At 41.2% G+C, this 72,089-nt stretch overlaps 1 protein-coding gene across 3 annotated transcripts; it reads left to right on the forward strand.

Moving 5' to 3' along the window:
- Positions 1-1,062: 1,062 nt before the first annotated feature.
- On the forward strand, positions 1,063-43,407 carry macir (macrophage immunometabolism regulator). Of its 3 annotated transcripts, XM_038733537.1 has the most exons (3): positions 1,063-1,190; positions 22,898-22,984; positions 40,968-43,407. In XM_038733537.1, the coding sequence occupies exon 3, from the start codon at positions 40,975-40,977 to the stop codon at positions 41,626-41,628; it is 654 nt and encodes a 217-aa protein (XP_038589465.1). In that variant the 5' UTR covers positions 1,063-1,190; positions 22,898-22,984; positions 40,968-40,974; the 3' UTR covers positions 41,629-43,407. The 3 variants fall into 3 exon arrangements, with proteins under 3 accessions (XP_038589465.1, XP_038589466.1, XP_038589464.1); XM_038733538.1 differs by lacking the exon at positions 22,898-22,984; XM_038733536.1 differs by lacking the exons at positions 1,063-1,190; positions 22,898-22,984 and adding an exon at positions 40,748-40,766.
- Positions 43,408-72,089: the final 28,682 nt, after the last annotated feature.

A 72,089-nucleotide genomic window follows, 5' to 3' on the forward strand; every position in this document is an offset into this window, starting at 1 on the left:
TCAAATCTTTGTATAGTAACCTATATTTCGAATTGCAATAATAAACGCTATAATATTATGAATTAACATAAATGTACAATCTATGGCTACAAGGTAAGAACATTTCTTTCTTTTTTTTTACTTTTTATTTATGCTTTTCGCAGAACATTCACAAGGAACAATATCTGAGACAGGTGATGAATGAACCAAAATAATACAGAGAAAAATAATAATAAATAAAAATATTCTGTTCATATATATAATACATATAAATATATATACATACACACACACATACACGCATATACATATATACACACCCACATACACGCACATATACATACATATATATTGCTGTACCTAATATGAATGTTCATATCTCGACAAGCGTGATACATTAATATACAGCCGCATAGTAATATATACAAAAAAACAAAACAAAAAAAACCCTATAGTTTTAAATATTCTTTAACAATGTGCCACCTCTGATTAAAAAGGTGTTAGGAGTGTGGTTTTTGTGTTCATGTCTTTCCTGTTTAAGTCTGTTTTAGGTTCTGTGTTTCTCTGTGTAGTCTTGTTCAGTTAGTTCCTAGTCCTATACATTAGTTAATATCTTTTGTGTTTACTCCTGGACTTGTGTTCCCAGTTTTGTCTTGTGTATTCCCTTGTTCTTTTACTGGTTCTGTTTAGCTCGTACTTGTGCATTCTTGGTTATTCACCCATGTCTGCTTGTCTAAGTGTTCTCTCTGTTACCCCCTGTTGTCTCTGCCTGCCTGCATCTCTGTTTTCCTGCTGTCTCTCTGCCTCCCTCGTTAGCCTCATGTCTGTCACCTGTGTTGCTCCCGCCCTGCTCGTTAGTCCCTGTGTGTGTGTGTGTGTGTGTGTGTGTGTGTGTGTGTGTGTGTGTGTGTATGTGTATACCTGGTGTTTCTGTCTCGTCGTTGTCCGGTCATTGTTCATGTTACCCCCCCCCGTCTGTCGTCTGTGTACTCTCTGCCTTCCTGTAACCAGTCTTGCTTGTCTTGTCACCCTGTACCTCTGGATTTTGGATTTCTGTTTGGATAACCTGTTTTTGGACTGTTGATCAGCCACTCTGCTCAGTGTGCTCGCCTTTAGTTTGTATTAAACTCCATTCAACTGTTCCTCCTCTGCCTTGCGTCCTGCGTTTGGGTCCTCCAACCTGCCTCCACCCCACCCACCGTAACAAAAAGGTCAGTTTTCAATTGTAATGATGCAGTCATTTTTTCCATCATATAAGTCTGTTTCAGTCTCTGTTTCCATTCAGTTACATTTGGTGATTCCACAGACCTCCAATTTGCAGTGATGGTTTTTTTGGCAATTAGTAGTAATATATGTAAAATATATCTTTGGTCAGCATTGAAAGCATCAACTGATATAACACGCAGTAAGAAAAAACGTACATTCGAGGGAACTTTTCTTTTCACAATTTTCTCTATCTCTTCTTTAATATTTTTCCAGTACATAAATTACATTACTGGACAGTCCCAAAATATATGCGTATGGTCACCTGTTTTACCGCATTGTCTCCAGCATAGAGCTGCAGAGGGATCTCTTACAAATTTTGAAATGACCAGAGGAGTATGAAAATAACGCATTTTAATTTTCCAGTCAAATTCCTTCCATTGTTGACTGTTAATTCCCTTGTAAATGCTCCGTATTTGCTTTTACACTACATCTGCATTCACCAGTCATACACATTCATACACTGAGCCTAAGTGCTCAAACGGAAACTAACATTCACACACATTCATACACTGCCGGAACAGCCGCCAGGGGCAAATCGGGGTTCAGTATCTTGCCCAAGGACACTTCGACGCGCAACCAGGGGGAGCCAGGGATTGAACTGCCGACCTTCCGATTAACGGCCAACCCGCTCTACCTCCTGAGCCCGCGCCCGTGGCACCTATAACAGCTTATACCATAACTCCTCCTCTATTACTGTATTGGCTTCCATTTCCCACTTTTCCTTAATATTGTAAGTGTTTCCAACCATATCTGCTAACAGTCTTTTATAAAGATGAGAAACATGTTTACCAACAGGGAGACGTTTTTCCAAAATTGTGATAAAATATTGTTCTATACTGTTTGGGATTTTGCCAATTCTTTCTTTTTCCTTATGGTTTGTAATGTCTGATTTGCAAATATCTATAGAAATCACTTGAGGGAAGATCGAATTGTTCCTGAAGTTGTGTGAAAGACTAAGTGTGCTTCTTCAAAGAGATGGTTGAAAATAAAGAGGCCATTAACTGCCCATCTCTTAAAACCATGGTCACTCATTGAAGGTGGAAAATCTACATTACCCACTATGGGCATAGCTCGAGACATTGTTCCAACATCCTTAAGCATTTTCTTTACTTCTGCCTATACCTTTATTGTATGTTTTATCCATTCATTTTCATGCTTGACATGTTTTAGGTCTATAAAAGGTAGGACAGACAACCGTGTACCCTTAACTTCCCCTTGCTCTATTTGAGTCCACTCCTCATCTCCTCTGATCCAAGACACGATTGCTGCTAGTTGAGTTGCCCAGTAATAAAATTTTATATTTGGCAGAGCCAAACCTCCTTTATTTTTAGCCAAATTAAGTGTTTTAAGTCAAATTCTGGGCCTTTTGTGTTGCCATACAAATTGGGAAATTAATTTGTTTAACATATTAAAAGTGGAAATTGGGACTCTTATGGGCAACGACTGGAATAAAAATAGGAGATGTGGGAGCAGGTTCATCCTCACGGTCTCAACTCTTCCCAGAGATAAAGGCAGAACTTCCCAACGAACCAGGTCATTCCTTATCTGATTAATTAGCTTTTTAAAGTTCGCCTGAAAGTCTTGTAGTTTCAGGTGTGATAATAATCCCAAAGTACCTAAATCCTTGTTTAGACCAATGAAATGACACCATCTCGTTTAGTTGTTTAGGCCATATTCCTGATATCATCATTGCCTCTGATTTATTAGGGCCCGAGCACGACCGTGTTTTTTTTTTTTTTTTTTTTTTTTTTTTTCTGCAAAGTAGGCTCAAATAACATGGCCTAAACATACTCGAAAACTCACCAAAATTTGCAAACATGTCAGAACCGGTGAAAAAGTTTCGCACATGGGCGTGGCAAAATGACTCGCTAGCGCCACCTAGAAAATTGGAAAAGATTAGCCCCTCGTTCACCTTCAACCTACATGTACGAAATTTTCTGGGGACATGTATCATATCAAGACGCACAAAAAAGCCTCAAGAACCCATAGCCTAAAGTCAACAGGAAGTCGGCCATTTTGAATTTTACGGCCATTTTTGGATGATTTACACACTCGTACTTACATACGTACTTTAACGAACTCCTCCTAGGGATTTAGTCGGATCGACGTCAAATTTCTGCTGTGCCTTCTAAAGGCATTGACGATGAAAAGTTGTGCTATTTGCTAGTTTTCGTCAATGGGCGTGTCCGTGGCGTCGATGATTCGCCATAAAACAGGAAGTTGTTGTAACTTCAGTGTACATGCTCACATCTGAACCAAACTTTACGTGCTTGATAACTCTCCCACCCCGCTATGGAGGACTGATCCTGACACAGTCAGAAATAAATACAGAAATAAATAAATGCTCGATAAATAAATAAGCATCCAATTACTTACACAAAAAAATAAAGTAAATAAATAAACTTTGGTAGTAATTAAATTATACAAGGAGACATAAATGTATATATTTTAATTAGTGCCTTTACTTATTCACCTTTGTTATAATTACCTTATTTGTTTATTCAACTTTATTTATTACTAATTTTTTAAATGTATTTATTTATGTGTGTGTTTTAATATTTTTGTCTGTTTTATTCTTCCTTTGTATTTATTTACCTTATTTATTTTCACCCATGGTATTTATTTCTGCCTGTCCTTTTTAAATTTCTGTATGCATTTGCTGTGTCTCAAGGGGTCATCTTCTCTGCTATAGGGAGAAGCACACGGTCAGCTGGCTGCAGCTAAATCTGGAGTGCACTCGTATTCAATTCTGTATGGTAAATTCAGTTTTAACGGAGCAGAGCGAGCTGACAGGCAGAGTTAGAGACTTTTTCTGTCCGTTTCTCTCTTTACAAAGACGCATGTTGCAGTCAGAGTCTTCTCTGAGATGCGATGCGAGCACGACATACAACACAATTTATCAAATTACACATCGGATATACAGTATGAAAATAAGATTGATTGGATTATACTCACAGGAAGTATAAAACCTGTTACATGCGTAACACAGTAATGTCAGGGAAATTACTTTACTTAGAATTAAGTACTGCAGTTGTACATTTGAAATACCTTCCTACCTTTCTGATAGGAAGCCTTCTTGAGGTGGTATAAAACATTTCTTCTTATATTCTGATTTGAGTTGTGGACAACTATGACCACATGAATTTAAAAAATTAAACATTTCACTGCCCAAGTCAGCTATAACACAAGTCTTGTTCATCAGACTACATGCTGTACAGTATTTGACTACAGATTTTGTCCCAGGATTTATTATGCATTTCTTCTTCTTCGTTGCATGATTTAGAATAATAAGGTGAGAAATGGGTCTGTTCTGAGTTCATCCTGCACTGCAGCAGCTAATAAAGTCCATTTAATCCCAAAAACGCTTTTCTTTTAGGCAGGCTGGAGCAGAAAACAACTCACCTTTCTCAAGTTGTACAGTAATGTCACATGTGTATGAAGGTGGATCAAACAAGCTAATCTTAAATGTCAAAGTAGAGAGGAGCCTAGTAGGCCTATTTATTTTCATTCATTACACAATATGAATAAGCTATGCAGACAGTTGTAAAGAAAGAACATCTTTTTCTTCTGTTCTCTACTTGTTATAGTTACACAGTATTAGGGGTGTGGGCTGTATTAAAAGTATCCACTGTTCTCCCATGCTCTAACACACAGTAACGATGAAATGTGCGCTGTTCTCACATTCTTCCTCTGTATGTACACATAAACAACAAGGCAGGGAAATATAAAAGGAATTTATTTTATGGTTTTGTACATTATTGTTCAGTGTACATGCTCACATCTGAAACAAACTTTACGTGCTTGATAACTCTCCCACCCCGCAGACATCTACACACCAATACCGATTTATATTCATAGCGGCAAGTGCTATGTAGCTCCACATAGGGGACACAGGAAGTGACATATAACACCTTCATGCGGCGTCGGAACCGCGTAGGAAATTCACAGCCGCACTGGCAGAGCTCCAGAATATGCAACTCGGCCGGCTCACACGCGGACGCGCTTACAAGTGCGAGGGCCCGCCCAACGCTGCTTGCAGCTTTAATTTTTCTTTTAACTGGGTTGTTTATTCCTTTTATGTTGTAGGTAATTAAATTAAGTAATGCCACCATTGTATTTATGCTGATTCATGTAACACCACCCGAACCTCTCATAAGCATCTTTTAGACCAAAACAGATAAAATAATTTATCTCCAAATGTACCACGTCAACCAAAAAGAAATTTGCAACCTGCCTCAGATAAAACAGAACACTAACATTATGAACATAAAACAGAACTTCCACAATTCCCGTCAGACACAGAGAATAAACTATAGCCATGTCTGACCCCTGGTGATAATGGGACAGAAAGAGGTGACCTAATCCCTCTGGAGAAAAGCACCCAGTGTGCAATAATGACCAGTATTACACTAACATGTAAGAAAGGTCTTAGTGAGTGTGAACCACTCATGTAGCCATCAAGAGCCCGTCTTTGTGACTTTACTTTTTTATTTTGTATTATCTTGTTATTGCTCTCAGTCTATGCAATGTTTATGCGCACTCAACATTGTGTGTACCTTTAGCAGCCCTAATCTGAAATCGAGCCGAAATCAATTTTAATTGCTGTATACCTCCAACTACTCATCCTCATCTTCCTCCTGAATCATAGCCTTCAAATCAGCCATCGCCAACCTGTTGGTTCTTCTCCTCTTTGCGCTGATGTTCCATCCTCCAGTTAGTTTCTCTTCGATGCGCTCTTTCTCTCCGCACTGCACCTCTACACCCATCTCTCTCAAAGTATCCGCGGCGTTGGCAATCTCAACTTTCAGTCGTGCTGGATACATGCACTTTGCCTGAATGCCCCTCTGCTTTAGCTGCTTGACAACTGCGTGAACCTTAGCTCGCTTCTTTTGTAGCTCAGGAGAATAATCTTGGTCAAAGAAAATCCTCTTGTCTTGAAACATCACCTTTCCTTGGCTCCATGCTTGCTGCAAAACAATATCTTTCACAGCTGTGTTGAGGAATCTCACAATGATTGATCTGGGGGGAGCCGCTGGATCTGTCGGTTTGGACTGAAGTGAGCGGTGAGCTCTTTCAATTTTAATGTCCAGATTGGGTGGTAGCGTCAGTACTTTGGGAAGCAGGGCTTTCACAAACTCAACCACATCTCCATGTTCACTGTCCTCTGGTATGTGAAATATTCGAAGGTTGTTTCTCCTCAGCCTGTTTTGTAGATCTTCACAGACAGCTGTGAGTTGTTTTTCGCGTTGAAACAAGTACCATATCACCCAGTGTCGCCCTGCCCCTGCATCTTCCACATCGCTTACTTTCCTCTCCAGCTCACCGATCCTCTGCTGGTGGTCCCCGAGCTGCTCCTTAATATCTATCACAGTCTTTTCCAAGCGCTCAAGGGTCCTTGTTGTTCGTGTGTGTCTCTGGCTGTTTTCTTCGCAAAGTTTTCTCATTTCTTGTATCAAAGACATTTCGCCCTCACGTGCTACCTGCTCCTCACGGCTAGTAGCATCTAAGCTAGCGCTGTTCGTGTTCGATGGTTTATTGTCGGATTCTTTCAAATGTCCTGTTTTTCCTTGTCCTCTCGTTTTCGATGTGGTAATCATCTTGTTCCCGGGCTATTTTCCTCCCTGAAAGCTTTATATATCTACATTTGTCACTGTCTTCTAAATTTTTTTCTGACGGAGCCTCGTCTCTAACCTGTTGTTCCAACCATGACGTCACCGGAAGCTGTCAAGGTGTCCTCAAATTCGGCAGGTCTGTAGTAAGTCCAAAAACCATAGGTGTCATTGACACTGGGGAAATGTCCCCACCATTTTTTGAAAGCATAACTTGTTAAAATGTTGTGAAAAATAGCTTGCAACAAGAAATGTTAAATTACAAATGAAACTGTTTTGGGAAAGGTTTTATTCTCCAGAATACAGGAATTTAAGTGTTTAACACACAAAATGTCATATCAAAAATATCAGCATTGAAGATTTCTTCAAAATGGCGTTAAACTTCTCGTCATGTTCTCTTGAACCCAATATTGTGCATTGTCGCAGCCATTATCTGAGCCCTTATGCCCCAACCACTCAACAAAGTGACGCCCTTGCCAACACATAATTACCTTCCATCCATCTTCATCCACTTATCCGGGATCGAAAGTACTTCTCCATGTCTTCTCCAAACTTCTCCCCACACCCGCATCTGCCACAGCAGAGGCTGCAGCCCTTCGGGCCCGTCGGTTGAGGCACCTAAGACCTTGAAACCACAACTTTCCGCTGCAGCTTCAGCAATAGAGGTTTTGAACATTGCCCATTCATGTTCCATGTCCCCAACCTCCACAGGGATGCCAGAAAAGCTCCGCCGGAGGTTTGAGTTGAAGATCTCACGGACAGGGGCCTCCTCCAGACATTCCCAGTTCACCCGCACTACCCATTTGGGTTTACCAGGTCTGTCCAGAGTCTTCCCCCACCCCCTGACCCAACTCACCACCAGTTGACAGCTCCACTCCTCTCTTCACCCGAGTGTCTGAAACATGCGGCCTCAAATCAGATGAAATGATTACAGAATCGATCATCAATCTTCGGCCTAGGGTGCTCTGGTACCATGTACACTTATGAGCATCCTTATGCTCAAACATGGTGTTCGTTATAGACAATCCATGACTAGCACAGAAGTCTAACAACAAACACCCACTCGGGTTCAGATCAGGGGGGCCGTTCCTCCCAATCACGCCTTTCCAGGTATCTCCATCACTGCCCACATGCGCTTTGAAGTCTCCCAGCAGAACTATGGAGTCCCCTGCTGGAGCCCCATACAGAACTCCATTCAGGGTCTCCAAGAATGCCGAATACTCTACACTGCTGTTTGGTGCATATGCACAAACATCAGAGTTTCCCCCCCCACTACCCGAAGGCGTAGGGAGGCGACCCTCTCGTTCACCAGAGTAAACTCCAACGTAGCGGCACTCAGCCGGGGACTTGTGAGTATCCCCACACCCGCCTGGCGCCTCACACCTTGAGCAACTCCAGAGAAGAATAGTGTCCATCCCCTGTTATACATAATTACATTTTTGAAAAAAACAGGCTGTCAACGCAGAGAATGTCTTCTCGGGACGTCAGGTCTGTGAGCCCATATTACATAATGTTCTGGCTGATATTCTACAATAGTATGCTAACAAATGCAAACAAAAACAAAGTTAGAAAGCAAAACAGACTACTTTGGCTTTTTCGTTAAACTTTGACCTTTCACCAAACCCAGTTGTTCACCATTGTTATTGGCATCCTGTCATGTCGTCCTCTGTAAGCTCACAAATGTGGTAACACTTGAGTGCACAAACCTGCCTGAGCAGTTCCTACCTCCATGAATTATTGTTAAACAGTTACAAAAATGTGTTAACAACATTCATGCTTTCACAAGGGAAAAACTCTCAGGATTGAGCTGTTTTAAGTCCACTATTTATTAGGGCAGCTCCTTCTTTTATGAGTAAACAAATTGGTATTTGTGTGTATATATTATTCAGAAAACACATAGATGTGGAAAACCTTGAAAAAGCTTAAGTTACCTGTACAGAAAAGCTGCAGCCATATCTTGTACATTTATGTTAATATTATGGTGTTTATTATTACCATTGGAATTATGCTATACAGTGGAGTAGTAAATAAAGGGCAGCTTTGTGCGCTCTTGCGAAATTCATGATATTATCTATATACAAATTAATTAATTAAAGTATAGTATATTATAATCCTTTCGCCTTATAGACTTGAAAGCAGATAGTGCAGAGAGTCTTGCTTTCATGGTGGTGAGTTGTTATTTGTGTAAGAATTGAAGTATTTTCTGGGGTTTATCTTTTAACATCGCCCACCTTGGGGCCACAGCGGCGCAATCACATGTCTAGTTCAATGAAACACCGTAAGCATTATTAGTTGCTCAAAGTTTCAGAGAGTTTGACGTGACTAGCGCTGTTTTCTGGGTTTTTTTCTTTTAACAGCGCCCGCAATAGCAGACTATTACTGTACCAACTAGTCTGAGCCGACATAACATCTCTAACCCAATATGAATTTACAAGATCTTGTCCACAGCACGTAATCGCTAATAATGTAGCAATTGCACTTTATCAGACCGACTGATCAGCCATGGCAGTTTTAACAGTAACTTGGCAATGCATTGTCCGGTCACCAGTCCCATCAAATTAAACAGCCCCTTCAATCATGGTTTCAGTAGTGAACTGTCATAGGAATGACAATTACAGACAAAACATTATATTCTAACCAGAAACATTTAAGAAAACGTAAATTACAAAACATCTTCAGTATTTCATACAAATAGAAGGTTTTTCAGTAAATTTTATCAAAGCTCCCGTTGTCACGGGATGTCTGAGGGACGGCCTTTAACACTGATAGGCTAAGGTCCTCAAATTCCACTGGAAGCCATGAGAAACATACTCACTCACTCTTTTGTTTTGCTGGCAACATCTTGATTATTAGCTAGTAAACAAGATACTTCAGATACTTCCGCATTCCTCCTGAGTAGTGACGTCACTGATCGAAGGGGGTCCCACACATGCATTAGGCAGATGATCCCATGGATTCCCCTGTCTGAAATGAGAGTAAATCAAATGCATTTCCTCCTGTGTTTAAACATGTATTTAGGTTACACAAACAGTCCACGCTCTTAACAACGATGGCGATGAGTTAAAAGAAATAGCCCGTGATTTGTTGTAAACAACAATGAAATAGACTAGTGTTATTTTTCGTTCTTATTTTAAACTCCGCCTGTATGGCAGTAGGAGGTAGGATGCGATCTGTTATGCGAATGCCTGTAGTGTAGGCTAAAACTGCGGATCGTATTGTCTGTGTGACAGCAGGTGGGGTTATGAGAATAGGATGGTTTCACAGCTAGACATCTGTCTTTTTGACACGACTGTGCGAAATGCGTGTGTGTATCTATGCACAGACAATGTTAGCCTGACTGTTATTGCGGTATAAAAACTATGTAGTGTAGCGCTGATGTTTTATCTTTATCATCGAAATATTGGGTTCGTTGGTCTATGTGACGCAGTGTGGTTATCAGGAACTACATATTACGAAGAGCAGAGGGTAGAGTTAGTGATAGAGATGCATTTAAGCGTGAGAACACAAAGCAGATGATTCTCACAGAGAGGTCATGTCATCGACATGAATATGATTATGGGGATAGATCTGCTTTTTAGGTTTGAGGGATGCAAGATTAGTATGGTATCACAGCTATACATTTGTCGGTTTGATATGACCGAGCATATGCGTATGTGTTCTCACTATCATTTAGCTTATCTTTGCATAAACCATAATGTCAACCTGACTGGTATTGCGGGATAAAACTGTGAATGTGGAGCTCTGATGTTTTATCTTATCATCATAATATAGGGTACTTTGGTCTATGTGAGGTGGTGTGGTTATCAGAAACTATGTATTACGAAGAGCATATGGTGATTTGGGATTTAAGCGCGAGAACACAAAACAGATGGCTCTCGAAGATAGGTGATAGTCATCGATATAAATATTATTATGGGTAGATCTGCTTTTAGCCTTGTGAGCCGTTGTGAACTTACTGTGCATGATTCTGCGAACTTTCTCATGGAGGGAGGGAGAAATGATCCCATCAACCTGTCAAAAGCAGACTTCTGTCGGCTTAAGATGAAATAGTAAACCTTGATGTAAAAGACATCTGTCTGATCAATGTAGGGTAGTTACTATGGTCTCAAGTCTACATGGTGCTAAGTCTGGTTTCAGATGTTGCATGAATCAATCGCCACGACCCTGGAAAGACATCCTATAGGTGTAATGCATAGACTACATATGAGATCGCTACCTTCTTCTGTCAAAAGTCAGATATATGGTGATCTAGTGTAACATCAGATTACGCAAAATGTTTTTTTTTAAATCTAGTCCTACACATCTGCTGTAGCACGTTGCGTGTCCTGATGCCGATTGTACACATGTTACAGACAATTATCTGTGTATCGTCGCAGTTGTGGGCCGTTTAAGATTAATATACAATGAGTTTATTTATTTTAAGGTCAATCTTCATGTCAGCAAATGAGAACTATTATTATTATTATAATATAGATTATAACACATATAGTATGGCTTCTGGAGACAAATGGTGATCATTTAAATCTATCCTTATCTAAAAATTTGTCTGGGACGGGTCCCGATGACAAGGCCCCCTTCGGTGACATGCCTCGACTAGTCTGCGGATCATGTGTATCTTTTTCACAACGTTTATATAAAAAGGGATACTATGAGATTGAACAGATTAGATCTATTTCTTATAAATGTTGATAGATAAATTCTAATTCAACGAGTTATGACACAAGGTTCTATGTATAATTGGAACACAATTTATATATAGTCTATCATACTAATTCTAAGGACTCCCTTTTCCACTTCAGAGATGTCTTGATGCGAATGGGGAAGGGTTTGAGGTAATAAAAGGTCATAAATAAGACATATATGTGAAAATAGGACGTGTTTTGGGGGTATAAGACGGGGTTAAAGACATTCCTGCAAGGATTCACTTTTTAGTTGGAACCTCTGATGCATTTTTGCTGTTGCTGCTGTTTCACTTCAGATCCTAACCAAGAAGTCGCTTGTTGCTGGTAAATTAAACCCCTCAAATTAGTTATAATTGTGTATTACACCTGTTGGCCGGTTTATCTGATTTTATTTTAATATAAAAGTTTCTTTCAAACAGCTCTGAACTACGTGCCTGATAATGGAGGGAGAGAGAGAGAGAGAGAGAGGAGAGAGATTGCTATAGACTAAATGAAAAATGGTACAGATATTTATAATAGTGTTAATGGTAACAATCGTAATGTTAATGATTATAGTAACAATAAGACTAGCAACAATAGTCGTTGCAGCAGAGGGTGTCGAGCAGGAACACGGGGGCAGCAGGTGACCCGCAACCACAGATCCAGACTCCACAGCTCCAGAGCCAGAAAACCTGCAGGAAGTGATAGGAGAGAGGAGAGAGACGAGAAAGCACGAGACTACCAGAAAGGGGAGAGGTTGTGTTAGTAACATGCAATAATGGGATGAGGTTGCATACAGAGGGAGAGAAAGTAGAGGAGAGAGGAGCTCAGTGCATCATGGGAAATCCCCCGGCAGTCTAGGCCTATAGCAGCATAACTAAGGGATGGTTCAGGACTCACCTGAGCCAGCCCTAACTATAAGCATTATCAAAGAGGAAAGTCTTAAGCCTACTCTTAAATGTGGAGATGGTGTCTGCCTCCTGAACCCAAACTGGAACCTGGTTCCACAGGAGAGGAGCTTGATAGCTGAACGCTCTGGCTCCTAGTCTACTTTTGGAGACTCTAGGAACCACAAGTAACCCTGCATTCTGGGAGCGCAGTGCTCTGGTGGGGTAGTAAGGTACTATGAGCTCTTTAAGATAAGATGGTGCCTGACCATTAAGAGCTTTGTAGGTAAGAAGAATGATTTTAAATTCTATTCTGGATTTTACTGGAAGCCAATGCAAAGAAGCTAAAACAGGAAAAATGTGATCTCTTTTCCTGGTTCCTGTCAGAACACGTGCTGCAGCATTCTGGATCAGCTGAAGAGTCTTAATGGACTTTTTCGAGCAGCCTGATAATAAGGAATTGCAGTAATCCAGCCTAGAAGTAACAAATGCATGGACTAGTTTTTCTGCATCATTTTTAGACAGGATGTTCCTGATTTTCGCAATATTACGTAGGTGAAAAAAGGCGGTCCTTGAAATTTGCTTAATGTGAGACTTAAACGACATGTCCTGATCAAAGATAACTTCAAGATTCCTCACAGTGGTGCTGGAGGCCAGGGCGATGCCATCCAGGAAAACTATATCTTTAGATAATGCGTCACGGAGGTGCTTAGGCCCCAGAACAATAACTTCAATTTTATCTGAGTTTAACATGAGAAAATAGGTCATCCAGGTTTTAACATCCTGAAGGCATCAATGTTTTATATAGCCCGAAAAACCCTCAAAGCACCAGACTAAATATGTGTTTTATGATTTTGAAACTTGAACGATTGACGGTAAACACAAGGCCATGTTTATATGTGCTATTGATTTTGAGGGCGATCGCTGGTGAGCCTCAGGAGTGGACTGTGTTGACCTCTTTGTGAGAAAATACAGACAGCCAAAATATTAAAACTACACATTCATCGCCCACAACACATTAGGGTTTGACAACTACATTATGCTTGATTATTTCACAAAGCAGGGTATAACACCAAAGCTAATTATGAGAGGTAGAAAAGTTCTTTTGATGCTCGATGTTGCCTACAGACAGAGATGGATAGACTCATACTGCTTCTTGCCCATGCGTTTATCTAAAACACCTGCGGCTATGGGGTTTTCAGATTCCCTTGCGAAAGGATTCTTTCCTCATCTCTTCAACACTCCTGATAATGTTAACTATGTTGGTCCACGCCGTGATTTGCTTTTTTACGGTTATGACAACATGTCTAACAGTGAAAGAGCAAAACTCATTGAATGGTACGACACAGTTCGCCACGAAACATTTGTTTTTCAGGACGAGCTGAGATCATATGGGATCAATGATGTCGTTGTTCTTCGCAAAGCCTGCTTAGCATACTGCAAGGCATTCATCGGTTGTACTGGAATCGATCCTTTTGATTACACTACACTCGTGTCATGTTGCATGTCTGTATTCAAAACACAATTCCTCCCACCCAACACCTTGCTGTTAACGCATGATGGAGCGTATGTAAACCAGTATAAGACGTACTCCAGTGTTTCCATACAGTGGCTTGAATATGAGGCAATGAAAAACAGCATCGAGATACGTCACGCTCTCAATCACGGTGAAAAACAATTTGGTCCCTATCATGAACAAAGTGGTACCCGCACAGCTTATGAATTTGTCGGTTGTTTCTGGCACGGGTGCCCCAAGTGCTACAATCCTGGCCACAAAAACACTGTGAATAACATTGCATTCGGTGTTCTCCACAGACAGTTTACTGCTAAAATACACACCCTTAGACAGTCCCACAAGCTTCATGTCAGGGTGATGTGGGAATGTGAATGGGAGGAGGCAAAGAAAACAGATGGGTTTCTTCAGGATTTTTTGAAAGCTTATGAAGCACCAACAAGGCTCAACCCCTCGAGATGCCCTGTTTGGGGGTCGTACAAATGCGTACAGACTGCATTACAAAGCTGCTGAGAATGAAAAAATACATTACTATGATTTCACATCGCTTTATCCAACTGTGCAAGCCCGTAAATGCTATCCAGTAGGTCATCCTAAAGTCATTTTTGGAGACTTTGAACCGATTGAAAAGTATTTTGGACTGATAAAATGTACCGTTCTGCCCCCTAGAGGTCTATACCATCCTGTGCTCCCTGTTCGTTGTAATGGTAAACTGATGTTCCCCTTATGCAGGACATGTACAGAGACACTAAACCAGTCCACCGTTTGCCTCCACTCTGATCCTGAGAGAGCCCTCTCTGACATGGGTCAGTTTTAAGCTGCAGAATGCTATTGAAAAAGGTTATGTGGTAACCAAAAATTTATGAAGTATGAACCCTGATAGAATAGTTGTCAATAAGGCGGTGAGAAATATTAGCTACTTCTTAACTCTCTGTGGGGATGTTTTTCCATGCGTGAAAACCAGGCTAACTGTGAACTAGTGACTGATCCTGAAGTCTTTGCACATTACATGTTTAGCGACCAGTACGATGTCAGACAATTTGCATTTGTATCTGACGACGTCGCGCTTGTGCAGTGGCGTCATAGATCTGCTCAGTCTGCCAAAACTAAAAATATTAACATCTTCATAGAAGCCATGACAACAGCTTATGCACGTCTTGTGCTTTTATGAGATTATGGACAAGCTTGGCAAGCGTTGCCTGTATGCTGAAACAGACAGCGTGCTGTTTGTGTCAAAAGCAGATGATTGGACCCATATTTAGGAGATCTCACCGATGAGATTAATGGAGACACCGGTGGTGACGACTACATTGTTGAGTTTGTGTCTGGTGGTCAAGCAGAACTAAAATGCAAGGGTGTAACATTATGCATCAGTCGTCACTCCAGATACCCTGATTGATCTTGTACACGAGTTTGTGAATAGTGATGAGACACAGCGACACGTGATGACAAAATCAGACACTATAGTGAGAAATAAAAAGGCTTTCGAACTCAGAAACAAAACAATAGCAAAAAGATTTCAAGTCGTATACACCAAATGCAGAGTTTTTCCTGATCTGAGAACTTTACCATATGGCTATTGAAAAAATCTGTTAGAGAAGCTGTTCACTTGATTTTAGACTACAACACTCTTTTAGTCTGATTGTGTCAGGTCCTTCAAACGTTGTTAAAACACTTTTCCTGAAAATATTGATTGAAAAATGTTGTTAAGCTCTTTTCAAAACATATTGAAAACATTGTATATATTGTTTTTTTCGTGTTGACGGCCGATTGATACATTGCTACCTGTATATAAAATTATATTATATTGAAGATTTAATGAAATAATGCTAGCAATAACATTGAGGTCCAAAATGTGTTTAAATTTATGATGTCTATGTCTAGTTCAGATTTAGTTTTTTTTTCAAGGCAGAGTTAATCGTACTATTAATTTGTATACTAATTATCTTGTTTTGTTTTAAAACCCCAGAGATAAATACCACCTCATGGCATTGGCTAGACCAATGTTTCCTGGGAAGAGTCTTTTTTTAATGGATTTTTCATGTCCCTGCCTTGTCTTTTCTTTCTAGATAAAATCATTTCTATTTTAAACGTTTTGTTTTTATCTATAATAACTTTTTGCATCTCTTGCTCATAAAAATGTTCCCTGTATTATTTCGCCGTCATAGTCTTTTTACATGTAAATGGGTGGATCCCTTTATCCTTTTACAGTGAAACATTCATCAGTATAATTTTGCTCATAACCTTTCTTTAAAGGATCACGTAGTTTTGAAATTCTTACAGTATCGTCCACATTATATTTAAAATGAATTACTCTTTTATCTTTTGTTTTATACAAGTTGTTAAATACAATATTTTCATAGTCTTTTGTTACTCTTTTCCCTTGTCAGTTTGAATTTTATGCGGTATTCTATCTTCAGCTAAGATATCTTTAAAGGACGCTGTGATGCGTTTACCACTCTTATTTTTTAAACAACGCCTCCCGTGCGTGTTTTTGACAACAAATATATTATCTCTCATCACCTCCTCCATGATCTTTGTTACAAAGACTGACGCTTCAACGTCTGTGTTCAAGTATTTTATTTCCAACGACATACGCAACATATCCGTCAGCACTGATTACAAGTATACACTTTTCAGAAAATCAATACAAACACCTATGCTTTTACAAACCAAAGATTCAGTTAAGCAATACATCACATCAGCAACATCGTCATATTGTTTTCTGTTTAGCGTTAAAACACACAAATCAATGCTAAAAGTATAAAAACAAACACATGAGCCATCTTTTTGACATAGTTTAGTAGACTAGACACATTTCCCATTGTTTTTTTTAGTGTTGTTCCCCCTTCCAGATGCCAAGAGATTCCTTAACTACAGTGCTCACACTGTCCTCCACTCTAACTACCCGTTTAAGCAAAGCAATGAGAAAAGAGTTCCTCAGCCACATCTGTAGAGCAGCTGCTGCAATGTCTCGAATACTGCACTCACATGTTGGCACCATCCCAAGACGTGTAGTATATACTTTTGAGCATCAGTGAAATTTTTGCTTCTGCGTAATTTCTCTCTTTTGTCCTTTGATATAAAAGAAGGGTAGCGTGTCAATGCATGTGTGAGGTTGTTTTATGCACCATTCGTCTGTATATGCACAATACACACGTCTGTATAGCTTTTTGTTGCAGTATATTGTATAAATAATGAGCTACGTTTACCTGTATAATACCGCTAGCAGTAGTGTTAGGAGTTGTATCCTTGTCATACAAATCCAGAGCGTCCAAACAGGCACCCTTAAACGGCTTGACCCTGCTCTTGTCCTCTTCTGCTTTTTCTTCAGGAACGAGAAATGTTAAATTTCTCTTCCCCAGTTCTTTACCATAGTCATCCACCCATGAGTTATCATCGTCCCGGAGTAATGAAAAATATTTAGGGCTGCTCGATAGATCATCACCCGCTGCACATGTCCTCGTACCTGCACAAAACTAATAACTTTAATTAGAACAATGTCACCGTCATCCCCGTCATGGAGGTCTTTGAGGTTGGCTGCGGTGTTGTTTGTTGTTCATCTTGCTTGTCCTCAGGACCAAAAAGTTTTCTTTTGATCCCTACATAGCTGACATAAGGTTTATACCATCTGAATAATTTATCAATGTGTGAGAAGATTTCAAGGGTTCTATCCCATTCTCCCCACTGGACCACAAAGCCGGTGCTGAACCACATCTCCCACTCTTTAGACGTCATGGGGTAGCCTTTTTGTTGCTCTGGGGTTCCCATCCTTGCCTTTTGAATGATAGAATCGTCCTTGCGCGATCTAAAAAAGGATTCGGGGTCGTAGACTTCAAACAAGTTCTGTTTCTACACGATAGAGCTCTCCTGGCACAGACCTGCACCACTGTGTGGTATAGACTCCTTTTGAAGCACTCATATCTTTACAGACTTTGTTTCTGAAGTAATTCCAGTCTTTGGCTGAAAAACTAATGTGGGGTGTGCTTTCACGAAGGAAAATTTCATTAAGCTCTCTTGTATAAAGATGAACTGTTCCATGCTCAAACAAGAATCCCGACATTCTAAAATCTTCCACCGCCCACTCAAACTGAGGCGCCCAGGCCTTTCGGTCCAGAAAATCAGCCAATGTTGTTGGGAGAGTCTTCTTTCTAGGAGCCATAGCAATATACGATCTATAATTATACGTCGTTTTGGAGTCGTTACTCCTAATTGATTACCTGCGACCTCCATGATTGTGATGCTGCAAAGATGGCGCTGTTGTTCTGCACGAAAATGGCTCTTTCCAATACAGATTCACCCAAAAAATCGTTCAGTCACACTGTTCCACGCTCTCGGTCAGATGTAAGTCCAAAAAACTAGCCCGGTATATATACAACCGATTGCTAAAGCCACTCCCAAACATCAGCTTTTAGAGGATAACACCGGACATTCAATATACACAAACTGTGATCGACCCCCACCACTGCTAATAGAGGATGAGGCCGTACACGCCCGAATACACACCCCCATTTTAACACCCCCATGTCTTTGTTGTTCAACCTTGCTATGCTATCTTTTTTGTTTGTTTGTTCTTTTTTTATTTATTAATTTTTTATTTTATACATTTTTTATAAATTTTTTGATTCATTAGTTTTTGATTAATTATTTTTTTCATTAATCTAAAATGTATTCATGTGCACGACTGTTACGCGCATCATGCATACTTTGCTGGCCTTTATTTATTACTCAATGGTGCTGGAAGTTTCTGAACCTTTCAGAATTTCTGCACAAATATAACCTAAAACATACTCAGATTTTCACACAAAGTAGATCAACAGAACTAACTTCCACAAATAAGACAAAAATATTATCTATGGTCTTTAAAATAATTATCTAATGTTGCATATCTGTACAGTTGTAAAAGTATGTGAACCTTTGCTTATAGGATCTGGTCTGACCCCCCTGTGCATTAATAACTGTAACTAAACATTCCAGTAACTGTTGAACAGTCCTGTTCATCGACTTGGAGTAATCTCAGCTCATTTCTCTGTACAGAACAGCTTCAACTCATGGATGTTGGTGGGCTTCCTCACATGAGCTGCTAACATCCTCACCCTTCGATCATTTTAAGGTTAGAACTTTGACTTGGCCATTCCAAAAATTTCACTTTATTCTTCTTTAACCCTTTTTTGGTAGAGCAACTTGTGTGTTTAGTGTAGTTGTCTTGCTGTATGACCCACGTTCTCTTATTCAGTACATGGACAGATGTCCTGAACTTTTCATTGAGAATTTGCTATTCAGAATTTACTGTTCCATCGACAATGGCAGCCCTCCTGGCCCACTTGCAACACAACAAGCCCAGATCATGATACTACCACCATCACAATGTTTCACAGATGGAATAAGGTTATTATGCTGGAATGTTTTCCTTTTGCCAAACATACTGTAATCTTGAGCAAACTGCAGATATGCATGAATGTTCCTTTAGGAAAAGAGTGGATTTCTCCTTGCAGACCTGCCATGCACACCATTGTTGTTCAGTTTCTCCTGATGTTGGACTTATAAACACTGACATTAGCTAATGTTACAGAGGTATTTTGTTGCTTAGAAGTAAGTCAGGGTTCCTCTGTGACCTTCCTATGCAGGCTAGCAGTGGTCTTCAATTTCCTCCAATTGTACGCTGTCTATCTAACTGCGGATTGGTGGAGACCAAACTCTTTAGAGATGGTTTTGAAACCTTTTCCAGCCTCGATGAGCATCAACAACTATTTTTCTGAGAACCTGAAAGCTAAAGTTCACATACATTTGCCGCAAGGATACTATTTATGTCTCTTCTACTCTGTGTTAAAATCTGAGTATTTTTAGGTTTTAGATCACATGTCTGTAGAAATATCGAAAGGTTTCACAAACTTTCGCGTACCTCTGTACATGTTTCAGATGTGAAATGGTTGCCATAATGTGGCATGCATTAGACAAATGTTGTATATTATACACAGTTCAATTCAATTTTATTTATATAGAGCCAAATCACAACAACAGTTATCTCACAGCGCTTTTCATAAAAGAGCAGGTCTAGACCGTACTCTGTGATGTACAGTGGAGTGTATAACTTCATTTTATTTTACAACCCTATTGTAACGTGATGATTAAATTTGCCTTGTACCTTTATAAATGGAGAAGAAAAATGTGAGACATGTCAAAATTGTGAGATAGCTGTCCATGCTCTCCATGTTTCAGTCAATTTCTCATACACTCACCTCTCAAAACAGTTACAAAAACAGTAGTACACAGTACATATAGCACAGTGGTAAATCATTATTTTGGCCAGATGATCTGTATGACATTTCTGATGTGTTTGTTGCCTGAGCTGCTAAGATGACAGCAGAACCAGGTTAGAACAGAAGGGGATGCAGGTTTAACGCTGGGCTGTGGGTGAATGAAGATAGTAACTAGGTTACAAATGAATCCTTAATAATTAAAAAACAAATGAAATGAAGAACAATAAATACATTTGTATCGGTAACCTGGATTTAAAACAGTTAACAAAGACACAAACCGGACATTCATTTAAATACTGCCACCTGCTGGTAGAAAAGTGAAACAGATCTATTACTATGAAAACCACATTAAATATGAATTTAATAATAAATATTGTGCTAACAGTAACAACTCTGCACACACAATAATTACCTAGGTTAACCAACTGTAGTGCACCAAACAAGGTGTACATTAAACATGACTCTTGCTGTTTACATGAAGAAATGCACAAGTTTATATATTGCATAATAAACTATTGTTGCTAACATATTTCTCTCAGTCCAGGTTTACTGGTTGATTGATTTGAATCAGCGGCAGATGCCGTGGCATCGTAATGTTAGATTGCAATCAGCAATCCCACACAAACAACAGCAAGTGCCTGGGTGAATCTGTGGCATGTCAGTTTCACCAGCATCTCAAGCTGCCACTGGTAGCTGCTGATGCCACTATTTGAGCTAGCTGTCTCTCGAAAAAGGGATAAGAGATGACAGCAACAGCACATTAGATTCATCGAAACTATAAATATTGTGTTTTTATTAAAATGATCAATAGAGTCTGATAAAAACAGGGGAAGCCTGGCTTCCCTTGGCCTCTGGGAGAAAACGCCACTGCTGTAAATATACCTGGGATTCAAAGATCTTAGCCAGGATTGAGAGATCGGACTATAGTTGTTTAGCTCCGAGGGGTCCCCACCTTTAAATAAGGGGAGAACAAAAGCAGCTTTCCAGATTTGGGGTATTGAATTGGACATAAGACTCAAATTAAAAATGTGAGTAATAGACTCAGCAATAACATCTGCCGCCACCTTTAGAAGATAAGGATCCAGATTGTCGGGACTTGCAGATTTTTTGTGGTCAATGCCTTTCAGAGCTTTACAAACTTGAGTAACTGAAATAGTTTTAAAATCAAACAAATCTAGATTTCTATCAGTTGCAGTGGTGACAGAACATGGGACAGGTACATTTACATTTGAGCTGTCAAATGCAGACCCAGCACACATAAAGTGTTTGTTTATTAGCAGCTTTATCCTTTAGTTCATCTGAGCCTACCAGAATGTGTTCAGGGAGGCTTGAAGCAACATGTGTATCTGACATAGATTTAATTACTTTCCAGAATTTTGAGGGGTTATTTAGATTCTCTGTAACTGTCTTCAGATAAAACTCTGATTTGGAATTTCTTATCATCAAGGTGCACTTGTACCTTAGGGTTCTAAACATAATCCAATTAGCAGAGGAGTTTGAAACTTTTTAATCGGAACATGTTTATTAGAGAAGACAGAAACATTGAGTGAAAAATTCCCATGCCAATTCAATATCCGGAATCAGAGTTACTCTGTTAAGATCACTATGATATCAATCATGCAGGAAAGCCTGCTCTTGAAAACCTTTAAAATATCTTTAAAAAATGAACCAGGGTTTTACCTTGGGGATTTTTGTATTCCTGACACAAGCAATTGCACAATGATCGCTGACATCATTGCAAAATATGCCAGTTGATGTGTATTTGTGAGATGTATTTGTTATAATGAAACCAAGCAAGGTAGATTTATGTTGCACTGTAGGATTTGGCCTTGTTGGAGCATTAATGAGTTGCACTATTAATGAATTACACAGTTCTTTAAAACAATCTGACGTCCCTGAAAGCCAGTCCCAATTTAGATAACCCATAAGGATAAATTCAGAGTCATTTAATTCATGTAAAATATCTGAAATAGATTTGAAAGCAACCTTTGTGGCAGACGGGGGTCTATAGCAACCAACAACAGTGATAAGAATCCTTTGATACACCTACTTTGATGACCAAGACCTCAAACTGTTTAGCTTTAGTAATTGATAGAGTTACAGAGCTAATGAGCTTGGCCTGATCTACTTTTGAAATCTGAGGGAGTGGGTAGACATTGCACTGAGGTAGTAGGCCCAGGATTTGGCTGAACATTAGGTAGGTCTAGGCCTCAAACAGTCCAGACTTCCAGAGTTCTGTGGCAATCCAAAGGCATCTAATAAAAAATGGACTGTCCAAAGATCCAAGCTGAAGGAGTGATGTTTTTCTTGTAAAGTTCCACTCATTCAGGCCCAAATGACATAAATATGGGAAAGTTCATGAGGCTTCTGGGTGGTATTCTGTGCTGATTCAGAACTTGGGTGATGGAGCTTGATCAGCCCTCAAGAAGACATGGGAAAGGGATCTGAATGTTTCACTAGATGATGAGTAGTGGGATAGAATTTGGAGAGAGTGGGACTGCTGTTACCAGAGATCTCCGTGGGACTGTGATGGAGTGACATCATCATTCAGCATTGCAAGCGCACACCCTGAGCAAAACAGATTTTGTTTTTCATTTTTTGTAATTGCTTTTTGTAACTGACACATGAAAATTGTCGCCCAGATAGGCTATCACCAGCGAAAATCACTGTAAATAATATAAGGCCTAATTGCATTTTTTTTTTCTGGAAAATAAACCGGAAGTGTTCCTTTTGCTGTTGACGGAACACGGACTGAGGGAGCAGACGCCACACAGACGGGAAGAACATCGGATTCTCCGCAGTCACACAGGTTTGTATTTTATTCTGTTTTAAGTCAGTCAGTTTCGTTCTGTATTATGAAACCATGATATGATTACACAGCGAAGATAAATAAGCGTCTTCCATTAATATTAAACGTCGCTCAAGTCGTACATGACTTGATCATGACAAGCAAGCCCGATACGAGTCAGAGTCTGAAATGATCACTGCGTCGCTTTTAACCATTGGAGGAACAGTAATGGAAATGCTGTGTTAGTATGTTGTCCTTTCTCCTGGCAGTGCAGTGTTAATGCGCTTCCCATAGAGTAGCGGCCAGGATGAACTCGGCCTGTCGTTTGTTGCAACATCCATCTTTCACTAATGTTATCTCATATCCAGATTAAGAGATTCTCCAATAGATAATAGCAACTCATAGGTCAGTATGTGAAGCCTGAGATGGAAAGCCTGTGTAGATAATGCGCCTTTGCATTGTATGAGTCAGTATGGCTGGATTTGGCCACGCCATGACGTTCCGAAGCGATCCACTGCGGCTCCTGCTCGCTTTCATCTGTAGGCTGTGTGCTGCTGGTTCTAGCTTAAACAATTTGATGTCACCTAATAGTAACAGAAGTCGAATAAAAAACATCACAAATATAGTTAAATGATTTTATAACACGACATAAAAAGACGTCACAAAACCCAATTATTAGCTTATTATTTAATTTGTTTGTTTGTGGTTCTCAGAACATTAGCCTATAAATCAAATCTTTCATAGCCGTCTCTGTTAGTCATAAAGTCAGGAGTTTTCTGAAGTTAAGGGTATTTCTGTGTTGCTAAATGTTGACAGTGTGCATTATCCAGAATAACAAGTAGCCTACATTTTAAAAAGAGGATGTTGACTTCATTGCGTGTTGTATTCATTATTGACCGCAATGAAGACTCAATTCATTATATGTATTATTATAAATCATAATACTCATTATTAGTGAGTATTATATATCATCAGTTCTATTTAGGCTATATATTTTTAAAAGTCATAAGGAAGTCTGTAAATCAGTCTGTTTACTGCTAATTGGAATTGTCAATTCAAATTCTCAGTCTAACCACATAAGGTGAGTGTGAGCCCTGTATCATTAGCTTATAACTGACATTACTATTATGTTACTATCGCGCGGTTAGTTTGCAGTGCTGTATTGGGAGTTGGCTGAAAGCAGGGGCGTTGCTAGACATAAAGCTCTACTGAGGCACAGAGCCCTGTGGCCTGCAGCTGATCTGCTGCTCTTGTTGCTGGAAATGTTTTAATAACCTTCTAAACTGTCGCAATTTTATTTCTGTGTTGCTTTCTTTGTGCTGGAGTTATTTTAAGAACTTGATGGGTTTATCCAGTTTGTTATTAAATGTGTAACGGACTTTATCGCGTGTCTTTTCATTATACTCATACATAAAGCAAGCCTGTAGTTTTTCATTATATTCCAGTCAAATCTGATTTTCATTTATAAATATTGCTCATAGATAGTGGTTACAAATAATGATGCCTGTGCATCGCTTTGTATGGCTACAGCCTACGTCAGCTGGTTAATTTGCCTAATCTTCGCAGGTCTTTAGACCGCCGTGGAAACTCACACAACAATGGGCTGAAGGAACCTTTTAGTTCCTTTAAAAGAGATCTTGGGACTTAAAAGTCCCTGGTACTTTTGGTCGAAAAGCGCCTTATGGTACCACCTCTTCTACCTGACTTGTGAGCCATGTAAACAATTTGCCATTGCTGCAAAGTCACACCTGACACTGCAGTGCTATCACCTATCCTTACAAACAGTCTGTGTCTGTAATAAGCCACAATGGAAATACCACTGCTGATTTGAATGGACCTCTGCACACAAACTCAAACCTCCATTAGGGTCTGAGCTGCTTGTATCTGATGCCGCCTGTATTTCACCTGGGTCTGTGTGACCTGTTAAAGATGTCTGGACTGGGTCTGTGCTACTACTGATTTGGATCAGCTGTGCTCGTACTGGCTTATGGTCTTATGGTATTAATGTTATCACCTTCTTCAACCTCATTCAAACTGGCTCCCCAGGTTTCCTTTAATACATTTTAAAGGAAAAATACTATTTATACTATGACTTGACTGAATAAATTGCTCAGTCTGTGCTGCTCACCAAGAGACAGATACATCACTGTCTCGTTTTAAAATGATGTGGGCCTATGAGGAGTGCCCTCACATCTGTGTGCTCTCTGGACTGGTCCCACTAATGTTGCTGCTGGAATGCAATAAAATCCGGCTGCGGACTGTAGCACAGCTCAGCCGGATGCATGAGTTTCTTTTCGTGCACACACGTATGAGTGCATGTGCGACATGATTATCATTTCAGTGCTGCAAGTTTATAAAAGTTGCCCATCGGCATTTATCAATCTTGATAAATAGTTGTATTTCACTCTAATATTGTTCAGTCACAGTCTGACACGATACCAAGACACAGACAGACCTAGTTACATTGCCCAGCTGGTTAGCAAGACCAGGCCCAGATTAAGAAGTCAGAGGCCCCTGGGCACAATGTGTTTTAGGGCCTCCCACCCGCCAACCCCCACAGACACGTGCGCATAATCAAGATTTTGAATTATTTGTTGGAAACACCTCGAGTTAATAGAGGACTGATTTATCTGCTGGGCGATATTATCGGCCAATGTGAGCTAATTGCATTTAACGCTGCTGACAGACTTGATTGTAGATTGATTTCTGAAAGAGTGTGGCAGTTCTAGCGAAGGGTCCTTCATTTCTCCTTGTTCATCACTTACTTACTGACTTGCTTAAATATTCTGTAATATCGCTCACAGCAGCTAATGGTGCCCATTGCCAAACTTAGATGAGCAGTTAAATTATAGCGTTTAACTTATTCTAAATATATCTGCAAGCTGCATGTCTGTTACAGTCCAACATTTAAATAAACGTGAGCTGAATGAGTATCTAACACAGCTTCCAGCCAAACAAAGTTATCTAGCTTCTCTTTCAAGTGTGCAAAGATGTGAAATCTCAAAGTTGTAGACAGTCATTGGTTGGGAAATGGTTTCCTGTAGCTTTAAAATTAAAGAGTGCTGGTTAAAGAATAAACTAGATGCAATCTAAGTTTTTATTAACATAATCCATTTAGGAAAAGGTATTATAACCCACATACATAACAGCTTTCAACATCGGCCTGTTCTAAGTAGTAGTTAGTAGTAGGAAAGGGGACTCAAAATATCAGCTTATAAATTGGCATTTTTCACTTTAATATTGGCATCGTCCCCCAAAAACCCTTATCAGTTTGGCTCTACAGGATTTACAACACCTGCACACATCCTCCATCATACAGGATTTACACCGCATGATTTGAACGATGCTTTCCTGGAACAGCAGCAACAATAACAATACATTCCATGCTTACTGTAAATCACTGGCATTAGGTAAACACATACTGTCTCACATTTAATCCAGTTAGATGAAGAAGATTCTTCCATAACTCACACACAAACACAAAAAGCTACTTCATCATCACCACGTAAAGGTAGACGGACCTCTTTCACTTTAAAATTTGATGACAGTCACAACCTGCTTGAGCTCCTCCCGCCAGTTACCGCTTCTCTCCCCACAGCTGTTGCACTAGTTTAGGTTCACAGTCCAGCTCTCAGCCTTGCTTCGCCGCTCATCTGTCCCTAACATTAATAAACAGTGCTCTGTGATTTTCTCACGCAGACGATCGCCGTGTTTCCAATCAGAAGAAACACCAACAAATTGATTTTTCTTAGTCGAATTAAGTTTACAGGCAAGGTTAAGCAGGGATCCACTCTCTGTAAACTTTTTCCCCAGTTGACAACACAGCAGATCACTAGTGAGGTAAAGTTAACATAGCGCACCTTACCTCACATCATGGGCTAAGGCTGGATATTTGCTCCTTCCGTTATGAAAGGCAGCAAGTCCACGATCGGTGCGAGCATCCTCATTGATTGCTCCCCACAACGCCGGTCAGACAGCTGATCACTGTGCGCCGCCGCTGCTGCTAAAGCTAGCCTCAGGTTGTGCTCTCCTTTACTCCTTCAAGTGCCTGTGCCTGCTCTACATCGGGTACTGCAGCTGATTTTGAAGCTACTGCAGCTGATTTTGAAGCTACTGCTGCCCCGGCAGAAAAACGTATCGGTTATTTTCATGCCATGGGCCGCTGTCCATGTTTTATGGGCCAATTGTTGCCCATTTAAAAAAAATAGTTATATAAATACACAATTTACATTACACCGGCCCTAAAGGTGCGTTGGCTCACCGGGCATTTGCCCAGTATGCCAGATTACCGGTCCAGCCCTGTCTCTCACTCATTTTGAGATATAACAACTAGTTTTTAATTCCCCTCACTTGGGCCCCAAGTGACAGAGTGAGATTCACTGCAGCTGCACATGAACCTGCTCACATCAGACTTTCAGAAAAGAGGACACAAGTTTACCTGTCTGCTGTTACCTAAAGTCACTCTCGAGTTATTTTCTCTTCTTATGCACAGAAGGATAGTCCCTGTTTGTCCTCTCATCACCGTTATAAACACCCGCTTTCAACATTGACTTTTTTTGCGACGTTTAATATCGTAATAACGGGCCTTTTCACATCAATCAGTTGTTTTATTTTGAAAGTATAACCGGATGTTGCATTATTGCTAACTTGACCGGACATTGCAGATGCAGCCAATTGTTGGGGGCATGTGCCCCAGTAAAAAGGGTCTAGTGATGCCTATGGCTGAACGCTGTTAATTTACTGGATCTTTGTATGCATTCATTTTGTATTGTAGGTAGGCGCTGACCTGATCAAGCAATATCTAGGAACTCAAAATAGCATCTTCCACACAAACACATCTCTTTAAAGTACAAAATAAAACAAAATTAATATTGAGACAATGAAAAGAGAAGCCACACCCTCGGGGTGGCTGTGGCTCAGGAGGTAGTGGGTTGGCCGTTAATCGGAAGGTCGGCGATTCAATCCTGGCTTCCACAGGCTGCATGTCGAAGACTTTCTGTTTGCCTCGCAAGACTTTTCTCTTCCGGGAAAGAGGAGAGGAGAAAGGGCTTCCGGGTAGATAATGACAACTTCTCTTTCCGCTATTTCTTTCTGGCATCAACCATGGCCGATTTACCAGCGGTTGCTCCTTTGTACCTTTTGTGGAAGTCAGAGAAACATCAGGAAAACAAACAAGATCATCCAGAGGCGCACACAGCTTGGTTGAATTTAACCACCTTCTCAAGGAGCTGCGCCCAGACGACTGCTGCTTCCAGCGCTACCTGAAGCTGAACAGTGCCCAGCTTGATGACCTGTTAGCTCCTGTCGATTTATCAGGGTTAGGGAGACCTTCACGTTCTACTTCTCTGCAGAGGGAGCTGCCCTATGGAAAGACACCACGTAGTGCACAAGCACACCTGAAGCGTTTCTTTTAAGACCCACCCACACATTACTAATGAGCAAACTTCCTGCAATATTACTGTACTGTATATCACTCAATAAAAATGAGTAGGTCATCAATTTATATTCATGTCAAAAGATATTCTCTCCTTTTATTTTTATGTGTGATTTATATATAATGTGAGGCAATACAGCCTTAATGTATTAATGCATTACAACACATTATCAATAAAAGCAGGCCCCACTGTTTTTAACTTTTAAGATTCTAAACAACAGTATTTTTAAACTGCCAATTAACTGGAAAATGTTGCCTTATGCTATCATGCAACAGATTAGTCTGATGAAAGTGTCTAAATTTCAAATGTTTATAAGATTAAGGGCATGGCTTTTCAAATATTAATTTAGATAAGGATATGCAGTGTCTTTTTTATTTTAAGAACTGAATGTAGTAAATGTGTACCCTGCACAGTCTATCATCGTACAGTATACTTTATGCACTATATGAAGTACAGATGTGACTGGATGTATGACCACATTTAGCAGCTAACCAAACAGAACCATGTGTACACTGCAGGTAAATGATCATAAAAACATGACCTGAAATTTTGATATGAACAAAATATCTGTCAAGGCATAAAACAACATTTTAACATTAATCATACTCATAGCTTTTTAAAACTTGTTTACAATAAATTAAAAACAGGGTGATAATCCTAGCAGGGAACAAACCAGGCTTTGTTTGTTTATTAAATTATTCTTCTGTTTTTAATTTACCTATTCTAGATCCACATTGAGCATCACAGTGCTGGCTTTATAATTGAGCTTATGAATTTGAAATTTCACAAACTCCTGCTGGGGTGGCAATCTCTGCAGGGAAGAAAGCAGGCTTTGGAGGAAATGTTCATCCTCTGAGAGAGGAGGTGGGGCAGGTGCTGCAGGGCCCTGTTTCAGAAAGTGGGTTTAGTGAAAACTCTGAGTAACTTGAGCCCGAGATGAGGGAAACTCTGGGTTTTCGGTTTCAGAAAGTGGGTTTAGTGAAAACTCTGAGTAACTTGAGCCCGAGATGAGGGAAACTCTGGGTTTTCGGTTTCAGAGAGCGAGATCAGAAAAACTCTAGGTCTGGAACCCCGGCAACTTACGCTGTGAACCTAACCTGCTCGGGAGGAGGTTTACTTCAACTAACGCTGAGTTTCTCTCTGACTCCTCCCCTCCTGCAGAGCTTGGAAGTGGCTGTCTGACATTTCCTCATTCAGACTGTCTATCAAAGCACGTATTGGAACAGTTACGTCTTTAGAAACATCGAAATTACGGTTAATAGGCTGTTAATTTTTTTTTTTTACCCCAACATGATCTTGAACATGACCGCTTTTATGATCAATATTGTCATCGATGTATGGACAGAGAGTTGTATTTGGACATCGTAAATTTATCCTCAGCACAGAATAAAATTTATAAGCTACACTGTCCTTTATGACACAGTGACTCTGTGGACATTAAGGCAGCTGTCAGGTTGGCAACAGTTGGCACAAAAACACTTACCGTGCACTACAGTGCTGCAGTAATCACTGTTTAAACTAATCTGTATAAAACTGATCAATGAACAGTAGCCTAACCTTTCATATTGTAGTCGCACTGATTGAACATTCCTATCGTAGTTATCATCTGGATATGATGTGAATATGAGTTGAGTGAGAATGACTGTGGTACAGCTGAAACAAATAGCCTAAATGTAGTTTAAAAGTGAGTTTTTCATTATCTGCTGATAGTCTGAATGTGTTTTGACAGCATTTCATAAAATACAAAATGAGCAAGATTTTATTCATGTAACATAGACGTCTAGACACATTTTACATTGCAAAAAATCATTAATAGACCTGAGTCGGACTGTCACTTTACAATAACAGGTCCATGAGTAGGCTAGCCTATATGTCTAATCTGTTCGATTAATATTTTCATCTTCAGTTAGTTATTGCCACCGGCATTTAGTCCCGTCAGGTTACAGCTGAATAAACATGCCTGTCGCTATTTAAAATGAACAACAGGATGTAGGAGAATTCCAGCACTTTATCATTCATTAAGGAAATTCCAGTCTGGTAAATGATGAATGAGCAGCGCTGTATAAAATGTAATAATGTTAACGTATCGATCCTCCATTCCTGCGTTTTAGAACCAATCATGGTCCACGTTGGCAGCGTTCATATTTCTAGCTCCACCTGATTAAAATGGAGGCTCTGCCTTTATTTACCCGTTGCCATGGTGAATTGTAGTATCGGAGCTCCATTGATGATGGCTTTTTTTCATCCCCATGCACACGCTTCAATCAGGCTCAACATACTCAGAGTTGACTGAACTTATTCTGATCGGCCATTCTGAAACTGAAAACTCGGAGTTTGACAGCTCAGAGTTCATCAACCCAGAGTTCAGGTTTACACTCAGTTTGTTGAACCTGCTTTCTGAAACCGGGCCCAGGCCTCTTCAGGGTTTGGAGAAGAAGCCTTTTTATCTCTGTGTCCCTTTCATTCCGCCCGGTCCTCTTTGGGGTCCTCCTCCTCCCTGAATGAAATGAGAAAAACATATTTTGTGAAAGTACAGCATTCCTTCGAGGTTTCGAGTTAAAATCAGACAACAGATAAAAACCTTGAATCAAACACAATACTTGTCATAGTGAAAAACATAATTCATTCAGAAATTATACCATAAAAACATGATGTTGTGCACATACCTGTTCCTAGGTGTTGCAGAGGCAGCAGCAGTACTTTCAGACTCTGCTTCACTGCTCAGTCACTTCTGGTGACTGATCTGGCTGGTCTGTAGTAACAGTATAACAACAGATGCCTTGGTTGGTTGTTTGCTAGATGTATGACTTGTCTAATAGAACTGGTCATTCTAGCTTTCAGTGTCAATCACAACAAATCGAGCGTTTTACTAATCCACCCATATTAATACATCATACATTTTAAGCCATGATGATATCTAGCCTTTGATTTTCCCTCAACCCTTTAATGCAGCTTAATGCATGAGTGTTTTAAAATAAATTATCCTAGACTGGCTGAATTGTCCCTTTTGTATTGTTCATTCTATTAATTGACTAAAGGAAAGCAGTCATATATTTAACCTATTCAGTGAGTTCTGATGTTTTTCTTCTTGGTTTGCAGTATAGCTGCAATAATGAAACATGTTCGTGACACCCTGTGGTAAAAGTGTTTTATCACCAACACACAACTGAGGGATGTTTTATCGATCTGTTTTAGAACAGTTTTGGTACAGGTGACAATAGAGATTTGTTTTGTATATTTTAACATTTAACATGAACTTCATCAGTTACTGCATGCTGTGAAAATAAATCTGTCTTCTGAGACACAAAACAATTATTTATCCATCGACAAAAACGTTGCCGTATGAATATCCCGTGCTGTGTATGTGCGGTTTTGCTAATTGCTAATTCTGGTGCTAACTTGGTTCATAGTACAACTTACCAGATAAACCAGCTTCCTCGCTGACCTACAACGTTGTTTCAGAGCTCCGGGTGTCTGCACACAGCTACAATTGGCCTTCCTCTATTTTGATTTCTTCTGATACACAAACGTCCACGTACCTCACTTCCTCCATCGGGGACATCTGGACAATCTCACCACTGATAGACTTTCACAACATAGCGTCGTGAATTTCTCACTCAAGTTGAAAAATTTAACGCATCTTCCGCACAGCCTGGAGTTAATTCACATTCGTATCTTTGCATTGACTTTGTATGTAATGAAGCCGCACAAAATGCTCGCTTCACGTTGTATGTGAACACACAACTGGGGCTGAAACTGTGCTGTCCCTGCAGAGCAGTGGTTCTTAATCTGAGGATCGTGACCCCCCTTTGTGAGAATGCTTATAGACACACACAAAAAAAAAAGGGGTTGGACTGCCAGAAAGGTTAGGAACCCCTTCTCTAGAGGCTCTAGATAAGGTCACACGTTCTCCAGAAATAGCAGTTTGGCATGACAACTCTGTGACCTGGACCAGAGTCCCAAACTGACATGCAACAAATCTCCCCTGCTCCTGACAGGTCCACTACTCACTTAATGTCATCCCAGATCCTATTTGCAAGGCGAAAAACAGTATCTCACAAAAGTGAGTACACCCCTCACATTTTTGTATTTGATTATATCTTTTCATGTGACAACACTTTGCTACAATGTAAAGTAGTGAGTGGACAGCTTGTTTAACAGTATAAATTTGCTATCCCCTCAAAATAACACATCACACAGCCCTTAAAGTCTAAACCGCTGGCAACAAAAGTGAGTATACCCCTAAGTGAAAATGTCCAAATTGTCAATATTTTGTGTGGCCTACATACTGCCTTAACCCTCTTGGGCATGGAGTTCACCAGAGCTTCACAGGTTGCTACTGGAGTCCTCTTCCGCTCCCCCATGACGTCATCAGGGAGCGGGTGGATGTTTGAGACCTTGTGCTCCTCCACCCCCCACAGATGCTCAATAGGGTTTAGGTCTGGAGACATGCTTGGCCAGTCCATCACCTTTACCCTCAGCTTCTTTAGCAACGCAGTGGTCGTCTTGGAGGTGTGTTTGGGGTCATTATCATGTTTGAATACTTCCCTGCAGCCCAGTCTCCGAAGGGATGGGATCATGCTCTGCTTCAGTATGTCACAGTACATGTTGGCATTCATGGTTCCCTCAATGAACTGTAGCTCCCCAGTGCTGGCAGCACTCATGCAGCCCCAGACCATGACACTCCCACCACCATGCTTGACTGTAGGCAAGACACACTTGTCTTTGTATTCCTCACCTGGTTGCTGCCACACACGTTGACACCATCTGAACCAAATAAGTTTATCTTAGTCTCATCAGACCACAGGACATCCAGTAATCCATGTCCTTAGTCTGCTTGTCTTCAGCAAACTGTTTGCAGGCTTTCTTGTGCATCATCTTTAGAAGAGGCTTTCTTCTTGGACGACAGCCATGCAGACCATTTTGATGCAGTGTGCGGCGTATGGTCTGAGCACTGACAGGCTGACCCCCCCCCCCCCCCCCCCCCCTTCAACCTCTGCAGCAATGCTGGCAGCACGTCTGTTTCCCAAAGACAACCTCTGGATATGATGCTGAGCACGTGCCCTCAACTTCTTTGGTCAGCAATGGCGAGGCCTGTTCTGAGTGGAACCTGTCCTGTTGAACCGCTGTATGGTCTTAGCCACTGTGCTGCAGCTCAGTTTCAGGGTCTTGGCAGTCTTCTTATTAGAGCCTGAACGATATGGGTTTTTGGTTGTCAATATTATAGTGAAAAGATATCATCAGATATGTCCCTTTTGTGAGATACTGCACATGCATTCATATGTGGCAGCACTGAAAGGCATGTCTCTGGCCATTGGTTGCAGCACTTCCTCCTTCTCTGTAACTCTGACTAGAGCCCAACCAATTTATCGGCCAGCCGATATTATTGGCCGATAATTGCATTTAATCGGCATTGGCCGTTTATAATGGCAGATATATGACAATTAAAAAAGAAACAAAAAGTCAGATCCTTCACTCATGTCATCGGTGTTGCATAGTTTGCCCACCAGAGGGCGTGCTGCAGCTCCCCTGTTAACAACACTGCCTCCCCAAAAAATCCACAGAAGAAAAAAATTAGCTGACCGGAGTTTACCGGACCTTACTGCAGCATGTACCAAACACGGAGAGGGCTGTGTTAGCTGTGAGTCGGTCTTTTGTCACGTTAATTACATGACTTGAATAATTATAATAAAAACAGACCCAATCACTTCTCTTCTCCTGAAAATATTCATGACTTGCTAACCCTTACGTTTTTCTCTGCCCTCTCCCGGCTTCCTAGCAGCTCACAGCAGGTTAATGTTACAGTGTTGGAAGCTGCGCTGCTGACAGACAGAACTGTAGATTTATTCTGAAACAGTGTGGCTGTTCTAGTGAACGGTCCGCATTTGTCACTAGTTCATCACTTCTAAATATTCTCTGAAATCATGTAAGGTTACAGCAGCTAACGCCGTCCGTTGCTAAATTAGCCACAAAGCTAATATCAGTGGAGGAGCGCTAACGTCGTAATGAGCCCTTAAACTATAGCAGGGGTATTCAATTAGAATTCAAAGAGGTCCAGTTAGAGAAAATTTCCTGAAGCAAAGGTCCGGAACATCAAACGACTAACTTGCGTTATCATTCAGAACCATAATGTATAGTTTTATCAACATATGTTTTTATGGACTGTCAAATCAAATAATATTTCAGTTAGTTTTCACATGGAGGGATAATAAATAAGTACTCTAATAATAAATTCTAAATTTAAGTAAACTAAAATAAAGTGCCTAATTAAAAAAAAAATGAAATAAAAATTGTAGCTTGAAGTGATGAAGTGCAGTCTTAACCAATTTTATAATAAACACTCAACACATCATAACAAATGAACAGCTGTAATGCCTCCTCTTCTCTTTCATTCCCTCTTACAGAGCCACCACTCCTAATGTTACTTTCTCTTGTTCAGTGAGAAACGTGAGCTGTAGTTTGTCCTGCCAGCTAGCATTGGAGACCTTGAGATATTCTGGTTCTGAACTGCCCATGGGACGAATGTACATGTAAAAATTTGTACATTCTTGATTAAAAGCCATGTGAAATCTCTTTCCCCTTTCGTCTCCTCAATTTGTGTGTGTTTCCAAAACGTCTCTGGTGAATCTCGCGGACTCGACTCGCAAGCATCGGAATGCACAGATTTGATTGGCTGAGCAGCGTCACATGAGACGATTGGAGCACATGTAATTGGTCTGTGAGTCTCCTGGTCCGCTAAACCAGTACAGTAAATGCTAGAAAAGCTGTGAAGGTTAATCACGAGGTAGTAAGTCTCAATAATAATTAAAGCTGCAAGCAGCGTTGGGCGGGCCCTCGCACTTGTAAGCGCGTCCGCGTGTGAGCTGGCCGAGTTGCATAATCTGGAGCTCTGCCGGTGCGGCTGTGAATTTGCTTCGCGGTTATGTCGCCGCATGAAGGTGCTATATGTCACTTCCTGTGTCCCCTATGTGGAGCTACATAGCACTTGCCGCTATGAATATAAATCGGTATTGACGTGTAGATGTCTGGGGGTCGGAGAGTTATCAAGCACGTAAAGTTTGTTTCAGATGTGAGCATGTACACTGAACAATAATGTACCCAAACAATAAAATAAATTCCTTTTATATTTCCCTGCCTTGTTGTTTATGTGTACATACAGAGGAAGAATGTGAGAACAGCACACATTTCATCGTTACTGTGTGCTGTACCGCAGTTCTGTGTCCATGCATGCAGCAAACTGAAAGCACTGTCTGTCGGAGCGTCTACGTGAAAAGAGAAGGAAGACATGGCTGGTAGTGTCTTCAGAGTTGTTAAACACTTCAGCGCACTGAAGGAAGCCATCTGACTGTGTGAGGGGCAAGATCGTTGATGTCTGCAGGCAGAGTAGGCCTAGAGCTCTCCTGTCTGACTGGTCCACCAATAGCAGAGAAGATGACCCCTTGAGACACAGCCCCTCCTCATTTGCATAATGAGGCAGAAATGCATACAAAAATTTAAAAAAGACAGGCAGAAATAAATACCATGGGTGAAAATAAATAAGGTAAATAAATACAAAGGAAGAATAAAACAGACAAAAATATTAAAACACACACATAAATAAATACATTAAAAAAATTAGTAATAAATAAAGTTGAAACAAATATGGTAATTATAACAAAGGTGAATAAGTAAAGGCACTAATTAAAATATAAACATTTGTCTCCTTGTATAATTTAATTACTACCTACATTTATTTATTTACTTTATTTTTTTGTGTATTTAATTGGATGCTTATTTATTTATTGAGCATTTATTTATTTCTGTATTTATTTCTGGCTGTGTCAGGATCGGTCCTCCATAACGGGGTGGGAGAGTTATCAAGCACGTAAAGTTTGGTTAAGATGTGAGCATGTACACTGAAGTTACAACAACTTCCTGTGTCATGGCGAAGACTTGATCTCTGACGCCACGCCACGGACACACCCATTGACGAAAACTCGCAAATAGCACAACTTTTCATCTTCAAAGCCTTTAGAAGGCACAGCACAAATTTGAAGTCGGTCGGACTAAATCCCTAGGAGGAGTTCGTTAAAGTACGAAGTGTGTAAATCATCCAAAATTTGACGTAAAATTCAAAATGGCCGACTTCCTGTTGATTTTAGGGCATCGCTCCAAGAGGCTTTTTTGTGCGTCTGGACAAGATACACGTACCACAGAAAATTCGTGCACGTAGGTGAAACGTGCGGCGGGGGCTGCTTCGTTAAAAGTCACTTCCTGTTGCCAGCAGGTGGCGCTATGACTGTGGGTGAATGTCAGCATGTACATGTGTTCAGGGCGGGACTCTCATCCTACATGTACAGTTTGGTGCAGATGTGAGCATGTACACTGAAGTTACAACAACTTCCTGTTTCATTGCGAATCATCGATGCCACAGACACGCCCATTGACGAAAACTCGCAAATAGCACAACTTTTCATCTTCAATGCCTTTAGAAGGCACAGCAGAAATTTGACGTCGATCCGACTAAATCCCTAGGAGGAGTTCGTTAAAGTACGAAGTGTGTAAATCATCCAAAAATGGCCATAAAATTCAAAATGGCCGACTTCCTGTTGATTTTAGGCTATGGGTTCTTGAGGCTTTTTTGTGCGTCTTGATACGATACATGTCCCCAGAAAATTTCGTACATGTAGGTTGAACGTGAACGAGGGGCTAATCTTTTCCAATTTTCTAGGTGGCGCTAGCGAGTCATTTTGCCACGCCCATGTGCGAAACTTGTAGAATACGAAATTTTTCACCGGTCCTGACATGTTTGCAAATTTTGGTGAGTTTTCGAGTATGTTTAGGCCATGTCATTTGGGCCTACTTTGCAGGAAAAAAAAAAATAAAAAAAAATAAAAAAATCCGAGCAAATTCAATAGGGACCTCGCACGGTCGTGCTCGGGCCCTAAATAGGCTGAGGTTGTATACAGAGGGAGAGAAAGAGGAGTAGAGAGGAGCTCAGTGCATCATGGGAAGTCCCCTGGCACTTTAGGCCTATAGCAGCATAACTAATGCTGTTTTCCCTTACCAGTACCAGTTCAACTCAACTCGACTCGACTCAGTTTTGGCCGTGCTCCGTTTTCCATTGCAGATAGTACCCCTCAAATGTAGCTGGTCGTCATAGCAACAACACACACAGCTGTAACTGTAATGTTCAATGTGACACACACACCAGTGACCCACACAGCTTTCTCTTTATTTAAGTTAAAACGATTCAACATTCCTCAGAATGTAAAGACAGATGAGCAGTATGAAAACCTTCCAGCTGTGTTTTCTGCTGTTGTTGCTGCAGTGGTCTGTGTGACAGTGGGACCAGAGGGCTCTGTGGCAGGCTTCCACCACCGCCACTTGCGGAGCTCCTCAACTCAGAAAACTCGCACCTTAGGTGTGAGTGGTTGTTTGTCTGTGTGGCCCTGCGATGGACTGGCGACTTGTCCAGGTATCCCGCCTTTCGCCTGATGTCAACTGGGATTGGCTACAGCCCCTGCGACCCTGTACACAGGATAAGCGGTTGACGATGGATGGATGGATGGATGGATGGATGGATGGATGGATTATATAATACACAAAATCTTGTTTCCTTAGTGTATAGACGCCTTATTTTGAAAACCTGATGTTGTCACATGTGTATCCTTGCGCTAAATTCATCAAGTCCGACCCAGTTAATAGATAAATGTTGTATGTGGTTCTCGTAAGGCATAACATGAAGACTTCATAACCTCTCTTCAGGTAGGACTTGTCTTTGTAAAGAGAGAAACTGACAGGATTAGTTTATTTTCTGAACTCTTGTCTCATACTCATCTTTTGATCTTGAAGCCAAATGTCTTCAGTGAACAACAAAAACAAAGGAATTTGCCTTACCGTTCCAATACTTTTGGAGGGGGCTGTAGACTGTTAATAAAGACGGATTGTTCATATCTAGTAGAGGAGTGCTGACTAAGGGTAAAACATCTTTAAGCAGCCTAGTCGGGATGGGGTCTAAGAGGCAGGTTGATGGTTTAGATGAAGAAATTATTGAAGTTAGTTGGTAAAGATTGAGGGAAGCAAAGCAGTCTAAACATACAGTGGGTACGGAAAGTATTCAGACCCCTTTAAATTTTTCACTCTTTGTTTCATTGCAGCCATTTTCCAAAAATCAAAAAAGTTCATTTTATTTCTCAGTAATGTACACTCAGCACTCCATCTTGACAGAAAAAAAACAGAAATGTAGAATTTTTTGCAAATTTATTAAAAAAGAAAAACTGAAATATCACATGGTCATAAGTATTCAGACCCTTTGCTCAGTATTTAGTAGAAGCACCCTTTTGATCTAATACAGCCATGAGTCGTTTTGGGAAAGATGCAACAAGTTTTTCACATCTGGATTTGGGTATCCTCTGCCATTCCTCCTTGCAGATCCTCTCCAGTTCTGTCAGGTTGGTGGACAGCCATTTTCAGGTCTCTCCAGAGATGCTCAATTGGGTTTAAGTCAGGGCTCTGGCTGGGCCATTCAAGAACAGCCACGGAGTTGTTGTGAAGCCACTCCTTCGTTATTTTAGCGGTGTGCTTAGGGTCATTGTCTTGTTGGAAGGTAAACCTTCGGCCCAGTCTGAGGTCCAGAGCACTCTGGAAAAGGTTTTCGTCCAGGATATCCCTGTACTTGGCCGCATTCATCTTTCCCTCGATTGCAACCAGTCGTCCTGTCCCTGCAGCTGAAAAACACCCCCACAGCATGATGCTGCCACCACCATGCTTCACTGTTGAGACTGTATTGGACAGGTGATGAGCAGTGCCTGGTTTTCTCCACACATACCGCTTAGAATTAAGGCCAAAAAGTTCTATCTTGGTCTCATCAGACCAGAGGATCTTATTTATCACCATCTTGGAGTCCTTCAGGTGTTTTTTAGCAAACTCCATGCGGGCTTTCATGTGTCTTGCACTGAGGAGAGGCTTCCGTCGGGCCGCTCTGCCATAAACCCCGACTGGTGGATTGCTGCAGTGATGGTTGACTTACTACAACTTTCTCCCATCTCCCGACTGCATCTCTGGAGCTCAGCCACAGTGACCTTTGGGTTCTTCTTTACCTCTCTCACCAAGGCTCTTCTCCCCCGATAGCTCAGTTTGGCCGGACGGCCAGCTCTAGGAAGGGTTCTGGTCGTCCCAAACGTCTTCCATTTGAGGATTATGGAGGCCACTGTGCTCTTAGGAACCTTAAGTGCAGCAGAAATTTTTTTGTAACCGTGGCCAGATCTGTGCCTTGCCACAATTCTGTCTCTGAGCTCTTCAGGCAGTTCCTTTGACCTCATGATTCTCATTTGCTCTGACATGCACTGTGAGCTGTAAGGTCTTATATAGACAGGTGTGTGGCTTTCCTAATCAAGTCCAATCAGTATAATCAAACACAGCTGGACTCAAATGAAGGTGTAGAACCATCTCAAGGATGATCAGAAGAAATCGACAGCACCTGAGTTAAATATGAGTGTAAAGGGCAAAGGGTCTGAATACTTATGACCATGTGATATTTCAGTTTTTCTTTTTTAATAAATTTGCAAAATTTCTACATTTCTGTTTTTTTCTGTCAAGATGGGGTGCTGAGTGTACATTACTGAGAAATAAAATGAACTTTTTTGATTTTTGGAAAATGGCTGCAATGAAACAAAGAGTGAAAAATTTAAAGGGGTCTGAATACTTTCCGTACCCACTGTATATCTGGTTTTACAGCTGTTTCTAAGGTTCCTGAGTTAAGAGATAAGTCGGTGCCAGTTGAGGGCAGGTCTTGGTGAATTTTGTTTCTAATAGTTAGAATTTTATCATTAAAGAAGCTCATGAAGTCGTAACTACTGAGAGCTATGGGAATACTTGGCTCAATAGAGCTGTGACTCTCTGTCAGCCTGGCTACAGTGCTGAAAAGAAACCTGGGGTTGTTCCTATTTTCCTCTAAGAGTTCCTTTAAAAAAAAAAAAAAAAAAACGTATTTGTCCCTCGTGACAAAAAATGTCTCCTTCCCAAAAACTGCTGTAGAAATATCATAAATTAATATTTTTTTCCACTTTAAACGAGTCAGTCTTTTTAAGCTACTTCAGACTAAAATATACATATCAAATGCCATTGTTTTTATATTGTACAAAAAACAAAATAATTTCTATAAAATACAAGTCAAGGAGTATTTTATTATTATTATTTATTATTATTATTATTATTATCAGGGGCTGGGATGAGTCAATGATTGGCAGCAACATTGACTTTGATGCATTGTTATTTTTTCTGCAGTGGTAAATTAAAGTTCATAATCTTGGCTTATATATGATCTTTTCCAGATCCTACTGTGTGTTGTCTTGCCAACTTCAAAATAACTACTCCTACACTATTAGGTACACCTGTTCAATTGTTTTGATGGTTTGTGACTTACTGTTGGATCAGTGTTTAAGTAAGGACTGACCCAGCCATTTAGGAGTGCCTTAAGATATTTAGTGAATATGGCCCCTGAGTGTTTGTGTTTGGTGTAACTGCTGTCTTGATCCTGGATACAAGAGTGACTTAAGTGCTGTTTTTTTTTCTCTACCTTTCATCAGTCAGGTTATGTCTGTAAGGATGGAAATGGATATCAGTGGAGTGCCTAGGGCACATGTCTCCATTCTTCCTGCAGCTGAGATCAAAGCTACACTGACACCAGAAGCGGAGAGACCTCGCTGTGCCAGCACTCCATGTTCACCCATCCGAGGTACTGTTGCAGGATACCAGATCCTCCACATGGACTCAAACTATCTGGTGGGCTTCACCACTGGTGAGGAGCTGCTCAAGATTGCCCACAAGTGGTCAGAAGGAACTCCAGAGAAGGGTTCTGTATCAGAGGCTATATCCAGTTCTGTCCAGAGCACTGTCCCAAAGTCTGTGGACTTGGGTATCCACCGATCTTCACGAGTCTTAAAAAGCAAAAGTCGCTACTACCAACCCTACGATATTCCTGCTGCCAACGGGCGGAAACGAAGGCGTATGCCCAGCTCGAGTGATACCTTCCTCCGATCACTGGCCCATGGGGAGTCTGGGAGAGGTCTGCATGCTCCACTACCCCTCTGTCTGCTTAAAGGGAAGACGACCCACTCCAAGTCTCTGGAATACCTTAACCTGGACAAAATAAGTATCAAAGAGTCACCAGACACTGAGGTGTTACAGCACCAACTGCAGCACCTCACCCTGCGAGGGGAGCGCATGTTTACCCGAAAAAAGAAATGAAAGCACAGTGGAAGGCCTTTTTTAGGCATCTTTCACCCCTTTGGGAATTTAGGTGCTATTTCTTGTTTGAAATCTTTCTACTCATTTTAAAAGCAATTAAGAAGGCAGCCTGAGAATCTTGTTATATTATTAACTGGGGGTTTTACCTTCACCTGTACACATAATGTTTTGAAGAAACGTTATGTGTACACATTGTAATGAGGTTGTTGGGGTTTAAACATGTGACTTATATAAATTTAGCAATAATTGGTGAACCTATTATTGACAGTGTTGTGTGTTTTTACTGGTCAGAGATGCATTGATATATCAACTTACAGCTGATTAAAGCACATCACACACTGCATCATCTTTAAAATGCACCACTTTAATCAGCCCATTAATAGTTTTTTCATTTATCTATGAGGAGTTGTGTTAGTGGAGGTTTTGTCAGATTTTATTCCTGTTATGGCACTACATACAACTGTGTCAACTGTTTTATTAAAGTCCATCTTAATACAATACTCACATGCCTTATGTACATTTAAATAGTCCTTGGTTGCTGTTATCATTCCCTCTGTCCATACTGGTGCTAAAGTGATGTCTTTAAAAAAAAAAAAAAAAAAAAAATTAAAGTATTTTTTCCTAACATGCCTTGTCTTGATAGCTAGCATTATTATTATTATTATTAGAGAGGTGTCAGAGTGAGATAGAGAGAGGATGAATGACATGTAGCAATGTCCCCCGACTGGACACGAACCAGGAACTTTAGGATTACATTGTCAGTTCCAGGATGCCCTAAAATGATCCCTGCTTAAAGTGACTACTATGTAAGGGTGAGGGAGAGATTCCATTTCCAATCTGTGTAACATAGACTGCAAAGTTTTTGCTTCAGCTGAACTTCAAGTCACACAAGGACAATCACCAGTATGGACCGGATAAATAATGACAACTCTTTATGTATTGCATATATGTACATTAAGTACGTATGGCATATTAAGCATATTGTGTTAAGATAGACTCCTTACTATCCATCAGTCCATAAGTTTTAAATGTGGCAAGTAGCTTGACCAGAGAATGGCAAATTTAGTCAGCATTAATTCATGCTGGTAACAGCAGTGACCAGTTTACATGGTAGGGGATAAGAAAACATCTGTTGAAACGTCTAAAAACACTTCTGCAATAGCATCCACAAAACCAATGGAGGGTAAGAGTTCCCATGAACAACGCAGACAGATATGCATGAGTGGAGAATCACTTACTGTACAGTACTGTTTTGCATCTGTTTATTGGTAATTGTTGGCAAAGTGGTTGGAAATATGTTGGCTTTAGAAAACCATATTGGTGCATCTTTTTTACAGTGATAATGGGTGTACAACAATTTGTGGAGCTGTGTCTTTTTAGTAAGTGTGTATGTTCCCGATGCCTCTACTGCAGAAAATTAGTTTTCTGTTGGACATCTACTACAGACTATCTCTGGAAACTTGAAATTGTCACCACCATGACACCAATTAGCTGTTCACAGTAACCACTGCAATATAGTACATAAGCAAAGCCATGTGAACACTTACAGTTCTGTGGAAAAATCTCTACACCCATTGTGTTTTTGCACAATTTGTTGTTCCGCTCTGAAAGGGAATTGTGATGTCAGAACTTCTGTGTTTTCTATTACACCAAAGCAATAGAGAATTCAGTTTATTTTATGAATGTGTAACATTTGAAGCCCGTGTCGAATTTTTATGTGATGATGGCACCTTTTAAATTGTTGTTAAACAATCTGAGTAAAATTGGTTGAGGAGTGTTGAACTTCTTTATTGATCAAAGTAAATACAAAAGGGCGCCTCCAGCAAGAGATGTCCCAACTACAAATACCATCAAAAGGATGAAAACACAATAAAGCCAGATGGCTTATTTCCATTGTGGTCCTTTTTGGGAAGCCATGGAGCTAGGGGCATCATGAAAAGGCAACTAGTTATTTATTAGCAGTATACATGTTGTATATAAGAATTGTTTAACACATTCTTATATACAACATTACTATACAATATATAACAAAGTTCACAAAATGTTACTTGAATTGAATAGGCCTGTAGAATGCAAAATTAAAACTGAAATTTAAAACAACAGCATTACTTTGTTACTTTGAGCGAATTAATTTCAGTGTTCGTGGGGTGGTAATGATATAGTGGATAAGATATATGCCTCTAGTGGGAGAGACCCGGGTTTGAATCCTACTGTGAACCATCCATCATTGTGTTCTTGAGCAAGATACTTAACCCCCTAGTTGCTTGTGAGGCGTACATGTCTGCCCCAGTTTCTTTTTTTGATACTTTGTCACCAGAGTCAGAAATGGACAAATCCTACACATGGGGTTTTGAATACATTATATTATTAATTTTTTTTATACATTTATGGATAGGACTGTAGTCAGTGGGACACCACGTGTCACCACTGAGCCCTCTGGAAGTGTCTTGGGCCTATCAACGAAACACCAAGAAAGGATGGTGTGCCATTATCCCCCGCCAAAAATGGATTTGTTCATGAATGGGATTTAAACCGGGAACCTACACTGTAAACCCGAATAATTTCAGAATACTCAAAATATTTGTGGAAACTTATTACGTCAAAATTAGTGGTAAGAATAAATTTTCATTTTTTAAAACTTTTAATTTCTGCATACTAAATTACATTGATTCACTGGTGCTTATTAAAATTTTATTCCACTGACTAATTCTTTACTCAGTAAATGTAATTGTGCACAATTTATACTCTGGGGAAAATTAAAACAATTAATTGTGCTAGATTCAGATACTAATGGAAACTCACTGAACAAAACTACTAGTTAACTTAAAATGTACAAAATTTTCAGATCGTAGTCCTCAAAAATACGAATACAACTCCATTATTACAATTCAAGTTTTCTTTATTGAACAGTCAGTATCAAAACTTTAAACATCTGTCATTTCTACATTTCACAGAAACAATATATGTCCCAGTGAAACTTGTTTCCATCAGATGGGAAAAAATTCTCTTTCTGGTAAGGCACATCATGCATAAAGCTGAATAGACTATTTAAGTAATTGACATTGATAATAACATTGATAATCCAGCAACAATTTTGATTATGATGATTTGATTTGATGATTATTTGTTTTCATTCTTTTATGCAATAATGTTAAACATTCCCTATTTACAGATACTAAATGAAATGTTTTGGTGTAAAGTGATAATGACTTGAATCCCTTGAGCAAAGTCCTTTGAGCTAAACAAACTTTCCTTTTACTACCTGCAGTCTGTTTTGTGGAAAAAGCGAATATGCATTATTTTTTTTCTATCAGTAGCACTTTTACTTAAATAATATAAAAGGGAGCTTTAAATGCAGAGTAAGAAAAAAATTACCAATAAATTAAAATAAATAAAAAGCAAATAAAGATAGCTAATAACAGTTGTTTAAAATAAGAAGTGCTAATTGTGAGGTAGACGAAGTAATGGAACAATATAAAAAACCTTTGTTTTGAATATCTCTAGCTGTAAGCTATGTTTACTGCAAGCTTACTGAGCATATAGACGGACAGTTTAGAAGCGCTTTCAGGAGTTTGTAACAGACAAATCCATCCACAGCCACTTCACTTGGGTGTCAGTGACCACAGTGAGGAGTGTCAGCAATGTCTGGTTCATCTTCGCAATGCAGAACACAAACAATCGAATTATGAGGATCATTATAAAAGAAAGGCTGCAGTGTATGCTCATCAGTGCCCCCCACACACTTAAAAGCACACTTTTTTTTTTCAAAGCCTGTCTTCATACAATACTCACATGCCAAAATGTTAGGAGTTACTGGTGGCTGTTATGATTCCTTCTGTCTATACTGACTCTATAACGCTTTCTTAATCAGTAAACAATAAAAAAGTAACAATGGTGATGATTACATTTATATTGCACTTTATTTTTGACAACCAAAGGGCTTAGGGGGAAACTTTACTCAAACACCGGAGAAACTTTGAGACAAGTAATTCACATATTGCTACATGGTGGGTTAAAAACATTTGGCGTTGATGAATAATCTACCTTGGGGACCTTTAGGTGCAGCAAATGTAGGCAATGGTTGAACTGTGAGGTTCCTGCTGCTGCTGTCATTTATTCCTGCATAGTCATCAGGTTCAGTGGGCTTCTCACCGGGTGCATCTACAAATATTGATTGGCACAGAAGATTCGCCCCCTGCTGGCCGTTCAATTGAATGCAGGTTTAAGGGACTTCTGCATTGGATTCACGTCTCAGACCAGAAGTTTCCCGCTTGTTGTCAACATAAGTTAAGTTAGAAGGAGCTACATTTTGGCCAATGTTTGTTCATGCATATGAACCACAGCAACACATTAAAGTGCAAATGTAACCAAATTGATTTTAACAGCAAAACATTGTTGTGATACATAGTACATGTAATTCTCAAGAAATATAGTGTACTTACCTCAAATGTGCTGCTATCCTGCAGAACTGTCTTCTTTTACGGTACTATTCAAAATCTTGCGTGTACTCTGGCATTTGAAAGGTAAAATAATTGACATACCTAAGAAAAAAACAAAGCGTAATTATTTTACGCTAAAGGTACCCTTCACCATCTGTATGAAACGCCACCGTTTGCTATGTCTCAGCAACACAAAGAGGCTAACCTTAATGGTAACCATCTCGTATATATTTATAGCCTTTAACAGAGCCTACATTGAAAAATGTTTGCACTTAATTCTGTAATAGATCTACAGTTTTCTTGAGAAATTTATGAGACTTTTATTGCTGAATAAACATATTCATTATAAAATCTCAGTCACAGCTGGACTAATGCACTTTTCTAAAACAGTACACTATCCCTCCTAGGTCTAAAATATCCACTGTGAAATGTTGTTGGCTCCAGTACATAATCAATGTAGTATGTTTTTTATCCCCAATATGTCTGATTAGCAAGCCAGCAATTGACTGCATACACACCTTATATAACAATCAGGCAGATTCATTTCTTTTGTATTTTGCAGTAATTAATTTGGTCTTAACTAAAGTCTTTCAAAACTATGCAGTATAAAAAGCATCAAGTCAACATGCTCTTGAATGATTCAACAGAAATATGCAAATTGAAAACATACCTTGAATAGCTGTAGTCTCACTCTATACAACAAACAATATAAAGAATTCCGATTAGTCCTATCACTTAGCTTAACTCACAAAGCTGATTTTGCCAGTATTACTGATGGTACTGGACTTGTTTTTTCAGTGGAGCCCCCCCCCCTATGCTGGCTGTTGGAAAGAATGCATGCTTGATCTGCTCTCGATTGCTCTTCCTGAAGGACCTTTAACTGTCTGTGACCTTGAAACTGAATTTTGTAAATTGAAATTGAAATGAGAAAAGTTTACTGAAGTACCTCTATGTAATAATGACAGAGACGTGGTTCCAAAAGAATTACTCATTTATTGACAATTAGATAATTGGTAACTGGAAATGCCTGAAAAGAGGATGGCCAATAATGCTAATAACTAATCAACCACACAGTACATGTCCTATGGTACAATACCACACAATTACCACACAGAACATGCCTTATGGTACTATACCATAGATTTACCACACATTTACCACACAGTACATGTCCTATGTGGTATAGTACCAAAGAAAAGGATCAATACTTCTGAGTAAATATTTATAGCTCAATTGTAAGTTATTTTTTTATTTTAGAGAACACATAACAGTATACACAAAGTGAAATGTCAATATCAGGGTAACATGTACACAGTAAAGAAAAAATGAAAGACAAGAAGACAAAACACAAAAAAATACTAGAGTAAAGCAAATTCAAAATACTGTATCATCCGTACATAAGACATTTGTCAAACATATAATTAGTCTTAAAAGCATTTGTATTCTTAATGTCAGTTGGCCAATTTCTTCTTGTGAATGTGGAATGTTCGAAATAATAAAACGGTAGTTACGTTCTGTAACTCCAGATTCTATGAGTATAGGCGCAGCCCTCTAAGGCTATCGCTATTGAGTTTACCGCTCCGTGTGCTTACGTGGCACTGAGAAAAGTTGTCTACGCCCACCCACAGTGAAGGCCTCTCCTACGTCCGCACCTTGTATATACAGTATATACGGTGAGGCTTGGCCTTCGGCTCCCAAAATGCCTTTTCTTTAGTACTGAGAACCAATGTCCAGTGAGGCCTTCAACTTACAGTATGTAACTATCGTTCTATTTCATATAGGCTTTTCCCTAAGCTATTGCTATTGGGTTAGAGGCGAAGCAGGATGAGTCCACGCCTCACTGGTTCATACGGTACCACCAAGCACAAAACCCACCTGCCCAGAGCCATAAATGACCCAACCCACTGTCCGCAGCATTGTTGTCGGCGTGCGCACAAGCACCGATGGCGTGACATGGTAGGCAGGGGCCCGACCCATGTGTAACGGTCGGGGAACTGGATGGGTGACCCAGCAGCTGTACAGAAGCAAGCTGCGTCATGACAGCGACCGCATCAGCTGCGCGCAGAGCAGGGCCAGCGCGAGCAGTGGTTACCCCCCCCCCACCGTCACATGGGAGAAGGCACACAGCACACTCACAAGGGAAAATCACTTAGCCAATACACTATAGTGTAGTGAGTCAGCGAGAAACAAGACATCTCACAGGTAGAAATAGATGAAAGAGCACGGGGACAACCAGGGAGCCGCCGTGCAGATGTTGTCCACCGTCATCCCACCGTGCAACGTCACAGAGGACGAGACACCTCTCGTGGAGTGTGCCCTGATGCCGTCCGGAGGGGACAGATCGGGATGGAGGGGCCACTCATCTGGGCGAGGGCCGTCTGTGAAGACTGAGATATAGGAGGTGACCCTGCCAGAGGAACCCCGACCGACAGAGAGAGCCCCCTCCAGTAGGCCAGATTCGAACCCCCAGACAGAGGAGAAGCGATCAGGCGCCGTCTAGCGCTCAGAAAGTGGTCGGATCTGCTGATGTGGCACCCTGGTGGCGCTGAAGGGAAGCCACTCTGCTGCCCTTGCCGCCGTCACGGTATGGGGGGGGATGCCGGGCGTGGGGGAGCCTGTCAGGCAGCAACCTCCGTGCTCCACCAAACAGGAGAGCTTAAAACTTGGCGTGGGGGAAGGGAGGGTAATGGGCGCCAACACATGTGGGCATGTGCGAGTCAATCTAACGGCAAGGCATGGCCACCAGGGGAGGCGAGCAAGTACTCACCCCACCAGGGCCCTCTACGCTCCGCTTGGGGGGCGCGGGCCACATCGTGAGAGACCTTCACACACAGTGAGAGGAGTCTGTTTGGGTGTCCTCCCGTGTGTGGCGGAGGAACCACTTGTGGTAACATAGTTGCCCTTGTGGGTCCACTGCTGTACCGCATCCCCGGTGGGGGGAGGGAGGCAGAGGCAGACACAGTCACCTGCACGAGATGGGGCAGCCACACCCGTGAGCCCATTACCATGCTGCTCCCCCCAGAAGGGCAGGGACAGGCAACAGAGGAAATAGTCTGCCTGCGACACAGAGCCAGGCTGCATGAAGGCTGCACGGCCAGCTGCAGCCGGTCCATGCGGTGTGACGGCAGCCACTGACTTTGTAGAGACAGGACCAAGGAGGAAATATTTTGCTTGTGGCATCGGAGCCAGACTGCATGAAAGCCATCCGGCCAGCTGCAGCCTGTCTGTGTTATGCCACTCCCCTGGCTCAATGCCGCGCCACTCGACCGGCAAGGAAAGAGGGCGGGAGAGGCGTACATGTGGGCTCAGGCCAGCCACCTGACCATGTCAGGGAGGGGGACAAGGGGAGAGAGGATGTGCAGCTTTGCAGCAAGCTCAGGCTGCTTGTTAGCCGTTTGGTTAACACACAGCTGGCTCACACAATGTGGGGAAGTGAGAAACAGCAGCTTTCTTCATAATCTCAAGAGTCTGTAAAGTTCAACACTAGGGTCATGTAATTTACAAGAAACACAATTCTCCCCAGCGTCACTATCGCCTGTGGTGTGTAAGGTGTTTGGCACACACTTGATGCCGTACATCACACATGTACAGCGCACAACAGAGCCTATCACACACCTCTGGATGAAGGAGGAGGGACTGCGAGCTCGAGGGCTTCGTCAAGAGAGTGGGTGGACCACCACGCCACCTCATCCTCACCGGCAAAATGGCGCTGGCGCTAGTTCTCTTCGGGAGAGAGAAGGTCGGAGAACGAGCAGCGTGACCCGGGGGTGAGCGCTCAGCCGGCGTGCTACGGTCCGAGGCGCACCCAGCATGGGGGATGGAGGTCCCCCAGCACACCTGCACTGATGCAGCTGTATTGTGTTATGCAAGACGCATTTCTCAGTTATTTAGCACGGCCTCACAGATATTAATAGAGTGGACATAATAACAGAAACACCTGGCCATGTGCTACACTTCAACAGTCACACAACAAACTGCAGCTTCCAAAATGATCATACTCATTATTAGTTATTTTAGCAAAATACTGCACATTATCATTTTCATGATGGAAGGATTAATGGCAGGAATGACTGTGTTACTTTTTAACTAGATGTAATTAATAAACTGGTAATTAAGTCTTAGAAACAACATTAAACTCTGCCCATATCTCCTGTTTGTGAGAAGTATTTACATGGCCATTATTTTGTAACCTAATAAAAAGTTAAGGACAGTAGAGAGTGCTGCTGAAGGAATTTCATCATGCCCATAATCACCAGACTGGCAAGAGCAGCTATTGTACAGGTAAGTCAGATAAATAATAAAATATTGTATTTGAAAAAAAGCAGCATTTGATGATGATGTTGTTTACTGGTTGTTATTATTGTTATTATAATCATTAACATTACGATTATTATCATTAACACTATCTGTACCATTTTTCATTCAGTCTATAGCAACATCACCTTTACTGTCTGTACCTCTGTGTGTATACTGTGTAGGCTGCCTTCCATCCCTCTCTCTCTGTCTCTCTGCCCCTGCTCTTGGTGGAAATTGTTGGGCTTCTGTAAACAACATCACAGAGTATGGTCTAGACCTACTCTTTTATGAAAAGCGCTGTGAAATAACTGTTGTTGTGATTTGGCACTATATAAATAAAATTTAATTGAATTGAAATTGAACTTAGTATTTTCCACCCACGCTAGACAGCGTATTGGGCAAAAAGGGTTCTCCATCGATCGCGGTCAGCAGCGAGTTCTTTGGCCTCATCCCAGGAGATGTTTAGGGCCTTGAGGTTGTTGATGAAGGTCCGCCGCTAGGTCAGTCGTGGCCGGCCCCTGCCGCGTCGGCCTTCAGGTGGAACCAAGCGAAACGCCTTCTTTGGGAAGTGGCTGTCATTCATGCGGATAATGTGTCTGGCGAGCCTTAGGCGACGGCGTGCGATGATCACGTTTAACTTGGGCAGCTTGCCTCGCCTAAGGACCTCCTCATTGGTTATGTGGTCGAAGTACCGTGTCCTCAGTATTCGCCGAAGGCAGCGTTGGTGAAAGACGTCTACTCTTCGAATTATACTTGCCGATACTTTCCATGCTTCAGAGGCATAAGTTGCCATCGGGATGATGATAGAGGCGTATAGGAGAAGCTTGATGTTAAGCGAGATGGCTGCAGAGGACCAAATATTTCTTATTTGTTTGCTTTTCCAATGTGGCATTTGACTTCAGCCTCTGCATCACCATCCTGACCGATGATGCTGCCGAGATAAGTGAATCTTTCTACTTCTTGAAGTTCTTGACCACTAATCTTGATCTTAGGCACGCCGGCCTGGGTGCCGATGTGCATGACTTTGTTTTTCTCTGCGCTGATGCGGAGTCCAACTTTTTCTGCCTCCCGTTACAGGTTGGATGTTGGTCGTGGAGATGTTGTCCACCTTCTGACAGCAGAGAGATGTCATCCACAAAGTCAAGGTCAGTAAGTCAACTGAGTCCATCCAAATTGATGCCTGCGTCCAGCCCATGTAGGGCTTTCTTCATGACGAAATCGAGGGCCACTAGGAACAGGAAGGGAGAGAGGATGCACCCTTGCCTGATGCCGGTCTCAATGGCAAAGAAGTCAGTGTGTCCAGTGTCCGTCTTAATGCAGCATCTGGGATGGTTGTACAGGGACTTGAAGACTGAGATGAACTTTTGTGGGATGCCGTATAGGCGTAGAATGTTCCAGAGGGATTCTCTGAGAATGCTGTCAAAGGCCTTTTTGAAATCGATGAAGTTGACCGAGAGTGGTCGCTGGTACTCTATGCACTGTTCGATGATGTTTCTTAGGGCAAAGATTTAGTCGGCACATGATCGTCCTCATCAAAAACCTGCCTGTTCTTCTCGTAGGTGTTGGTTAGCAGCGGCTTGTAGTCGTTGAAGAAGCACGGCATAGAACACCTTGCCTGGGATTGAGAGCATGGTGATGCCTCGCCAGTTTGTGGATTCCATCGTGTTGCCCTTCTTAGTAGCTTAACAATGACGCCTTTCTGCCAGTCTTCAGGGACGTTCTCATTTTGCCTTGTTGAACAGCGCTGTGATCCTGCTGACAACTGTTGTGAACTCAACCAGACGCACGTCAAAGAAGGTCAGATGGTGCCAAAAGAGGGAGGGAAGTTTCCCTCCCCGAGAGTGACCTTTTTCACATGTAAAACCCAGAGACATCGCCTGGTGTTGGTAAGGACCGAAAGAGACTCAATCAGACAATGAATCGCTTAAGGATTGTGTATTCAAAGAGCCTTAGTGAACCTTTCTAGCCGTAAAGGTGTCACTAAAGACAGTCCACAGGACAGGAAAAGGGGCGATCTGACCCCTTCTCCCTCCAGCAGGTCACCTCCAGCCTCAATCTGACTCTCTTCTCTCCACAGAACGGCTGAGCCATAAACCACCAATTCATTCTCTGATAACCTGTGCGATAAGCCAGGAATGCAGAGAAGAAAGACCATAAAAACCCCTGTTACTCGAACCAAGCAAGGTTCCAGTATAACTGTGTTTATTCTGTTTAAATAATAACCTTGCTAAGTGAGCAGCGGTTTTAGCCTCTGAGTTTAGTAAGTAATAACCCTGTTGTTATCCTTTAGTGATGTTTGAAGACTAGCAGACCCATAAGAAAGTAATCTTGAACTAGTTTTCTAACCTCTTTCTGTGGTGTCTTAAGTCATTCCTGTTACTCCCTAGTAATCACTGTCTATTCAATGCTAACTAATGCTTTAGTTAAATGTTTCATATACAATTTCTTACTAAATTATCCATGGAAACGCTCGTAGGCATCACCAGCCTCTCAGTTAAAGTGGAATGTCTACTCTTTTCTTGTGTGACACGAGCGCCACCAAGGGGACAAGAAAGGTATAACACGCAAGTGTTTAAAGCTCGGCTTACACTGACAGAATTGTTAAGTAGGCCTAACTATCACCATGTAATTGCATAAACGAAATTTTACTGTAATGCTTACATCTAAATTGTCTCATGAGTTAAAACCAGTAACCAACAAGTATACTGAGGACATGTAATCAAGGTTTATTTATGTTTTATATAACCATTATAACCTTTTTCCATAGTGTTTAGCCTTGTTTTAACTGTCTTTATCCGAATGTTTAGAACTAAGTATTTTTCCAAATGTCGATATTGTGGAGAGAGAGATCAAAGAGAAATACGCGCAACGTATATTTCTTTATCCCAAAAAGTTAACACCTTAGCGACGTTTGGGAGACCATCCCCAACATTGATGTCACTACCTAGCGGGATCAATAAAAAGGCCCTGCTGTCTTTTGTTCCAGCTTCTTGCCTCTTCAAAACTCTTCGTTTAAACTTTCTTGAAACTAAACGTATACGTTCTCTTAACTTCCTTTACTTTTGAAATTCCGATTTTCGTTTCGTACTTAAATCTCCTTCAGACGAGCTGAGAAAGCTACGACCCTGAATGCGGAGTCCAACTTTTTCTGCCTCCCGTTACAGGTTGGATGTTGGTCGTGGAGATGTTGTCCACCTTCTGACAGCAGAGAGATGTCATCCACAAAGTCAAGGTCAGTAAGTCAACTGAGTCCATCCAAATTGATGCCTGCGTCCAGCCCATGTAGGGCTTTCTTCATGACGAAATCGAGGGCCACTAGGAACAGGAAGGGAGAGAGGATGCACCCTTGCCTGATGCCGGTTACTTAAATCTCCTTCAGACGAGCTGAGAAAGCTACGACCCTGAATTCCAAATTTCTCAGCGAGAGATTTGATTTTCTTTATTCTGTTTGGAGCTGCCTGTTTAACCTCAGCAACATTAAATAGCCTATATTCCCGAGGCCTCGCGAACCTATGGTGAATGTGTGAGTTTATTTGATTTTGTTGTTGCAACCTCATCCGACCGTTGTGAGCAACTTTGGACCAGAAACTCAGAAGCCTTCATTTATGGCCTTGAATAAATGAAACCACGGCTCTGACGACAGAACCCTGAGTGGGCCCTATAGCGACACCAAACGAACTGAGATCAGAGCAAAAGCCTTGGCTGACAGCCCGTTGCTGCAAGCGCTTCCCACAGAGGACTCCGGACCCAATCCACCGGTTTCAACCCAACTCGAAAACGCCACTGGGGTCGGGCCAGAACCGACTTCCCGAGCCAACCGGCAGTTGAGCCTCGCCACGGGACCTGCGACAACGGTAAGCCAAAACAAACAACACTCTGTGACTCGTTGGTGTTCTATGGGTTCCATCCACAGTTAATAACCCTTAGATTAGACAAATTAAATCTGCAACCCAATTTCGGTCATTCGTTCCCTCATACTCGTAGAATTCTCTCCCTCTACAATAAACTGAAATTCAATCGAACCTTACATAGGCTACCCTGTTTTAGTACCTCCTTGTTGTCATATTAACTGTTATCCCTGTAATATCACCACATTTACCCACTATTGTACCCTCTTTTGTTAGTTAATAAATTCACCTTGAGCACAGCGATGTATGTGTGTGTGTTATTCAGAACCTAGAGTCCCTATACACAGAACTTACGCTCAGATCTGAGACTGACTGATTGATCTTACGATTTCAGAATAACAACTAATGAATTAACCGAACTTCGTATAATTCTCAGGCTATACTCAAGGACCTAAAGCCTTGTATAATTGTTAATTATAGTGAAACATTACATTACATTTACTCATTTGGCAGATGCTTTTATCCAAAGCGACTTACATTTGAGGAACAACATACAAGCATCAACAGAGCATCAACTACAGATCTACAACTGACAAAACATACTAGTAAGAGCAGCAATAAATACTAGTAAGACTACTAAGAGCTCACAGTACATATCACATCAATGGGGTAGATACCTAGGGAAGGAAGTTAGAGTTAACAAAAAGTGCAATCAAAACAAAAAGTGCAATCTATACAAGATCATTGTAGGGGATAGAAGAAGAAGAGCACAGGAAGTGCATGTTAGAGGTTAGAAGTTAGAGGTGTTATAAGAGGAAGTGTTCTCGGAAGAGATGAGTTTTCAAGAGCTTCTTGAAGTTAGAGAGGGACGCCCCTGCTCTGATGGCGTGTGGTAGCTTGTTCCACCATTGTGGTGTCACAGATGAGAATAGCCGGGACTGGGATTGCTTTGTGTGAAGGGATGGCAGAACCAGGCGGCGTTCGTTGGAGGAGCGTAGCAGCCGAGAAGGAACGTAAGTTTGTATTATGGAGTTTAGGTAGATGGGTGCAGACCCAGTAGTCACACTGTATGCAAGCATTAGTGACTTGAATTTGATTCTGGAGGCCACGGGGAGCCAGTGGAGGTCACTAAGTAATGAAGTGACATGAGTTCTTTTGGGCTGATCAAAAACCAGACGTGCCGCTGCGTTCTGAACCATTTGTAAGGGTTTCACCGCACAAGCTGGAAGACCTGCTAGGAGGGCATTGCAATAGTCGATGCGAGAGATAACCATGGCCTGTACCAGAAACTGGGTGGCATACTGAGTGAGGTAGGGCCTGATTTTCCTTATGTTGTATAGAGCAAAGTGGCATGAACGAGAGACAGCAGCAACATGGTCTGAAAAGGACAGCTGGTCATCAATCATGACACCCAAGTTTCTCACCACCTTGGCTGGAGTGATAGTTGCGGAGTCAATTTGTAGTTTGATGTTATGGTGGATAGATTGCTTGGCTGGAATGACCAAGAGTTCAGTCTGAGAGAGGTTTAGTTGAAGGTGGCAAGCCTTCATCCATGCAGATATGTCCGATAGACAGTCCGTGATCCGCGCCAAGACAGTGGGATCGCCTGGCGGGAAGGATAGGTAGAGTTGCATGTCGTCTGCGTAGCAGTGGTAAGAGAAGCCGTGCGAGCGAATGATCGGCCCCAGTGAGGTGGTGTAAATTGAGAAGAGAAGGGGCCCAAGCACTGAGCCTTGGGGCACGCCTGTGAAGAGGCAGTGGGAGGAGGATAATTGTCCTTGCCACAAAACATTGTAGGAACGCCCCGAGAGGTAGGATTCGAACCACAGGAGTGCTTTACTCGAGATGCCCATTGCTGAGAGAGCGGATAGCGGGATCCTGTGGTTGACTGTGTCAAAGGCAGCTGATAGGTCAAGCAGGATAAGAACAGATACAATATTCCTCAATAACAATTTACAAATGTTCAATAAATATTTGATTTAATTTATTTGAATCACAAACAAATTAGCACTTTCTTTTCTATTAAGATATTTATTTTGTTGAGGAAAAGGGTTTTGTTTTGAATGTTCTACCTCAGCTTTGTGAAGTGATCCACTGTTTGATCACTGGGCTGCTTTTTGGCATCAAGTGTTTGTCATGTTCTGAACATTAAGAAAAGTTTAAAAGCACAATTAACCATCTGGTTTCTTCAGGAGAAAAAATCAGCCTTTAAACTACTTTTTTCCATATGGCCTAGCCCTTACTCATACACCGCTGTGTTAAAATCAATATAAACCGCTAAAATAACAGAAAAGAGTAACTTCCACATTATAACGGAGGTAGCAAGAAAACCATGTCGGACCAAACTTAAGTTTCACTTTCACTTTCCAGCCGAGCTCATACACAGGCGCACCGCTGAAGAGAGGTAAATAATCCGTGGAGGAAAACAAATCACGGTGAAAGACACACTTTAGAAAGTTATTTTAACTGTAGTTATAGATAATTTTTTGGACCTGTGCAAATAAGAGGAGGACGTGATGTAGGCTACAGTTGTTGAGCTAGACAGAACGATCGGTCTTCCTCCAACCACTTTTTCTTGCGTCTCCCAATCTTGCAACCTGACGATAACATGAGAGGCAGCCAAATGTCAACGTCGGCAGCTAACGTAAAAGGTAACATGAGTTATATTAATGGCGGGGTCTCGCATTGTCTCGCATTGTCAATTACTAAAAGAAAGACTAAGATCTTTGAACCAACCAAGATGGCCGCTGGTATGGCAGGCATGGTAACGGCTCTTCTACTATACACTCTGATTTTGGGTTTCATACCATCTAAAGTTGGTTTAGACCTTAAACATGCTGAAAACAAGCAACAACTTTTTTCCAATGGGAAAATATATTTCAGCAGTGTGGATCAAACGTTACTTCTTAAACAAACAATCAATAACAAGCCAAGCATTGGCTATGGGAAATACCTTGTGGCTATGACTTTCATTTATCCTCAGCTGTACAAACAATTACAAAAAAAAAAACTATGACAATTCACGACTACAATGGACCAACGCACTGATCATCACAATCTGTTTAATATTATCTGGAGACATACATCCATGCCCAGGACCGCACCGCGTCACACTGGAGGAGAGGCCTGGAGAGGAGCGTACTACTACAGTCCTACAGGTATGCCCGTTGTATGATGTACTACAGTGTGGTCCTGTACTTTCTAACCTTCCCTGTCCGTCGCCCTCGTTTGGTGCTGTCGCGGATGGGGCGCCGGGGAGGCGTGCTGGTGCTGGGGTGCAGAAGGTGGTGGATCGGCGTGCGCAGGTTTCTCGCGCTGGCGTTGGCGTGGCTGGAGTGCGGCGTGTCCTCGGAGGATCAGGGGGGGCGATCCCACGGAGCGATGACCTCGCGGGGACATCGGGTGGACCACATGTTTCTGCTGGGTTGGCTGGACCCCGGAGTTCTGAGACAATTTCAAGAACGTGCGCTTCACATGTCCCCATAGTAATGCAGAATGTAAACAAAAAACGGATAAATCCAGGGATTGCAAAGAACAGGAAGTGGGAGGTGTTTCAGACTGTCAATCATTCGCGAACAGTATGGGACCCTAGGGCTAAACCAAAGGGACTTTTAGGTGGTCATTTAAATATTAGAAGTTTACTGTCTAAAAGTGAGCAAATACAGCATCTTTTACTGGGTTCAAACCTGGACTTTTTATGCTTATCTGAAACCTGGCTTAATCAAAATGCCCCATTAGCAGCTCTGAATATTCCTGGTTATAATATATACAGGACAGACAGACAGGAATCAAAAAAGGGGGGAGGAGTGATGGTTTATATAAGAAGCACATTACAGTGTCACAAAATCCAGTGGTCAAATTGTAATCTAGAATGTTTAGGGCTCAATGTCAGGCTTTCCCCACAAATGTCCTTTGTCCTTGTTGTAATGTACAGGCCTCCCTCTGCAGATAACAGCTTTTATGAAAAGCTTTGAGCAGTTGCTAAAAGAAAACAATCTTGATAAAGAAATTATTATAATGGGGGATTTTAACATTAACTGGCAGGACAAACGACTAACAGAAGTTGTCCGTGGGCCAACGAGAATAACTAACTCTACTAAGACTCAAATCGATCTCATATTTACCAATAGACCAGAAAGAATTGTAAAATCGTTCAATATGTTGACAGGTTTATCGGATCATAATTTAACTCTTGTCACCAGGAAACTTACTAAAAAACGCTTTCATTCTTGTACTAGCAATAAAAAAGGCATCACTACAATTCCTAAAAGTAAATATCAAAACTTTTTAGACGCAGCTAACCAAATTCAATGGGATGACATTTTACCCTTAGTTGACTCTGACAAAGATAGCCAAACATTTTTAATTACACTTGAGAGAACTATAAAAGAATTCACTCAAAAAATCAAGTACAAACATAACAAAAACACTGTACCTTGGATAAATCCAGACATTATAAAAATCATGAAAGAGCGAGACTTAGCCCTAAAATTAGCAAATAAAACTAAATCAACGCATGACAGAGGACGTTTCACCATGTTGAGAAATAAAGTTGTAAGGTCATTAAGAAAAGCAAAGGCTGATTTCTTTATTACTATAATTGAGAAATCTAATGGAAATCCTAAAGTAATATGGAGCCAGCTAAGAAAAATGACAGGTGATCAACCCAATGAACAAAAAACTGTAGAAATTAAAGTAAATGACCGGCTGGCAAACAATACTCTAGAGGTAGCAGAGGCTTTTAATCATCATTTTATTGATTCTGTGGCTAACATAGCAAGCTGTTTTACACCTGAGAACGTATTTACTCCGCCAATAGACACAAGTCAATCAGTTTTCAACATATTTAATATCACAGAACTAGAAGTATCACAGACCATTAAATCACTCAGACCATCGAGATGCAAAGATATTTTTGATATAGATACGGTGATGCTCAAGGCTTTAAGTACATCAGTACACCATCACCAAAATTATTAATCTGTCCATTTCTCAAAATTTGTTCCCAAGCATGTGGAAACCAGCTGTTGTTGTTCCAGTTTTTAAAAGTGGAGATCCTCATTCCATGTCAAACTACAGGCCCATAAGTATATTGCCCACAGTGTCTAAGATTGCCGAGAAACTGATTGCAAAGCAAATTATTAACCATCTAAACACCACTCCCTATGCTCTCCACCCTATGCAGTTTGGCTTTAGAGCAAAATACTCCACCGAGACTGCGACTTGTTTCCTTACTGAAAATATAAGAGCTCTGTTAGATCAAGGTGGGATTGTTGGAGCGGTATTTCTGGATCTCAGGAAGGCTTTTGACACCGTTAATTATAAAATTTTACTGACAAAATTATGTAATTTTAATTTTTCCTCAGATGCACTTAAATGGGTTGAGTCTTATCTCACTGACCGTTCCCAACATGTCAGAGTTCAATCATCTAAATCGGCGGCCTTGAGTCTGTCCACCGGTCTTCCTCAGGGATCTAATTTAGGGCCTCTGTTATTCTCCATTTATATAAATGACCTCCCACTCGCTTGTCCTGATGTTTTTGTGCAGATGTATGCTGATGACACCGTAGTCTATGCACATGGTAGGAATATCGCTCAGGTGGTTGAGAAGCTCACTAACTCCATGGATAGCATCACAGCTTGGTTGAAACACTCCTGCCTGCAGCTGAATACATCAAAAACAGTAGCAATGTAAGTCCCACAAAAACTTCAGTGTTGAGCCAGATATTTTTGTTTCAGGGGAAAAATTGCAGATCGTGTCAGAATACAAATATCTGGGAGTTTTAATTGATTCAAAGTTATCATTCTCATCACATGTAAAAATGGTCTGTAATCAAATTAAATATAGTCTCAGTAACTTTAGACACATTCGCCATCAAATGTCCACACAGGCAGCAAAAATGTACATGCACTCTATGATTTTCTCACACATCACTTATTGTCTACCCATTTGGGCACAAGCTAGTATTACATCTTTGAAACCTCTGCAATCACATTACAAACGAACTGTTAAAACTCTGGATAAGAAACCATGTATTTCTCATCACTGTCCAATATTACAAAAAATATAGATTGCTCAGCTGGGATAATATGGTTAAATACTCAAATCTATGTCTTATTTATAAAATTATTCATGGTTTATCTTCCCCTCCCCTCCAACAGTTTGTCAATACCCGAACAGCTGATTTCTGCAGGACCAGAGGTGCAGCTAGGGAGATTGTATCATTCCCCTTAGGAAAAGTGTATTTGGTCATACTGCTTTTTCTGTTCTAGCTGCTGCTGAGTGGAACCTCACCCCCATAACTATCAGAAATATAAACACGTATAGTTCATTTAAGATTCAGTTAAGGAAATGGCTTATTGATCATCAGAGCTGTCAACATTAACCTACTACACATGCTCTTGACACACACTGTTGACTTTTTTTTCCTTATGTGTGTGTCATGTTTTTACGTGATTGTTGTACCGATTGTTGTTTTGATGTGTTTAGATTGTATATTCTAATATAATAGATATTTTACTAAATGTATCTTAATTTTTTAGTGCTATGTACTATGTAATCTTTTTTAGGGTGACTCTTACCATCTGTCTAGGGACTGCAGATGAAAAATAGCCTTTAGGCTAATTCTGGCATATTGACAGAAATGTTTATGAATATGCGTTAGGCGTTTTAGGTGACTGTGCATGACCGTTTCCCCACCAGCCTTAAACGCACCATTGGCAAATTTAATACCTATAGCAAATGTATGGTCAATTTAAGACAATTTAATATCTTAATTTCCCTGATTTCAATTTACGACCTTTTAAGACTTTTTAAGGAGCCGCAGGAACCCTGGTGCTTCTTCTTGCTCGAAATCGAAGGTATTGACAGGATTTGACTGGTTCAGCGTCTCTCGAAAGTGCTCGACCCAACGGGCATCCTGTTCTTCCTTTGTTAGCACAAGCTTACCATTCTTGTCCTTGATCGGCGCGGATGACGCTTTCCAGACGACAGAGAGGTCCTTCGCGATTTTGTAAAGCGTGCGCGTCATTCTGATCGGCTGCTTCCTGAGCTTCTGTGCACTTGTTCTCAAGCCAGTCCTTTTTGTCTAGCCAACAGCTGCGTTTTACCGCTCGGTCCAATGCAGCATATTCCAATGCCGATTCCGCCAAGGCCTCTGGGTTTTTTGCTTGATCTCGTTTCTGCTTCACCTTGCTCCTCTGGTTGATCAGTGCCCATGATCTCTCTTGGATCCAATAGCACTTTCAGTGCATTTTACCACGGTCTCCTTGAAGTCGGATGATTTAGCTTCCATGTCTCCCGCTTCGTTGAGGGCTTCAAAGTAAAGCTGAAGCTGAAGTTGGAAGGAGGCTACCATATTTGGGTCTTTAAACTTCTCAGAGGCGAATGGCCGGACTATCTTTGGCTTGTTCCCATGGCTTGCTACGGAAACGACAAGGAGAAGTTTTCTGGACTAGTGACAAATTATATTGTTTGTTAAATCTGCTCCCGCAGGATCAAAGTGATTATTGAGTGACACATTATCTAAGAATCTGCATAGCTCAGCATCAGGGTTGGTATAGTTTACTTTGAATTATTTAAGAGTATTTGGACTTAATGCTTTTTATACTGTATATATTTGAAAGACTTAGAGTTAAAGGCATTATAAGGACCATACAGGAATGTTTTGGCTTCATTATTAAAAGCAAGTTAAGGGTCTCTTCCACCCTCAGCGGTACAGAATAAATAAACCTAACATGCACTTCCTGTGCTCTTCTTCTTCTATCCCCTACAATGATCTTGTATTGATTGCACTTTTTGTTAACGCTTACTTCCTTCCCTCGGTATCTACCCCATTGATGTGATATGTACTGTGAGCTCTTACTAGTATTTATTGCTGCTCTTACTAGTATGTATTGCTTGTATGTTGTTCCTCAAATGTAAGTCGCTTTGGATAAAAGTGTCTGCCAAATGAGTAAATGTAAATGTAAACCTGTCTGTGTGTTAGTTACTGTGTACCTGCAGTCAATTGCTGGCTTGCTAATCAGACATACGGTGGATAAAAAAACCTACGTTGCTTCTAGTAGAGTCAACAACATTTCACAGTGGATGACATTTTAAAATGAAAAGAAGCAATTTACAACTGTCACAGATTGTTTTTGATACCTGAATTATTGGCAGTGATCAAGAGCCAAGAAGACCTTAGAACTTTTAATTTACTGTAGACTGTGTGAAATGCTGTTATTAACTTATTATAACTTCTTGAGCTATTTATTACCTTACTGAAATCATCATCATAACACTGTGTCAATGCAGTGGCCCATGTCCCAGGTAAAAACTGTATTCTAATTGCCATACAGCCAGCCGTCCTGCTTCAAACAAGTAGCCTAATTCGATTCATTAAGTTTTTCTGTGAAGGCCCAAGTTGAAAACTCTGTATACATACATTTGTGTGTATGTGTTTGTATACTTGCAGATGCAGAACATATTCTACTGCAAGCTTGACAATACACAACACAACTGACATCGGACATTGTAAGGGTTTATGACCTCCAGGTGAGTTTAAGATTAACTTTGCCATAGCCACAGTGTTCAGTCAACACAGATTGGGACACATCTACTATTGATAGTGAAATCTTACTGTTATTGATGTGATGGCTAGGATGATAAAGCCAATAACTTTCAATTGGCATGAAAAAGAATCCTCACTTTCAGACCTTGATTTTTGAGCTGCGATTCGTTTCATACCTCGTTTTTGTGTCACGTGACACGCAGCTGGAAGACAATAAAATTGTTCTAACGTGTAATATTTACAAAATATAGGCCTAGCTTGCACTAACTGTAAATACAGTGTTTTCGACAGATACTTGGGCGGGCCCGGCCAGGTATATTAGCACCTGCCAAAGTATATTTAGCAACCCACGTTTGCATTTTGCAGAGAAACACAAAGAAAGAAAAAATATTATCTGACATTACGTTAATGGACACAGAGGAAATGTTACATTGCGGAGCGATGGTGAATGCCCCACTGCAGATGTCATTCACTAACATTAGTATTGGTTTCGATCCACATGCTGTGTACATTAAAACTGAATCACAAGTGAGTTTATTAAACACGGCGACTTTATGAAACGTACCGGTTGTCTTCTATTTCTCACCCATTGTTTTAGTCACTGTATTTGTATAAATTTGACTTGTCTTTTAGGTATTTGCAGTTGAATGGATTTGTTATTATTGTAGGTGCAGTTGGCTCATATCAGCTGATAAATTGGTCAGGCTCTACTCACAATTGCATTGTTTGTATTTTGAAATGCCTTGTTGAAAGACGTTTTAATCGTTTGAGCTTACCAAGATATGAATTACCTGGAAATAAATTAAGATTTAAGTCTGATGGAAACAAGTTTCACTGTTACATATTTTGTTTATTTAATAAAATAAACTTGAATTGCAATATTGTAGTTAGTTAGTTGCGCTTTGTTTTGTTTTGTTTTTGTGTGTTAACTCAGTTTTCAGCTGTGATGCATGGAGCTCTTTCACCAGAGAAGAGCTCATGAACATCAGGGGAACAACTCCAGCAGATTTATTTCCCACTTTACTCACGTCATCAGTGGAATTATTGGACATTCTTGTGAAGGGCTCTCTCGTTTGCCGAATGAAGCGCCGTAAGAGAGGGAAACGAGCCGGGTCGCTCGCGGCCTCCGCCAGCGGGGACTCCGCACACCGTTACCGGCAATATTAAACATTCGCACACTGTGCAACAAACTGGACGAACTTCAGCTATTGGTGGGGAGACTTTTATTCATCTTCTGTTCTGTGCTTCATGGAGACATGGTTGTGTGGACCAATACCGGACTCTGTGCTGCAGCTGGCTGGCTTCCAATCCGATCGCGACAGAGCTCTCTGGCAAAACAAAAGGTGGAGGTGTCTGTTTTTATATTAACAATGGCTGGTATACCGACGTGACAGTGATTCAGCAGCACTGTCCCCCTGTGAGTTTGCTTCATTCATTCTGGTCGGTGTTTACATTCTGCCGCACGCCAACGTGCACGACGCACAGCGCATGCTGGCCGACCAGCTACTGTGTGTGGAGCAGTCAAACCCGGACTCCCTTGTTATTGTTCTTGGTGACTTTAACAAAGGAAACCTCTGCCAAGAAGTGTTGAACCAGAGAGGGGAACACTTTGGATCACTGCTACACCACAGTTAGCAGTGCCTATCACGCCGTCACACACGCTCCACTGGGACACTCTGATCACGTCATGGTCCACCGGATTCCTGCAGGCAGACAGAAATTAAAATTCTGTAAACCTGTAGTGAGGACATCAAAGAAATGGACCAGTGAAGCTGTAGAGGATCTTCAGGTGTGTTTGGACTGCACTGACTGGGATGTTTTCAGGACAGCTACCAACAATCTGGATGAGTAGACAGAGGCTGTGACGTCCTACATCAGCTTCTGTGAGGACAGCTGCATTCCAACTCGCACCAGGGTGAGTTATAATAATGACAAACCCTGGTTTACAACCAAACTCAGACAACTGAGGTTGGAAAAGGAAGAGGCGTTTAGGAGTGGCGACCGGGCCAGGTTTAAGGAGTCAAAGTACAGGTTTAGGAAGGCGGTGAGAGATGCTAAACAGCTGTATGCAGATCTCATGGAATGACTCTACTTCTGTCTGGAGAGGATTCAGACAGATCACCAGCTACAAACCTAAATCCCCCCACTCCATGAACGACTCACGCCTTGCCAATGAGTTGAACCAGTTTTACTGTCGCTTTGAAAGTCAATGGGACAGACCTGACACACATATATTTCTACATCTATTTATGTCAGCTGTATGTCTGCGTGTAGCACCGTAACACCAAAGCAAATTCCTTATATGACAAATTCCTAACCGTCTTTGTTTTATTATTTTCTTTTTTAGAGGGGCTACAGAGTCGAGTTTCATTTGCAGCGAGCCTGCAGCACTATCAACAAGATGATCGATTTGGGAGGGACTGAAATTAGCATAGGAGTCCTCTGTTACTTTGTGACTTGATATTGAATTTAGAGCTGATGGAATCGCATCATTAAATTTAGCTACAGCAATATCACACAGACATCTTGTATAGAAATTTTTGTCCAATGGCGTGTAGTTCAGCAATACAAACTCAACAGTTATCAAACAGTGGTCGGATAAAGAGGGATTCTGTGGGAACACTATTAAATGTTCAATTTCAATACCATATACCAAAACAAGGTCGAGGGTGTGGTTAAAACAGGGAGTCGGTTCATGAACACTCTGAGAGAAGCCAATGGAATCTAACAGAGAGATAAACGCAGTACTAAAGCTGTCATTCTCAACGTCCACATGAATATTAAAATCCCCTACAATAATAACTTTGTCCGTTTTAAGGACTAAAGTTGACAAAAACTCTGCAAATTCAGATAACAATTCAGAGTACAGACCAGGTGCTCGGTACACTATAACAGAAAGAATTGGTTGCAGTGATTTCCAACATGGGTGCAAAAGACTAACAACAAGGCTTTCAAATGAGTTATAGTTTAGTTTAGGTTTAGAGCTGATTAGTAGGCTAGAGTCGAAGATAGCTGCAACTCCACCTCCTCGGCCTGTGCCTCGAGGAATGTGAGTATTAATATGAGTGGGAGTGGTGGATTCATTTAGGCTAACATATTCTCCATCACCCAGCCAGGTTTCAGTAAGACAAAATAAATCAATATCATAATCTGATATTAGTTAATTTACTAGTACACCTTTAGAGGAGAGAGATCTGATGTTTAAGAGTCCACATTTAATTTTCCTATTAGTTTGCATTATTGCTCTTGTGGTTTTAATTTTTATGAGGTTTTTATGCACAGCTCCTCTTCTGTTTACCTTTGATTTAAATAAATTCGATGGTCGGGGGCAGACACCGTTACTATAGGATTTTCTCCAAGTAACTCCTGAGATGGAGGAACAGAGAAGTGTGTTAGACTGCGAAGGGTTTTGGGTGGGTAACTGCTAGCTCTGGCTTTGCCATTGTGGCAACCAATGTGGATTTGAACTTTCAATTTGAAGAGGACACTCTGCCAGTGTGCTCTGCAAGTGTGCTCATTACCACTGGGAGCTCCCTCTGCTGTCCATAAGGTGCCTCTGCGCCCCAGCCATTTCAAACCCAGCCTCCAGTATTTGGCCCACGCCTCCTTATTTGCATACCTCCTCAATCCTAAATCGTTAAATGCCCAATCCTAAATCCTCAAATGTCCAATCCTAAATCCCCAATCCTAAATCCCCAAATCCCCCATCCTCAATGGCTAAATGACCAAACGCCCAATCCTAAATACCAAAATCATTTTCGACTTCGAATTTTAGTTTTTGATTTCGAATTTTAGTTTTTGATTTAGACTTTTAGTTTCCGATTTAGACTTGTAGTTTTCGATTTAGACTTTTAGTTTTAGACTTTTAGTTTTAGTTGTGACCAAATAATCCCTCCATAAGGAGAGAGAGGTAGGAGAGTGTTAGAGTGGGCCTTTTGCTTTTGATTAGGGGTGTGGTTTGAGCAGGAGGAGATAAATTAGGCACCTGTGAGCTGGGGGGAAGGGAAATGACAAACATTTCATGCATGGAGGAGAACAGAGGACTGGGAAGTTTAGAGGAATGAGAAAGTTTGCTGAATTAATCCAGTTTTGAGGCATCCTAGCCTTGGAGTGAAATTAAAGTGCATATAGAAGTTCTGGAGAAGCAGAGGTACCAAGAGTTGGCCAGACTTTGTGAACTTAAGGAGCAACAAAGGACTGTAGGGCCCAATCCCAATGTCCCCACTCATAGACTCACAGACTTTGAGGCGCTTTCCCACTTATGACCAAGATCGTATCCCATAAGGAAGGGATGGAAAGGGAAATGGATAGTATAGTGAAGGGGATCAAAAGGTCTGAAGTCACCCTTGACACAACTCAAAATAGTATCTGTAAATTATCAAAACTAAATGAAGGAATTAACTCTGAGATAACGAAATTGACTACAAACATTGGACGAGTGGAGTTGGAAATCAAAGAACGGTTGCAAAGCCTTAAACAGATAACATAGCCTGGAAAGAAAACTGGAGTCTCTTATGATAGAAACCAAATCTACCTCTTCTTCGAGCCCTAGTTCTTGTCCAGTGGACAAATCATCTACTGCTGCCACTCCAATCCTGGCTAGTATAAAAAGTGATCATATCAGGTTAACTTTTCCCATGTACGGAGGGCCTAATGATGATCCTGACCCACTCAATTACTTGTCAAAATGCCATGACTTTCTAGCTCTACATCCTTTATGTGATACTGATATTCTGGCCACCTTCAGAACTGTACTACAGGGCACTGCTTGCAACAGGTGGGAAATCGCTCAATCCAAGGTAACCACCTGGATTCAGTTTGAAAGTGTTTTTCTCTCAGCTTTCCTCTCAGAAGATTATGAGGATGAGCTAGCTGAACATGTATGGACTAGAAGACAAAAAGAGAATGAATCTATCAGAGACTTTGCTTTCTCTTGCAGAGCTCTCTGTAAAAGATGGAATCCTGCACTCACAGAATTAAGCATTGTTAAGATGATTCTAAAAAACATCAAACCTCTTCTAGCTAGCCAGCTCCTGGGCCGAGTTGACACTGTTGAAGATTTAGTGCGTCTTGGTCACCAACTGGAAAAAGACCATGAACAGCATCTTGAATATAATCAGACCATGTGTATTAAAAATGCCATCCCCTTTCCCAAAGCTACCACCTCAGGTCCACCTGTCGACAAATCCAAACCCCCTGTTTTGTGTTGGAGATGTAAAGGAACCTACTCTCCTGGTTCCTGCCCCTATTACCCCTCTCCCCGTTTTCCTGACTCTTCTTCTATTCCTTACAAGCAGCAGGATTCCAAGTACTCTCAGCGAGTCCCAAAACCAAAAGGGCTGCCTGGTAATGCTTCTGTGTCAGTCGTTAAATCTAGAAAACCTGTCCAGACACCCCAGCAAGCACAGAAAATATCAAGTAATTCAAATTCAGAGACTTCATGCACATGACTTGGTTCCTCCTTTAGACCACAACAACTACTGGTACCAATTTCCATAGGTGGAAAAGCCATAGTTGACACTGGAGCCAGTTACACTCTCATTCATGAGTATCTATGGGTGGAATTAAAGGGGTCAAAGAATGGCCTCCAGCCATGGGAAGAAGGACCTTTGTACCTTGCTAATGGCGAAGCAGCTATTCCCATTGGATGGGGAAACCTTTCTGTGGATCTTCAAGGGAAAGTGTCCACTTTACCTATAGCTGTACTCGGCCCCAACGCTCTGGCTTATGGTCTGGTTCTTGGCCTCAATTTAATTTCTAGTGTTGGAATGATAATTAATGTGGCTGATAAATCATATAGCTTTAAGTCCAACCCCTCTGTTACTTATCCATTCCAGCCAGGTAGCGTTCACCTCCTACAGAACAGAGGCCGTGAGAAAAAAGCAAGCCCCTGTCGTGGGGCTACCCCATGCCTTCATTTAAGCCAGCAGTAGTATTGGTCTTAGCATGCTAAGCTAACCTTAGCTGAGCATTAGCATAGGACGGTCACCCTTAGCAAATGGGCTAGCATCAATGGACACATGGCTTGTCATTTTACGTCAGTTCATTTAAGTACTAGTCGGGTTGAGAGTTGAAATCATGGTTAGATAAATATAACACATACACCGTTCATTTCAGGTCATTTATTTTAGCTTATGGGATTTACCCAAGGTCATTCAAATGTTTGTATGTTTTATTCACCTGTTCTCATCCTCAAGCAGGGATCTGGGCCTAAGGGGCAAACAGGAAGTGATGGAGTGTGGAGTCATTTATAGGGGGAAGACCTGGAATGGTCCAAGTGTGAGCCAGTACAGAGGGGTGTACTGGAGTACCTTAAAGTTGCTGTTTTGAGAAGCTTTTGTTTAGCGTGTAACATTTCATTTCTGGTTTTATAGTTGATGTGTTGTGTATTGATGTAGCCAGAGATGTGTTGGACTGTTGAGATAACATAATGGTATTTAATTGATTGTCAATTAACTTTGGTTTGTCTTGTAGGAGGGGCTTCTGGTATAAAGGAAGGAGGCAGGGGTTCACTTGAGAGAACAGCTTTGGCCTGGAAGGGCACATGTACTCGAGCCCAATAGTCAGGGCCTGATATAGGGTTTTTTTTGTGTTGTGTAATCTCAGTTTTTAATGATAATTTTTCCTCATTGTTTGTTTTTGTTAATTTTTGATATATTTTTACAATAATTCACTTGCACAACTGCACTTTCCACGTATCTGGTGAAAAAATAAATTGAAGCACCAGGTGAAGAACTCCATGTCTCCTCCTTCCACCATGGGGCTAAACGTTACAGCCCCCAAATGGCAAAGCCCTATCCGTCTCACAAACTGTCGCTAATAAGCTCTGTCCCACCTCCCACTCTATCCTTGGAGCCTGTGCGAATGGAAGTCAAAGATTACATTGATATTGCTGTGTCTGGTGCTCACTTACAAGATGGAGAAAGAAAACAATTACGACAACTACTGGAATCTAACCCACAGGTCTGTACCAAACAGCCTGGAAAAACTGATGTTTTGCAACACATTATCTGTACTACTAACTGTGTGCCCATCAAACAAAGGCCTTATCGTATGTCAGCTGGTAAACAAGCCATTGTCGACGAACAATTAAGAGATGATTACTGCTGGAGTTGTAGAACCCTCCCATTCTGGATGGGCATCTCCTGTAGTGCTACTACCAAAGAAAGATGGAGGCCACAGATTTTGTGTTGATTTTCGGAAAATCAATGCCGTCACTGAAACGGATGCATATCCTCTCCCGAACATCAACGAGATTCTTGAATCCCTTTCTGGTGCTACCTTTTTCTCCACAATTGACTTAAATAGTGGGTACTGGCAAGTGCCCATGAATCCAGACAGCAAAGCAAAAACTGCCTTCGTCACTCACACTGGATTGTATCATTTCAATGTCATGCCCTTTGGTCTTGTGGTGTCCGAACGATAATGCTGCGATGATGTGTTGAGAAGAAATCCGCTTGACACTGTTCTTGATTATAAAAGTTTATTACATCAAAGAATTCAGCATCAATTACAAGCTCTGCAGCAGCTTGGAGAGTGACCCAGCCCGATAACCACTCTGTCTCTCTGTACATCGAACACAGCTTATATAGGACATGTTTAGGTATCTGCTAAATACCATATAAGGGCACAGTCCCTTCATACACACTAATCTCTACTCCCCCTACCACTGGGTCAGAGGTCAAATTCCATAGGAGGGTTCACTCTTTGCACACCCATCAATCATTACTTCCCCTTAAGAGTTCACTGTCCCTCTCTACAGCTGCAGAGTATTATGTTAAACTGTAATGGTCAAATGCACATATGTTATACACCACAGTCTCAAGAACGCTCCAACCACCTTCCAAAGACTAATGGAGAAAGTTCTGGATGGCCTGAGGGGTGACATCTGTTTAGTCTACCTAAATGACATAATTGTTTATTCGTCATCTGTGACTCAACATTTTGAGCATCTACCGACTGTTATGGATTGCATCCACAAAGCCAATCTGACCATCAACCTCAAGAAGTCTAGATTCTGTCTGCAAAAAATCTGATTTCTTGGACATGTTGTCTCTAGTAAAGGAGTAAGTGCTGATCCCGACAAAGTCGAGGCAATTCGATCCTATCCAGTACCAACAAATCTTAAAGAAGTTCAAAGGTTCTTGGGGCTTGCCGGTTGGTATCATAAATTTGTACCCGACTTCTCAAAAATCGCTCAACCCTTGAATGATCTTAAAAAGAAAGGATGACCCTTCATCTGGAATGAAGCCTGCCAGAAATGGAAATGAAGTAGATCTTGCTTATGCAAGTCGCACAATAAACAAAGCTGAGAGGAACTACTCTGTAACAGAAAAAGAGTGCCTCGCAATCATTTGGGCTCTAGAAAGATGGCAGCACTATCTTTAACTTCACTGTCATTACAGATCACTCTGCTTTAAAATGGGTCCTCTCCTCCACTAAAACCACGAGCCGCCTGATCAGATGGGCACTAAGATTGCAACGGTTTGACTTTATTGTGGAATACAGGAAAGGAAACCTCAACTGTGTTCCTGATGCTTTCAAGGATTCCCACTAATGTCCGATGCTGCCTCTACTCAAATAAAATAGATGGGAATACCCCTATATCCCTGGAAAAGATTTGGGGAAAACAACATAAAGACCATCACATTGAGCGAATTATGAAACAGCTGGCAGAAAGAGACAAAAAAGTGGAACAGAATTTAGTTATCCTGGAAGATAAAGTATATTACAAAAAACAAATGTCAGAAAAACAGTTCCACTACATTCCCCAGAGTCTAGTTCAACAGAGACTCGAGAGTTATCATGAAAACCCTTTAAGTATACATACTGGTATCTTCAAAACCTATAAAAGGCTTTATGAAGTGGCATTTTGGCCAGGAATGTGGACAGATGTAAAAACCTTCATCAAGCACTGTGTTGTGTGTCAAAGTATGAAAGCAGATAATCAAAAACTGGCTGGAAAGATTCAGCAACCCACTGTCAAAGGCCCTAATGACATGTTAGGTATTGACATTATGGGCCCACTTCTAAGAAGTCCAGAAAGAAATGAATATCTGTTAGTTGTGGTGGATTACTTTACCCGATGGGTTGAGTTTTCCCCTCTGCAAGTTGCTATGGCCAAAATGGTCGCATGATTCCTGAAGAAGGAAATCTTTACAAGATGGGGTATACCAGATTACATCTTGTCTGATAGAGGACCTCAGTTTGTGTCATCTGTCTTCCGTGAACTCTGTGAGGAATGGACTGTGACTCCCAAGCTCACCACTGCATATCATCCACAGACTGACATGACAGAGAGAGTGAATCGCACCTTAAAATGTATG

Source organism: Micropterus salmoides, unplaced genomic scaffold (assembly GCF_014851395.1).
Source record: "Micropterus salmoides isolate LMB-PRFRI ecotype aquatic unplaced genomic scaffold, ASM1485139v1 Ms_hic_scaffold_20, whole genome shotgun sequence".
NCBI lineage: Eukaryota > Metazoa > Chordata > Actinopteri > Centrarchiformes > Centrarchidae > Micropterus > Micropterus salmoides.

Excerpts from the sequence above, each read along its gene's own strand:
- macir (XM_038733537.1), top strand. The coding sequence starts at position 40,975 with ATGTCTGTAAGGATGGAAATGGATATCAGTGGAGTGCCTAGGGCACAT.